General features: G+C 35.0%; 7 protein-coding genes and 1 non-coding gene across 14 annotated transcripts; 3 read left to right on the top strand and 5 right to left on the bottom strand.

Moving 5' to 3' along the window:
- Positions 1–13994: 13994 nt before the first annotated feature.
- On the top strand, positions 13995–30620 carry LOC122275690 (protein STICHEL-like 3). 5 transcript variants are annotated; one of them, XR_006228631.1, is made up of 7 exons: positions 13995–16996; positions 18804–19023; positions 19347–19907; positions 21243–21825; positions 23290–23353; positions 24323–24508; positions 30449–30620. XR_006228631.1 is itself a non-coding variant. In XM_043084845.1 (7 exons), exons 2-7 carry the CDS (start codon positions 14924–14926, stop codon positions 24413–24415), a joined length of 3594 nt encoding a protein of 1197 aa, XP_042940779.1. In that variant the 5' UTR covers positions 13995–14217; positions 14498–14923; the 3' UTR covers positions 24416–24647. The 5 variants fall into 5 exon arrangements, 1 of the variants encoding a protein (XP_042940779.1); XR_006228632.1 differs by lacking the exon at positions 30449–30620 and adding an exon at positions 24717–24988; XR_006228629.1 differs by lacking the exon at positions 30449–30620 and adding an exon at positions 24695–24988.
- LOC122275692 lies at positions 25003–29725 on the bottom strand. Its single transcript, XM_043084846.1, has 5 exons — positions 28961–29725; positions 27960–28582; positions 26757–27272; positions 26345–26475; positions 25003–25295 (listed from the first exon to the last, which is right to left on the bottom strand). The coding sequence occupies exons 1-4, from the start codon at positions 29232–29234 to the stop codon at positions 26347–26349; spliced, it is 1542 nt and encodes a 513-aa protein (XP_042940780.1). The 5' UTR covers positions 29235–29725; the 3' UTR covers positions 25003–25295; positions 26345–26346.
- A 4336-nt stretch (positions 30621–34956) lies between the features above and the next one.
- On the top strand, positions 34957–36673 carry LOC122276407 (transcription repressor OFP5). The gene has a single exon (XM_043086098.1). The coding sequence runs from the start codon at positions 35073–35075 to the stop codon at positions 36435–36437; it is 1365 nt and encodes a 454-aa protein (XP_042942032.1). The 5' UTR covers positions 34957–35072; the 3' UTR covers positions 36438–36673.
- LOC122276408 (heat stress transcription factor A-4a-like) lies at positions 36537–41867 on the bottom strand. Of its 2 annotated transcripts, XR_006228841.1 has the most exons (3): positions 41061–41866; positions 39886–40945; positions 36537–37458 (listed from the first exon to the last, which is right to left on the bottom strand). XR_006228841.1 is itself a non-coding variant. In XM_043086099.1 (2 exons), the coding sequence occupies exons 1-2, from the start codon at positions 41277–41279 to the stop codon at positions 39992–39994; spliced, it is 1173 nt and encodes a 390-aa protein (XP_042942033.1). In that variant the 5' UTR covers positions 41280–41867; the 3' UTR covers positions 39822–39991. The 2 variants fall into 2 exon arrangements, 1 of the variants encoding a protein (XP_042942033.1); XM_043086099.1 differs by lacking the exon at positions 36537–37458 and having other exon boundaries at positions 39822–40945; positions 41061–41867.
- Positions 41868–55716: 13849 nt separating this feature from the next.
- LOC122277165 lies at positions 55717–59655 on the top strand. Of its 2 annotated transcripts, none has more exons than XR_006228946.1 (2): positions 55717–56054; positions 56439–56993. XR_006228946.1 is itself a non-coding variant. In XM_043087059.1 (2 exons), the coding sequence occupies exons 1-2, from the start codon at positions 55737–55739 to the stop codon at positions 58081–58083; spliced, it is 408 nt and encodes a 135-aa protein (XP_042942993.1). In that variant the 5' UTR covers positions 55717–55736; the 3' UTR covers positions 58084–59655. The 2 variants fall into 2 exon arrangements, 1 of the variants encoding a protein (XP_042942993.1); XM_043087059.1 differs by lacking the exon at positions 56439–56993 and adding an exon at positions 57994–59655.
- Positions 58138–59235, bottom strand: LOC122277163 (carboxy-terminal domain RNA polymerase II polypeptide A small phosphatase 1-like). Its single transcript, XM_043087057.1, has one exon. The coding sequence runs from the start codon at positions 59233–59235 to the stop codon at positions 58330–58332; it is 906 nt and encodes a 301-aa protein (XP_042942991.1). The 3' UTR covers positions 58138–58329.
- Positions 59656–60106: 451 nt separating the features above from the next.
- On the bottom strand, positions 60107–61586 carry LOC122277164. Its single transcript, XM_043087058.1, has 2 exons — positions 61423–61586; positions 60107–61018 (listed from the first exon to the last, which is right to left on the bottom strand). Exon 2 carries the CDS (start codon positions 60944–60946, stop codon positions 60449–60451), a length of 498 nt encoding a protein of 165 aa, XP_042942992.1. The 5' UTR covers positions 60947–61018; positions 61423–61586; the 3' UTR covers positions 60107–60448.
- Positions 61587–68432: 6846 nt separating this feature from the next.
- Positions 68433–68516, bottom strand: LOC122277927. The gene has a single exon (XR_006229230.1). It is a non-coding gene; the product is annotated as a small nucleolar RNA snoR118 (small nucleolar RNA).
- Between the last annotated feature and the right edge of the window lie 2626 nt (positions 68517–71142).

Below are 71142 nucleotides of genomic sequence, written 5' to 3'. Positions count from 1 at the left end.
ATGTTCCGGACTCTGGTAATGGAATCATCAACCTCTTTTAACCCCTCACTGACAATCAGGTTGAGGATATGAGCACAACATCGAACATGAATAAATTCGTGGTTGCGGATGACATCAGCTTTCATACTCGTATTCCGCTTGAACCATTCAATTGCGGTGTCATTGGCACTGGCATTGTCAACTGAAATACATAAAACCTTTTGAATTCCCCAATCCTTTAAACAATCATCCATCAGTGCCCCAATTGATGCTCCCTTATGATCAATGATTTCTTTGAACCCAATAATCCGTTTTCTCAATTGCCATTCACTATCAATGTAGTGCGCTGTGATACACATGTAGGAAATGTTCTGTATGGAAGTCCATGTGTCAGTCGTAAATGACACTCTCTGGCTAGTGGTAGTGAACATCTTCTTCATCTCCGCCTTCTCTTTTGCATGCTTCTTCATACAATCCCGCATCACCGTATACCGTGATGGCAATGGAAATCGTGGCTCAATAGTCTTGACAAACTTTCGGAAGCCTCTTTTATCGACTGTGGTAAAAGGCATCTCATCTTCAATTATCATCTCTGCAAGCATATCCCTCACCAATTTCTCACTGTATTGAGGGATGACCATTTTCTTAATCTGTGTGCCATCAGTGGCCGTAGAAGCTTCATAACTGAGCTTGGTCTGATCAGTGGCTGGGCCTGCCTCTCCCTTCGACATTTTATATCGCTGGCAACCTTGGAGATGGGCTATTAAGACAGCGGTGCCTTGCTTCTTTGAATGGCATTTGCAGAGTTGCCCACAGTGGTGGCAGCTCGCCTGTGGGTTCTCAGGATTACCAGGAATCCTGGTAAAATGCTCCCATGTCCAAGACCTTTTTCTAGTATTTCGTGGTTGAGATGGGGTTGTAGATGGAGGTGGTAGATCCCCAATACCCATCTCCTCATCCTCATTAAACTCATCCTCATCTTCTATGTCTACTGGCATTGGGAATTGGCTACTTGCACAAGAAGTAGCTGCTCTAGAAGTAGGTCTAGATCTCGGTGTCAGTGACGGGACTGTGGGGCTTGGATTCCCTTCTGACCTTCCACTAGGTGAAGCCTCCATATCTATCATAAATAAAATAAAATAAATAGTTAATATAAATAGAAAAATAAAATAAAAGAAATAGTTAATATAAATTCATCTAATATGCCACATGAAAATGGGATGCCACATAAATTCATCTATTTTTACAGAAAAAGAAAAAAAGATGCTTCACAAAACAGCAACCTAAACTTAATTGAGGGAGTAGAGAAGCGGACTTAAACAAAATGAATCCCTATATTGCTCAGTTACTATAGGCATCTCATTTTCTGTTGGTTATTAAAAAAAATGAAGATAAAAATGTATTTAACAAAACATTTTTATAAAAATGAAAATTAAAGGTAGAGAAAGATATGTGCATGTGTGCATGGATTGATACTGTTATTGCCTCCACGTTTCACTAGTTGAGGACTACCCAGATTTCTTAGTTAAAATATTCTAAATAACTACTTATGAGAAAAAGTTTCTAATTAACTGTAGTGGACATATACCTTTGGTAACTTATAAAAAAAAAACATATACCTTTGGTAATTACCATGTAAAATTCATAGATCATCTTAGTACTTTGAAAATTCAAATGTACCCTATGGTGGCGGTCTGTAACTTTGGTAGTTTGACATAGATATCTCAACCAATACTTTAGCTATTTCTCTCTGCTTGTCTTAAAACTCTCTAAGGAAAGCAGCTTGTGAAACACAAAGATGTAAATGTTGCTTAGTATTTGTTGTCATTAGTTGTGCAGTGTTGGCATTAATTGACTCCTTTAAGTGGTTATTTTGGTAGCCTTTGTGGCATATAGCTAAACATTTAGATGGTTGCACAAATCATGTCTATAATTGGTGCCACTCCTAGGTTTGCACAACATTTTTTCATTTGTTACATTACCTTCATGTGCTGCTATTTGCATTTCACATTCCTCTCTAGATCATAATTTGAGACAATTGTTGAATTGAATGCCATTTCTCATTTTAAAAAAATGCATTTAAAAGGTAGAGAAAGAATTAAAAAAAAAAATTATAGAGTAAGATGGTTATTCCAATATAGGATTCAACTTGTGAATGGATAGTCAAAAATCAAAAGGTGGCATATAAGCCCAACTTTATCTAAAAATTTAGCTAAACCAATGTTAATTCTTTTAACTTGTCTTAATTTTGCAAAACTATTCCTATTATTTTTCCTCTGTTGTTTAATTGATTATGAGGTATAAGTTCTTACAATGAACAAGATATTAGAGAAAAGTAGGCAAATATCTCTCAAAGTACTACGCCCCACTTTGTAATCATCTTCAAATTATCAACTACTTCAACAATCATCTTCAAACTATCAAGAAAATTGTATGTATCCCTTTTCCCTTAAAACGATAAAAGCAAAAAATTTGATAATCATTTTTTATCAAATTAAAAATAGTTTTTAAAAAATAATAGAAACATATCCCTTTAGATTATAGCACCTAAACACCTAAGTTATTCCTTTGGCAGGTTTGGACAGAACCGAGAGGGAGATACAGATGGACCTCAAAGCTTTTTCAGCCTTTGAGGCATTTATTCAAACACCTGGCGCAAGAATCCATTTACACCTCAACAACATATGATTCTTACTGTAAATTTATCCTAGATACATCCAGTCCTTTTCCAAAACAAATACTGTAAATAGGACCTAAATACATAAGCTAATAATTTTCATTCCTAAATACAAAGCTTACGGCTTAGTGGCTTACCAGTTTGTAATGGTGAATCGATGCAGGCGACTCGGCGGGCACTGTGTTGACGGCTTGGGAGAGCTACGACGGCAGCACTTTCAACTTTCAAGAATGTAAATGAGAGAAGAAACCAGTCCGAGATTGAGAGAAGAAAAATCCTCAGATTTCGCAAATGGAAGAAGAGAGTCGAAGATAGACTGAAGAACCAGCCTCGGCTGGAATCTATACCCAGCCCGCATCCATACGACGTCGTTCCTATCTTAAAGGAACGCCGTCGTTTAAATTAAGAATGTAAATAACACAGAAGCAAAACGACGTCGTTTTTCTTCTGTGCTTTTTTAAAAAAATATCGGAGTCGGAGTTCGGAGTTCGGAGTGGATTTGAACTCCGAACTCCGACTCCGACTCCGACTCAGTTTTCGGAGTGGCTCCGATTCCGATTCCGAATTCCGATAACTCCGACTCCGTCGGAGTTGAATTCGGAGCGGAAGTCGGAGCGGAGTCGGAAATATCGGAAATTTGCACAGCCCTAATTAATAGTGTATTTCAAATAAATCATTTCTTAAAAGCTTTTTATTTTGATTTTGAATAATACTATTTACAATAATCTTTTATTATTTTCATCTTGCCTTACAAACGTGACACGTTTCATCACTCTTATATTATTTTATGGAGAATTTCACATGTCACACCCTCATTCCATTATAATAAGGTGACATTACCTACTAACTTATGAATTTCTTTTTAAAAAAAATTAAGAATGATTTATTGGTGATTAAAAATGTCATATTTTATATAGTAAAATAAAAATACAATAAGTAATATATAGTTTTCCACCAAACCGGGTTGAATGAAGTTTCGTTCAATCTTTTTTAAAAGAAATGTCACATGCTCGCATGTCCATGTGAGAAGTACATGTTTAATGGTAAAGAGATATAAAAATTAATTTTAACTTAAATTTTTTAGTAAGTATAACTTAAATTTTTTCAGTAAGTCTAGGTGCAAATTTAAATAAGTTTCGTATAAATTTTTTATAAAAATGTGTGTTTCACTAAAAAAAAAAAAAGAAAATTATACTTTTTTAAAGTAGAGTCTAATTTTTTACAAAATTTTTTACGAAACTTATCTATTTAAAATGTATACAAATTATTTCTTTATTTTTATGTACCTAGTTTATAATAAAACTTTATCCATGTTATGTAGCACTCTATTTATTTAATAATTTTTTAAAAAGATAATTAAAAGGTTGATAAATAATATCATTCTAAAATAAGAGCGAATAATAATATAGTATACAAAATAAATAAAAAATTCTATTATTTTTTTTCTAATTATTCTATTTTTAAAAAAAATTTATTCACCGTTATTTTTTTATCACCTTTTTATTATTTTATAATGCGACATTAAACGATAGATTGATAATTAAAATATAATAAATAGTTTTTAATTATTTAATATTATATTATAAAATAATAAAAAAATGATTAAAATTAAAATAAAAAATAATATTATTTATTTTTTAATGTTTTATATAATATTAATGATTGGACGATGAATAATAGATGATAAATAATTTTTTCATTATTTTACGACCCATGAGAATTATCTTTATTTTAAGATGAGTCATCATTCATGAGTTGACGGGTCAACGTGACCGTGAATTGATAGTCAGTCTGAGGACACTGAGATACAGCTTTCTTTTATGGAAAAGCGGGTCTGTGCAGCTGTGCTGGCATCACCCGTTGGGGACCATGGCTGCGTCACTGTGCACATAAATTTCGTTTATGGGAAGCCTTTCTTTTTCAATTTCAATGATGGGTCAAACTGTGGTTTTCTCAAAGAATAATAAATTTACACCAAAAAAAAAAAAAAAAAAAAAAGAGACAATAAAATAGATTAATATCACAAATACTGGCCCAATAAAAAATAGAAAAAATATAATTATAAGTATAATTATGTACTAATCTGTATATTAATATGATGTGATTGGTCAAAAAATAGATTTTATTAAAAATAATATTAATTTAAATTTTAAATATGAATGAATCAGTATTGGTACACAGATTAGTACGCGACTATACTTGCATATAACAAAACTCTAAAAAATATAGCATTATGCTTATGTTCTATGTATCTATTCCAAAGTTTTGAAATCCGTTCCGGAGACCATTCCGGTCAAGGCACTGGAACGGAATATTTCGGTACCGGTACGTTTCGGTATACCGTTTCGAGATTAATTATATATTATATATAAATATTTATATGTATATATAAACTAACAATTAATAAAATAAATACATATATATGTAAGTGTGTGATATGTATATGTGTATATATATAGAAGAATTAAAAATTTATAAAATGAATATATATTGAAAAAAATCATAAACTTGAGTTAAGACACAAAAATAAAGGAAAAAAATTAAAGAATAGACAGATTATTAAAAGTAACAATACTTCTAGTGCACAGAAAGAGGTATTTGAATTCTAAAAGTACAATTTTATTCATTATTTTTCAACTTATTTACAAGAGAGTTTTTTTTTTTTTTTTTTGGAGGGGACCGGAATTACTATTCCGGCCGGAATACCAGAATTCCGGCCGGAATTGACCGGAACGGCCGGAATTTGACCCGGAACAGAATAGACACCTATCCGGTTCCGGTCACTGTTTCGGCACGAAAAATTCCGACCATTCCGGCCGGAACGGAACGGTTTTTAAAACCTTGATCTATTCTCTTAAAAAATCAAATATATTTTTGCCACTAAATTAATAATTTGATGACATATAATCTGATTTTTTTAATAAAAAAATTTAGATTCAAACCCTTACTCTGTTATTGAAAAAAAACAATCAAATAATCTTTTAATTTGATAATATTTATTAAATAAAAATAAATACAAAAAAGGATAGCAATCAAATATACTTTGCTGTTAAAATGTATTAGAATCTATAGCAATCAAATACTCTATATTTTATGAGTTTTTATTTGTAACCGGGGTTTGTATATATGGAACCCTCGTATGAACAGTATATTTATTGCTCATGTGAGCAGCTATATATATTATTCAAGTAATGTTATATATAGTCTTTTTTTTGTATTTGATGTGCACTTCACTGATATAATTTATTGCATTAATTTTTTTTGTAATACACAATCAATTACATCATTAAAATGTATAAAAAAGTACATAAAAGTGATTGCATATAAAATTTTTGATACTATTTACTCTAGAGGTCTGCGTTAAGTGAAAATAAAAAAATAATATTGTTTAGAAAAGAGAAGGAAGTGATTCCTCCTATGTATACTGAGAATTTAATGTTCCAAAAGTTTATATATATAACGTAAATATTAGTATGATCTTTTGTGGTATATATCTCCCTTTCACTTTGTAGTATAAAGTTTTGATAAAAACACATCATAATTAATTAAAATAATATTAGTCAAGTGTTTGGTAATCATATGATAACCTTACAAAAATGAATTGTATTGGGTAGTAGGTATAAAACCCAACCCCAGACACTTAGCCTCCTTTTGTATGCTTAGAGTGTCTCATATTATCTGTGAATGGTAGTGAATAGTAATAAACTATTTGTAAATAATAATAAACTGTTTATAAATAATAGTGAAGCAGTCTGAGAATAATTTTATTCCTAAACATATCTTGAGAGTCTCACGAGCATGACCCCAAGGTAGAAAAGCATCCAAAACCCCAAAAGGATGGCTATGAATAGAGCTATAGTGGGCAAGGAAGGAGGATACGAGATGCAAGCAATCACAGAGTTGTTGGGCAAGCTAGTAAAGGGAGACAAGACTCGAATAATAGGAACATAAGGAGAGTGAAGAAGTAAGAGCGTGACCATTGAGAAAGTTTAATTTAAAGAATTTGAGGCAAGAGTGTTTCATAAAAATCCTCAGTAAACCGTAAGCATATTGAAAGTCTTCTAACTGTCATTTATAAGTGAAATACAATATTACAATGTGTATATTGTCGTTGGATACAACAATCTCTACATGGAAAGTCTTATGGCTAGGATATGCACATTGGGTCACAAAGGAAAGTCCTAGTCATTGCATCTGATGGGGTTTTCATTTGAATGCTTGAGTACATCTTCTGCTGGTGATTTTGTTGTAGTTGTTGCATGGGCTTCATTTGGTAAGTGCTCTAATTTTACGAATTTGTTTGTTTGTTTTTTAATGTTGTTAATACATTCCCACAAACTATGCCAAGGTCCAAGGCCAAGTTTGGTGCAAAGAGGATAGAGTGACAGGTAACCAAGTGGTTTGGTCAAAAGATCAGCAAGTTGTAGAGATGCGAAACATGAAGGGTATGAAGTAGGCCAAGAGCGATACATTCAAATACATAGTGGTAATTGATCTTGATATGTTTGCTCCGAGCGTGGAAAATAGGGTTAATTGTCATATAAAAAGTACTGAGATTATCGAAAATTAGCGATGGCGGTGTTTCTAACTTGATGCCTAGGTCAAGAAGGAGAAAAGAGATCTAAGTGAGCTCAGCCGTAATTTTTGTCGTAGCTCTGTATTCAGCTTCAGTGCTTGAGCGAGAGATAGTATGTTGCTTTTTGGTAGATTAGGAAATTCAGTTTCTATTGAGAAAGACATAGTATCTTGTCGGGAGAGCTGGGTAAAAGAGCATCTAGCCTAATCTGCATGAGAAAAGACATAAAAATCAAGTGTAGAATTGGAGCTAAAACGAAGACCAAAGTCAATCGTGCCTTTTACATATCTAAAAATACATTTGACCAGTTTAAAATGGGTTTATGTAGGAGAGTGCATAAATTGAGAAACAAAGTTAACACTATAGGACAGATCGAGTCAAGTGAGAGTAAGGTCTTGAATGCCATTGATTAGGCTGCGATCATGAGTTGGGTCATAAAAAGATGCGGTTGAGGTAAGGCCCTTGGTCTTAGCCATCGTGGGAGTGCCTATGGGCTTACAGTCAATCGTTTGGGCTCATTCTAAAATGTCAAGTGCATATTTAGTTTGGATCAAGGCAAGGCCATCAAGGGTCGGGGCGATTTGAATACCCAAAAAATAGTGGAGAGGACTAAGATCTTTCATGGCAAATTGGCTTCCAAGGGTCGAAATAAGCTCATGAAGAAAATTAGTGGAGGAGCCAATGAGTAAAATATCATCAAAATATAGTAGTAATATAAGGATACCACGAGATGAATGGTAAATTCAGCGATGCTGCAACTAAAATCATAAGTAAGTAGAAAACTACTAAACTTATCAAACCACCCACATGGTACTTGTTTTAAACCATACAGAGCTTTATTTAACTTACAAACATTAGAAGAGTGAGTTACGTAGATAAAACTTGGAGTTTGTTCCATGTAGATGGATTCATGGAGGTTACCATGGAGGAAGGCATTCTTGACGTCCAACTGGAAAATGTCCCATCGATTGATTTGGGTAAGAGTGATAACAATCAGGCTAGTGCTTAGTTGGATTACCGGGAAAAAGGTTTCATGGTAGTTAATACCATCTATTTGGTGAAATCCTTTAACTATTAAACGAGCCTTCAATTGATCAAGACTTCCATCTGCATTGAGTTTGGTTTTAAAAACCCATTTGTAACCAATAATACCCATGAAGAAATCATGGGGAACAAGAGTCCATGTATCATTAGCATACAAATCTTACAACTCATCAAGCATAGCTTCGGACCAATTGGGATGATTGAGAGCAGAGCGGATGGTTTTGAGCTCTTTGGGTATGGTTAGAGATCATGAAGGTTGATATATTTTAGATTGGGTTTGTGAATGCCGTCTTTGGATCAGGTAATCATTGTGTTTAGTGGGCCCAAAAGAAGGTGGAGAAGAAGAAATAAATGATAGTATAGGAGGATCAGAGTTGTTGAAATTGGGTAAGGTAGTGGGGTGGGGATCATGCACAGGAGTGAGAGAGATGGAGGGGGTTGGTAAGGGTATAGTCAAATCAGGGATAGGGGGGAGATAGTAGTGGGTGTAGGTTGTGCCGAGAGAGGTGTGATCCATATGTTAAAGATAGACAAAGTCGGCTCAAAAGGTAGGGGTGAAGGTTCCCATGTTCTTTATAAGGAAAAGTAAGTTCATCAAAGACAATATGACGAAAAATGTAAGTACGACAAGTGGGAGGGTGATAGCACTTATACCATTATGTGTATCATTATAGCCCAAAAAGACACATGGTAAGGTATTGGGATCAAATTTATTTTGCATGGTGTCCAAAGCTTAGGGATAGCATTTAGAGCCAAAAGCACACAAAGAAAAAAGTTCCATAAAGAATTGAAAAATGTGATTATAAATCAAGGGTAGTAGTGGGAAGTCGATTAATTAAAAAGGTAGTAGTGGCGTAAGCTTCAACCCAAAAATGTTTTGGAATACCACTGTGGAAAAACGTCATCATACCAAGTTCACGGATAGTACAATGACGACGTTCTACAATGTCATTCTATTCAAGGGTATGGAGGCAAGAAAACTAGTTAATAATGCCTTATTGTAAATGAGAGGTAAATTAAGTGTTAGCAAATTCATCACCACCATTAGTTTGAATTTTTTTATTGAATTTTTTTTCAACATATTTTTCAAAAATTAAGAAAACAGAGAATAAATCATATTTATTTGGAGCGGAATAAACCACATGTATTTAGAAAACACATCAACCAAACATGCATAGTAATGAAATTTGCTAGCAGAAATAATAGGGGTAAGACCCCACAAGTCACAATAAATCTTATCAAAAATAGCATGAGTTAAACTAGAAGAGAGTAAAAAGGAATTTGTTTAGTTTGCCTAACTGACAACTTTCACACACAAAATGAGTTTTATTGGAACTATAAATTTGAATAAATCATTTGGATTTGAATAAGGATGTCCCAAATGCCGAAGTCACACTTCTATAGAGTAGTCCGGAAACAAGTGAAGAAGTAAGCTTCATAAGGGCCGATAAAGTGTAAAGATTACCCTTCTGTCGTCCGCTCATCAGAATACGGTTGGTTTCTCGTTCCTTAACAACAAAATCTACACCATAAAACTTACAGTTATAGGGATAATCATTAGTAAGTTGCCCAATAGATAAAAGATTTTCTAATAGTGTCGGTACTAAAAATACATCTTCCAACTTAATTCTAGTGGTACCATTAGTTATGTAAGTGTCACCAATGTGTGTAATACCGTGAGAGTTATCATCGCCTATAATTACAACATCAATATTAAAATAACGATGTAAATTTTCAAGCATGCTTAAATTACCTATCATATGGGAAGATGCTCCATTGTCTGCAACCCATTCGTTATCAGTAGAAAAATTTTCCAATGTCATTGTAGCTAGTGCTTGAGGAATATCATCAGGCTGGTAAGAATGATTAAATCTGTTTCACCACTTAAGGGCAACGTGGCCCTCTTTACCACAAATTTGACAGATATTTGGTGGGCTCACGAGAAGAAGAAGCCCTTATGTTATTCTCTCTGGCTGAATGGCTTGCAGGGTGAAAAGATAAGCTCTATTGTTGTGAACAATGCACCATTCATCTATCCATAAAAGGGCAAAAGAAGAGTTAGAAATTGAATTATGGAGGGAGGTTTGAATCTCATACCCTTGGAGGAGTGGAATAATGTTGGTGTCGGATGTCATGGGGGGCTTGAGCATCGATATGTTGAAGGGCTCATATCTAGCACTAATATTGTTCAGCAAGGAGAACACCTTTATTTTATCTCTCATTGGTCGTTCAATTGAGACCAAGCTATCGCATAAGCCCTTGAATGCTCATAGGTGATTTGCATGGGGGGTTGTTGGTTCCTTCCTTAGGTAAGTTACTTGTCTAGTGAGATGAAACTCTCTCTCCTAAGAATTGTGTGCATACACCAACTTGAGTACCACCCAGACCTGGTGAGTGGAGTCTAAACCCATGACAAGACCAAAGGACTCTTTTGAAAGAGTGCCAATGATCCACCCTTGTAGCAATCTATCATATTTACGTCACTGGAGATAGCGGTGGTTGGTTCTAGTTTACCACAGCCTGATGCTTCGTCTAGGGTGATTTTGAATTTTGGAGGGGCAAAGTCCTCAATTAGGAGATGTTCTACCAGATCTTTGCTCTTAACCCTCACACTAAAGTGGGAAGTTGCTGTTGTTGAGTCATAGGGTAACAAAGTTACCCACGTTTGGAGCCATGGTGGCCATGGAGGAAGATTCTTTTCACTAACACAGTCTTTGTTATCAGAAAGAATTTGAGGCAAAGGTGTTTGATAAAAATCCTCAACAATCGTGAGTATACTGAGAGTCTTCTAATTGTCATTTATAAGTGAGATACAATAATACAAGGTGTATATTGCCATCGGATAGAACAATTTATACATAGAAAATCTTATGGCTAGAATATGCACATTTGGTCACAAAAGAAAGTCCTATCCGTTGCATGTGATGGGGTTTCCATTTGGATGCTTGAGTAGAATCTAGATCTTCTACTTGTGATTTTGTTGTAGGCATTGCATGGGCTTTGTTTGGTAAATGCTCTGATTTTGTGAAATTTTTTGTTGGGTTTTGAATGTTGTTAATATAATTCACATAGCTTACGAGTGATAGGGTTGTGGTTATTAATAAAGGAGAAATGACATTTGCATTTATGAAGTTTGCAAATGCTGTATATTTATTTTGAAAAAAAAAAGTGAATAAATATGAGATTTAAATTAAAAAATTAATTTTTAATAATAAATTTTATTTTTTAAAAAAAGTATACACAATGCTTATAAAATTCATGACTGCATCTATAATTATATCACGTGAATAGTTTACGGTATAAAAAAATTAAAATGGAATTATTATGTACAAAAATACGGCAAAGTAATTAAAATTTCTAGAGTGAAAAGCTGACGAGTTATGTACACATTAGAACCTACAAAATCTATATAAAGTCTAACGATTGAATTTTATTTTATTTTTATTTAATAGTTAATGAAATATTTTTTTACAAATATTTAAGATGTTTATTCGCTGAAGGCAAGAATTAATTATGGACTAATATTATATATATTGACTAATATTATATGTATGGAGATTATAAGTTAAATAATATTAATTTATAAAATGACTTGTTATTAATAAAAATTAAAAAAAAAATTGACTAAAATTATTTTGTCTCGAAGAGGCGGTGGAGGCAATAAAAATTATAAAATAACGTGATAATAATTACCGAAAGTTATTTTGGCTCGATGCGTTGACAAATATAATAAAAATAATTATATGTCTTAATCAATAAGATCTTTATAGTTAAAATTGTATTTAGTTTGACATTTGTCATCCACTAATAAGTCTTATTACTCAAGCAATTAATGCGGGTTGGATTTATGACTGATTTGTTTATCTAAATTTAAACTATAGTCTATCTCATTTATATTTATTATTATAATTTTTTTAAATTTTTATATAAAATATAATAAATAATTTAATTTTTTTAAATTTTTAAATAAAATTAATATTAAAAAATTATATTATAATAATATTTAATTTTTAATAAAACATCTCATCTCATATTATATAAACTACATAATCAAACGATATCTCAACCTTGTCAATTCATTTTTTCGTTGCACTTTTCCTTTTGAAGTTTGAAGTGAAACTAACTATAACGTGATAATATGTCCATAGCCTTAATAAAACCATGCATCTAGAAAAGAATATTCAAACGTCCAAAACAAATAATAAATTATATTGCTATTTATTCCAAAAAATAAGTAAATCAATCTTTCATCAAAACTACTTGAAAAGACTTCCCAAAATACATGGAGATATATAGTGAACTAAATAAATAAATAAAAGAGTATTTTTTTTTTTAACATGACATCTAAAAAAGTGCTAATATCTTTGGTTTTGTTTTGGAAAGTGAAGTAATTTTAGAATATTTTACTATTATTTATAAATAGTTTATTATTATATATAAATTATTTATTACTTATTATTATTATTATTATTCATAAATTATTTGAGATCAACTTAACATTCAAAAGGAGAAAGTCCTTGGGTAGTGCAGTGTTATTATTATTTATTATTTTATTATTATTTTTTACTATTTTTTTTACTACTATTAACTACTGCAATGTGCGTGTGGCTCATGCACGGCTTATAGTGTGCATGAGCCTCACGCGCTGCAGCACATATGGGAGTTTCCTGTTGTCACGAGCAGCGCCTTCAAGGCCAGTGACTTCAGATCTCTCAGATCTGCGTGCTCCTTTATTCCTTAGTGTGGCGCATGGGACCGCTGTCGATGGTGGTCCTTCATTGGTGTATTGGGTCATCTTCGGATTGCTATTCCCTTATGTTCCTGCTTTCCCTAATCAGTGATCAATACGAAGTGGTGTGATAGTCTCGTATAGTTGGATCGGATCAGCAAAATGCAGTGCACCCCTCTTGACTGCGGCTTTTAGTCATAAGTTTGTAATCTTCTTTTAGGCTATGTTAAAACTGCTTTTAAGTAACTTCCCCGTGTAGGAATGGGTTGGAGCCAATCTTTTAGAGAGATAACCTACTTTGTTGGTTTTTTTAGTCCTGCTTATTTTGGAATGACTATTAGGGACTCTTACCTCACATAATCTTTTATCATTATAACCGCTTAGTTTATTTATGAAATGCTTTACTTGCTAAGAAGAAAAACTAATTTTTAAAATTTTATTATTACTTGTTTAATACTTTTTCACTACTATTTATGGAATATTTAAAATTATTTCATTACTATTAATAGAATATCTAAAATCACATACTTATCTAAACGCAATCTAAATCTTCATAATCAATTCCTAATAGCAAATGGATTAATCATTTTTTTTTGGTTTAAGGTCCCACATTTAATTAAACAAGTAATTACTCAATCCCTTGCTGTTTAAGGGACCATTAATCCCACTCATTTTTTCTTTTTTCATTTTTATTTTTATTTTTTTGAATAAAGAACTTCATATGTTTTTCTTCTGTTTTTTTATAAATCGTAAAGAAATTCCTTCTTTTTGCATAGGCTTCCAAAAAAGTCCAACCCTATGCGAACAAAGAAAGGGGAAAATTCAACGGAAGGGAGGTGGTAGTTCCCCAACATTCAAAACCTTCATGATTTTATATTTTCCTTTTGTACAAAATAGGACGATTTTGTTCCCAAAAATTGAAAAGAAAACAATTACATTAAATTCAAAGACAAAAGTATATTATTTATTTGCATGCTTCAGCAAACGGACAAACCGCTTTTCTTGCAGTGTGTCCCTTCTTCACAGAGGCCTCTGTGTGTCTGTCTGTAACGGATCTCACCCCATATTCCTCCCCCCTCTCTCTCAAGTTACTATTTTTACTCCTCTCTCTCTCTCTCTGTGGGACTATTGTTTTCTTTGAAATAAGGCCTCGTGAAGTGCATGTGAAGCTTGGTGAAAGATCCGGGACTTTGCTTTGCCTTTCTGATTCAGGTGATTGAAGTGTTTGCCTTCTTGCTTTTTGCTCCTTCTCCTCTTTCTTTTTTGTTCCCTTTATGTGATGTTACATCAAGTTCATTTTCTATCTTACGGCCATTTCTGATTCTCCCCCCCGTTATGTCAAAATCCGTAATCTCTAAGGGTTTCAGAGCAAAAAAATGATTGCTGCTGAGATTTGGAAACGTGGGGTTTTTAGTTTGTTCTGTTCTGAGTTTTGCATGTTGAAAGCTCAAAGTTAGGTTTGTCCTATTTGATTTCATGCATTGGAGCTCAGGTGCCGCGTGGTGTTTTGTTTTGGCTAGTGCTGCTTCTTGTGGTCTGGCATTTGGGTTGGTGCTTTAAAGCTTGAACTTTTTGAGCTCTCTTCTTTTGTTGTGGGTTTAATTTCATGCCATTGAGTGAGAAATGATTCGCTTTGAACTCTTTGTTGTACTCGGGGGAAAGTTTGGATTATTTCTGGAGATGGGGTTGCTGTACTGGACAATAGGTGCTGGGCGACCTCTAATTTCTTGAATTCGGGCATTGTCGCGTGCTTTGCTGTGCCATCAGTATATCGTTGGTGGGTGTTAAGGATTTTTTCTCTTGTAATGCCATAATTGCGAAGATTGGAAACGTTCCTTTAACAAGAAATGCCATATACTTTAACTCGTTTCCTTACTTCTAAAGTGATTCTGCTATTGGATGCATTACTGTTCTGAACATGACCAGAGCTGTCCGCGATAGGATTCTTAAGGATGCAAATGGTGATATTAGTGATCATCTACGCAACCACGTCCATTTGACGAATTGTATTCACTTAAAGAACCATATGCATAAGCATAGCCCCATATTAGCTGATAGGTCCGTTATGAGGGACCTTGTAGTCCTTCAGAGGTCAAGATCTCTCAGGGACCCTTCTGCAAGTCCTCCCTCATGGCATTCACCTTCCATTGTTGATCTACTCCAAAATAAGGGTGAAAATGACATGCTTCGGGAGGGGAGAAGTTCTATAGGCATTGAGCCTCGGAGGAAAGCTAGGAGAGTGTTGGGAAGCACACAACCCTCAGCAAGTTTAGCCACATCAAAAGTTGCTCTTGGTGAGGTTGGTGGGGTTAATGATGGCATAGCGGCAGTCAGTGAACATAGTAACAAGAGTGGAGTTGGGAACAGTAGAAGAGTTGGGAGAGAGGAATCTACCCGGAAGAGTTATAGGAGTGATATTTTGGGTGGCAATGAGGAGCCTCCACTTGATCAAGGTGGTAATGATTTGACTCATGATGTTGTGTTGGGGAACTTTGAATCTAAAGGTAGAAGGAGTAAACAAAGGGGAAAGCATATTGGAAATGTTCCATTAAAGACCCTTTCTGAGCAGTTGAATGACGTTCAAATGGATAGTGATGATGTAGTGTCTTCTAACATCCGTCTTCGTGGAGAACATTCACGACCAGAAAAACCCGTTGGGGAGCCACAAACCAGCATTCCTGGGTACTGCAGTGGGTTAAGTAGAGTTAAAAGGCGCAAGTTTCGTGGCGCTAGAAGAACTCGAGCTACTACAGCTTCAAGAGATATTGGAGCTCAGAATGAGTTGTCTGTGGCATCTAATACGTTAGCTCAGGGATCAAGCCATCCCAAGTCTTACATGGAAGAGAGGGAAGACGAATTGGTTGATACAAATGTCACTAGGGCTCCAAGAAATGGGTGTGGGATTCCTTGGAATTGGTCAATAATTCATCACAGAGGTAAAAATATTCTTGACATGGCTGGAAGAAGTTTTTCTTGTGGTTTGTCAGACTCAAGGTTAAAGAAAGGAGGTTCAACTGCCCATGGGAGAGAAATGTCTGACATGCCAATGCCATCAGACTACTCAACCTCATCCACAAGATCTGCTGCAGAGGCAGTACCTCTGCTAATCGAGGCATCTGGATCCCAGGAAAGCACTGAACGTGCTGGTTGGATCCGTGACTATTCTGGAGAACTTGGAATTTTTTCTGATAATTTATACAAGCATGATACTGATTCTGACCTTGTCTCTGAAGCTCGATCTCGTGCTCAACGAAAATTGAGAGGCTATCGCAACAGTCAACACAAGAGCCTGACACAAAAGTACATGCCGAGAACCTTCAGGGATCTGGTGGGACAGAATTTGGTTGCACAAGCTCTTTCAAATGCTGTCACGAAAAGGAAGGTTGGGTTGCTATATGTGTTTTATGGACCTCATGGCACTGGTAAAACTTCCTGTGCCCGCATATTTGCTAGAGCTTTGAATTGTCAGTCTTCAGAACATCCTAAACCTTGTGGACTTTGCAATTCATGCATTGCACATGACATGGGTAGGAGTAGAAACATAAGGGAAGTTGGTCCAGTCGGTAATTTTGACTTTGAGAGGATTATGGATTTATTGGACAATATGATTGTTTCCCAGCTGCCATCACAGTATAGAGTTTTTATCTTTGATGACTGTGATACTTTGTCCCCTGATTGCTGGAGTGCCATATCAAAGGTCATTGATCGAGCTCCCAGACGTGTGGTTTTTGTCCTCGTCAGTTCAAGTCTTGATGTTTTGCCTCATATAATCATATCCAGATGCCAGAAATTCTTTTTCCCAAAGTTGAAGGATGCAGATATTATCTATACTTTGCAGTGGATTGCCACCAAAGAATATTTGGAAATTGATAAGGATGCACTAAAACTCATCGCATCAAGATCTGATGGATCATTGAGGGATGCTGAGATGACACTTGAGCAATTGAGTTTGCTTGGGCAGAGAATATCTGTTCCTCTGGTTCAGGAACTGGTAAGTTCTTTTTCACTTCCTCTTTCTCCAGCAGAATCAGAATGATTTACTGTTTGTTTGTCACTATTTATCATCTTGAAAAATTCCAACCTATGATTTTTTGCTACCAACGTAAGATTTTATTGACATCAAATGAGCAATTAGATATCAGGATCTTCATTTATCTTTTCCTATAGCTGGTGGCTTGTCATGCTCACTTCCTTAATCACAATGTCGGAACATGATTTCTTTTATCTTGAACAGATGATCTTAATAAGTTTGGGAGCTATGCATTTAGGAAGTACCTCTTTCCTGTACTAATTTTCCCTTAGGAAGTTTAATTATTAAAGTTTAACAGCTAACATGTACGATTCATCATTTGATGAATTATGATGATTCTTTCAAAATGTTTACACAAGCTTTCAGACATGGTACTTTATTCTTTTTTGGTTGGCCGATTCTTTTCTATTAGGGACCAAAGGAAATGAGAATTCTATCTTTGTGCTTGAATTTATATGTAGAGATTTCAAGGCTAAATTTTGACATATAACAGTTATCAGTGTTTAGCATACATCTAGAATTTAGGAACTTTTTTTTTATCATGTCATGCTCATGAGGATTTAGAAATAAGAAAACATCGTTTCAAGGACACAATGCGTAGTTTTTTGTGGGTATAATGATGTGCATTTTCATGATGGATCATAGATTCTTATGGTACAATGATGTGGGGCATCATTGATGTGGTACAATGATGCCAATGAAATCATTGTGCCGTCATAGGTGTTTCTTACCACAAAACTGGTAGGAAAATTAACTATGATGCGTGTTAATAGGTTAAGATTAAATTGTTTAGTCTTTATGTCTATATTAACAAAATTATTATAAGAAATGAATGTATATGAATACTTATATTAACAAAGTTAGTTTTTCTTCTGTAATATGATATTTTTACTTATTATATATCAATTGCATTTTTTAGAACCTTGTACGCATATGCACCTTTTATGCGTATGTTTAATGCATTTCTAATATAAACATGAGAAGAGTAATTAAATGAACAGATTTTAAATCTAATACCCTCCACAAAATCTTAACTTGTTACCCTATGGGCATGTATAGTGGTTTATAGATTTTGATTTTACTTTTAGCTGTACTTATCATGACAAAAGAAAAAAGGTTTCACTCTAAGTTGTTTACTAACTTATAAAAAAAAAAGAAGTTGTTTGCTATATCTGATATACCTAAAAAATAGGTGTATCCGAAAAGGTGTATCTGCTGTACGGCATACTTATTGGTATCCTATATAATTATTTCCCCTTATATCTCTAGAAGCCCTGGCCAGTATTCACCTTAGAAAAAGATATTCCAGTTAATTTAGCATGGATAAGCACCTTTCCTTTGGTTGCACACTGTTGTCTTATTATCCACAAGGGTGACTTCATGTCTTGGCCTCTAACGTCCCTTATCCTCTTTTTATTTCCAGATTTTTGAAGCATTGCAGGTTATATGGCTATTCTCCTTTTTGTCTACATTCCTAAGAATGCTTTTAGTAGAGCTAGTTCAGGTGCTCATATTCTTGTTACTTGTGCCGATATGTTCACCCTAACTAGGATAATTATGTCTGAGTACTGTGTAAGTCATACGTGTAGCAACTTCTGTAATATATATCTGGGTGTCTTATTTATTCCCTATCTGGTTTTACTTTCTTTCTATGTGCTTTCTTTCGAGCACCTTATTGGTGTTAGATGTCATTTATAATTATTGTATCAATGGTATACAGGAAATTCTTTCCTATTGCATAGCAACTAAAAGTTAAGTCTTTTTCTAGGTTGGGCTTATCTCAGATGAGAAATTGGTTGATCTTCTTGATTTAGCACTATCGGCTGACACAGTTAATACAGTGAAGAATTTGAGAGTAATAATGGAAACTGGTGTGGAGCCATTAGCTTTGATGTCACAGCTTGCTACAGTTATTACTGATATACTTGCTGGTAGTTACGACTTCAAGAAGGAAAGGTTTAGAAGGAAGTTCTTTCGGCGACAACCCTGTGAGTAAAAATTTTCCCAATTATTAAAATTCTGCTAATTCATCTACTTATTTACTAGTTTCTGTGATGCTGATTATATAAGCCCTCTGCAGGTCTTTATATCTGAGCATGTGTGACTTACATCTGTATCGTGTATATCTGTATCATGTGATTCATTTATAAAATCATTGTTCTTTTCTTCACCTCATTCTTTTACGAAATCATGGAGAACCCTTTCTTGTGTTAAATAATGCTGTTTTAACCTTCCTCTTTAAATTTGTGAATGCCAAATTTTCTTGTGGCCTTTCTGATTCCCGTTCAATCTGTGTTCATATTGGTTGCAGTATCCAAAGAAGATATGGAAAAGCTGCGCCAAGCTTTGAAAACTCTATCTGAGGCTGAAAAACAGCTAAGGATGTCAAATGACAAATTAACATGGCTAACAGCTGCAATGCTTCAACTTGCTCCTGATCAGCAGTACATGCTACCTACTTCTGCAGACACTAGTTTTAATCACAGTCCCATGGCCCTGGATAATGTGGGTGGAAGAGATTCAACCAGGAGAATGGGTGAGTTTTCCGAGATGTCCACTAAGGGGAGAGGCTTGTCAACAAATGTGAGGGTAGAAAATTTCCATGCTGGAAGTTCTGCTGATACCTATCAAAATGGTACGCTTCAGGGTATTAGTTTAGACAGAAAAAGATATGTTGGGACTGGTATGGCTCATCAACAGACATCTGCACATGCCGCTGACATGACTGGGATAACTGGCAGGCAGATTTCTGGTAAAAGCCACGGAGGAATTGAAGACATCTGGTTGGAGGTGCTTGAAAAAATACAAATCAATGGTGTAAAGGAGTTTTTGTATCAAGAAGGGAAGCTGATCTCAGTCAGTTTTGGTGCAGGTATACCCAATTATGCATTCAATACATTTACAAGTGCTATGATTAGTGTTCACGGTATCAGAATGTGTTTTCAAAATTCTCCGTGTTTTCCTTTTTTTCCTTTTAATGCGGTATATGAAAACTCTTAGTGCCTGGGAGCTTGAAAACTCTTATGGATCATTTGACTTGTGAAAACACAGAACCTGCACCAAATTGGAAACTCAAAAATGGAATTAATGTTAAATTTTCCAGCAACTCGTATTAAATGAAATGCCCTCCCTAACAGTATTCAAGAGAACTGATTTATTATGAGGGTAAAAACCTTGGGAAGTCATCGATCATGACCATAAGTTAATACTTCAGAACCCACCTAAGGGCTGGCTTAAGTGGTAAGGGCATTGGTCTTGGGGGTATGCTCCCCCTAGGTCTTAAGGTTCAAACAATTTCTAAGGGCCATGTAACATTAGTGAAAAGCCAATGATTTACAAGTTAAAAAAAAAAATAAAACTCATGATTTACCTTATCCATGTGATGGGGGTGCATAACGCGGGTATGAGGTTTAATCAGGTAAAAAGACATGTTGCATTTGTACAGTATCTGAGGTTCCTCTTCATAAAAAGAAAAGAAAAGAAAAGATAATGTATCAGAATATCACTTAACCCAAAAGTTTAAGCCTACGGATTTGAGCCCAATTATATTATATTACCACTTATATATGTGATATCTTTCCGATGTGGGACTTAGGATTGTCCATTCACTCATTTAGGTACTCCGCATGGTTTTTTTTGTTACCAAAACTCTCGTTCAATCTTCTTAACATATTTAAATCCATTTATCTTAAATCTGCATGGCCATAGTCTACATTTCACACTCGCGTGAAATTCAGGTTTTTTAGTTTTCTATTTTACATGCTATTAATGTTTTCTAAGTTTGTTAATCTGACTTGTGATTTGTAAAATGCTTTCTGGAACTCTGTTGGTAAATTATTGTAAAAATATTTCTTGTGTATATATGAATGTACTCCAATTTGCATACTAATTACTTTCACATAGCGCTTATATGACATTGGTTATAAGTTTGTTTATAACTTTTTGATCCAGTGGGTGTCAGACCATGTTCATTCTGTCTAAAGTGCTTTTATCTCTGATTTTTCATTTACATATTTAAACTTAGATGCATGCCATTATAGAATATGTGGGACTTCTCTTCTTCAAATTGGAATGGTAGATTTTTGCGATATATATTCCATTAGATGCATCTCGTCTACCTATCAAGAAATTTAAGACTTAGCTTTTCTACATTTGTTTCTTGTGCATTGTCTAACTGTTTCTCCAATTAAATCACCTTTTCTTGCAGCCCCTACTGTGCAGATGATGTTCAGTTCACACCAGGCAAAATCTAGGGCAGAGAAACATAGGCGGCACATCTTAGAAGCATTTGAGAATGTTCTTGGGTCCCGAGTGACAATTGAAATGAGATGTGAATTAAACAAAGATTCAGGATCAGGTGTGCATGTGCCTCTTATGTTGCCAGCTTCCAAAGGTGGTCCATCTCAAATTAGAGATATAAATGGGGTCAGCACTCAAGCTCAGCTCTTACAGTCTGACAATCCTCAAATGGGGAGGAGTGAAATTGTTGAAGTAGCAACTTCTCCTAGAGAACCCAGAGATAATGAACACACAGATAATCATGCAGTATCTGGGAAAAGAGGTTCGGGAGCTTCATGGGTGGGAGAAAGGCCAGCTTCTTCAATGAAATCAACCATGGATTCACTCCCACAAAGGAGAAAGATTGGGGAACAAATTCAGAGCCAGAGCCTTGTTAGAAGCAAGGTGTCTCTGGCCCACGTACTTCAGCAGGCAGAAGGATGTACCCAGCGAAATGGATGGTCAAAACGCAGAGCAGTTTCCATTGCTGAAAAGCTTGAACAAGAAAATTTGTACGTACTGCAATTCCAGTATTCTTTCTCAAGATTAGCCTATAAAAAAGTACTCTTTAATTTCACTTTTCCTTTAAGAGCAACCAAACATATTTAACTGCTAGAATTAAACTACAAAACTTTGATACCTTTACATGACTGGAACATTATCTGGTAGCTCCTCCCTCCCACATCCCCCCTCTTTCCACCAACCAATGGACCGTGAGACCACTGGTTCAAAACTCTGAGGGCATACTCTTGTATACTTCCTGCGTGCTTGGGTTTCACCGTGTGTAGTTATTAATAAAATCTTATGTACTTATTGAAAAACCTGAGGGTGTGAGTGTAACTTACCAATAGAAAGGAACATTAATTGCAGGGACATGAAACTGTTAGATCTCGGTGTAAAATGGACTCTGGTTATGTGAAATTTCTCGTCAAAGGTCCATCTCATCTTCTCAATTCAGTAGTTTCAGCATCCTATAGCTTGATCTTATTCACCTAATCTTAAAAATTATCGTATTCCGTTAAAAAAGAAAGAACAGACATGATTGATTGTTAAAACTAATATTTTTGGAAAAAAGGCCCAAAGTTTAGAATTTTTTTTTTCTTTTTTTGATAGGTAAACAAAACTTTATTACTCAAAGAATTGGCCTAGCCCAGTATATACAAGAAACAGCCCTTCTAAGTGGGCGCCAGAAGTTTAGCAATTCTTAGAAAGTTAGTGAAAAGAAGCAAGAGATGTAAATTTCACTTGTGAGTTGAGTAGATAGATAGAAAATGTATTAACAAAAGAGATGCCTACTTAACTTCAAAGTTATTGTAATAGGCTTATGATCAAAATATTTAGTTTGCTAGAAAAAATATATTTTAGAACTAACGGATAACTGTTTTATCTTGAGATTGCTCATTTCTGGAACAAAATGAAGGAGTGCAAATGTGGATATTTTCCTCGTCATGAACAAAAATTTAGACAAATGAGTTTGAACAATTTTAAATTCTTCTTTAACAACGTGACTGCTTAATTTCTAGTAAGGCATCCTACCTATGGAGAGACAACAGAACCTTTCTTCTCTTTTTCATGTTTAATTTAGTATCAGTATACTTAATATGTGAACCAAATTTTGGGGTGGGTTTCCTAGAACTGCTACATGTTTTCTCCAGCCAAAATGGAACTATATGGTGTTGAAGTTGGTATAGAGATTATTTTGCATGCTTGCGAACATTTTCCTGTCTCAGTTTGAATTGGGAGGGTTTAGGGACTTTTTCTTTCATACTTTGTTACTTTTGGCTTCGGCTATTGTATTGAATGGGATTAGTTTTAATGACTTTTATGCTGTTTTTTTACAGCGTTTAGATTGTAATTAGGTTCATCTCTTGTATACTTCCTGTGTACCTGGGCCATGCCTAATTTATTGATTAATAAATTCCTCTTACTTATAAAACAAAAAGTTTGATTTGGTTCTAAAATTCTTATTTTTACAGGAGACTGGAACCTAGATCAAGAAGCTTACTTTGCTGGAGAGCAACAAGAGTAACTCGTCGGAAGGTACTGCCTGATTGAATTCAGGAAGATCTTATGATAAGTTTTTTAAGATGTAGACTCTTTTAATGGAAAAAAATTGATATCTCCTAGGAGTGTAGATAGTTTCCTCTCATTCCAATTCAACATGCTGTCTCTTGCATAATTAACCATGTAATCTAGTACCTAATACTCATCTTTCTTGAGTGTGCATAGGGTATATATGGTTTTGATTATTTCGACTGAGAGCTACATAATAGCAAAAAGGGGATAATTGAAAAGGCACGAGGTAGAAAAATCCTTAGGAAATTGGGTGTGTATTGCATGATGGATATGCTTAACCCCATAGTTGTTCGTGCTCAGCTGTGCTTATTAATTACAATCAGGCAGGCTAGGAGAATTGTCAAAAGGCCAACCCTTCCCCCTTGTTCATTTCAGAAACCCAGACTCATAAATGTGTTTTATGGGGGCTTAATTGGAGTATTATCGGCCTATTCTAATATACTTCAACCAACACCAATTACCTTCTTCTCTGAATAATATGCCTATGCCTATGCCTATACTTGGTGTTGCTAGTTGCTACCTCATTTAAAGTGTGTTAGAATTTTCAGGTATCATGTTCTTTCCAGAGTTATGCTCCATGTTTTTCAAGGCCATATTAGGATTTGTCTTTTCTTTGAGAAATATTTGGTCAAGTGCATGGCAAAAAAAAAAAAAATGGAAATCATGTTAATGTAAAAGAACGTACTTACATGTTTTGCTTTTTCTATAATTGGTTGGACCTAGTGCCAGTCATTTCCGAGCTTGCTTTGATAAGACTTCCCCATTATTGTCTTTACAAGATTTCTCTAGTTGTATATATTAATTGGTAAGTTGGTTAAATTATGCATTAAGATCAATAGTTTTTTCCTTTTTTATTCAAGTTCAATTGCAGTATGATAAATAGTTAGATAATGATTACTTGAGGATGGTGCTTATGTGCGTTGGCATCTGCAGCTTTCACGTTTGAAAATCAGGACACGAAAGCCACATTCATTGCTGAAGCTTGTTTCCTGTGGAAAATGTCTCTCAACTAAGTCTCCGAGATGATACAAAGAACAGAATTTTGGATGGCTTGGAAGGATAGATCGTGCCACCTCATTTGCATTATTAATGTGTAGAGAGGTTCCTACTGTTTACTAGGTCAGTTTCTTTGTCAAATCCGTTATCATTGAATAAAAGTATGATTTATAGGTGATGAGAAATTGTAGGAAATAAATTAGATCGTGCAGCTCTATTAAATATATAATTTTTTCTTAATGGGAAATCGTTTATATTGTTAGGCCTTCTTCTATTCAGTCAATTGAAGCCTTGTATGATTGGTTGCAGTTTTGCTTGTTATTCATTTTAGACACTTGCGCTCATCAATGGTTGGCCTGTGCAAGGCATTGGCATAGGAAATGCAGGACAAATTGTAACTGTATAACTATATGCAGTTACAATATATTTTATGTTTCTTGACTGCTGGAATTGGCAGAGAAATGTAAATAACCTATGATGTGCGGGCGTTACACGGGTCCTGGGTTTAACCTGGTAAAAGACATGTATATATATATATTTATTTTTTGTTATCTTAGCATTAAGAACGTCCATTTGATATATATATATATATATATATATTTATATTTGTTGTTATCTTAGCATTAAGAACGTCCTTTCAAATTTATATATGAAACGAAAGGCGTCATGACAGGTTCTTTGCAATTATATGGATGTCAAAGATATGTTAATCATGACAGCAGACGATAGACAATAAGTTGGCGGGTTGGTTTACCTACTCACCCGACCGCCGAACCTTTTTTATTTTTATTTTTTTTAATTCTCCCATTTTCCCTTCTTCTCTGTCTTCATCTCCTTCTCCTTCTTCTTCATCTTCTTTAAAGTGGCTATGGGTCTTTGACTTTGGACCCACGACCACAACCATGAGTCTCTGCTTGTGAATACAAAAACCAAACACCCTCATGGATTGATATCTCTATCAAATGGTCTGTCCACTAAGTCAACATAAGTACTTGAGTCATTATTCAAAAAATAGAACTTTTAAGTGAACATCAATTTCCTTATGTTTGTGTATTAGTTATAAGGAACGTCAGAAACTTCGCTTGAAATGGATAAAGACAAATTAGAGGCTTTTATATAGGGTGTAACCTACCAAGAATCACACTTTTCATTAACCTTATGAATATATTAACATTCAAGAAGGTAGAAAGTATGTAACATCATGAGCTAAACTACCCAAACCGCTAATGCTTCCTAAATTATATATGTTTACTGACTTGAGAAATCCGGTCGTTCAGATAGTTTTAAGGAATGATTTGGATCGATCAGGGCCTGAGGAAGGCATGCATTGCTATAATTTTTTGACTCATTCTACAATTCAGAGAGAGATTGCTATCTATCTCCGAATTGTATCTATCCAAATTGTAAATTAAGTATTTGAACCAAAAAGTTGTAGGAAGTCTCAAAGAAATGTGTACATGATCAAGGCATGTTTTTATTAAGCATGTTTTGTTTTAATCTGATTATTTATTCTCTGAAGAGAATAGAAACATAAAAAAAGGCAAGCCTCTGCAACAGCTTAGGCGGGGGGGGGGGGGAACAATTACAGACTTGCCTGACAAGATATGTTGGGAGGATTAGAAGGACTTATATATTATTGATGTAAAATAGATGAAGTATGTGCTTATTTCCATTTCATCTTGATTAATGGAAGAAACTGGTAATTTAGCTCATTGTTGTAACCAAGAAAGACTATATTCAATTGAGAAGTAGAGCTCTATATCTCACTCTTTCCAGCTCTGATAAAAAAATCTGGGATCCCAAGCTTTGGATCTTGTTGCTAACTGGCTAGCCGAAAGAAAAAAATTTCAATGTAAAGAACACAATAAAAGTCCTATGAAAATTCCACCCTTTGGGTAAAAGCTACTCATCACCTTGTAAGTAAGCTTCATTGGTTTGAGTTAAAGCTAGCATGCATACCTTCATTGCTCAGGTACAAGGATATCAAAGTCAGTAACAGTCCATTCAGCAACTTGGTCAGGGTCTTTAAATATTTCAGTTCCCAAATCAACAGACTTCCACTGCCTTCTTGCTGGTGGAGTACCTGGATCCTGCAATGAAAATTTTCTAGCTATTTTCAGCATCTAAAATCAATTACCACGAAGAGAATTCCAGCATTCCCATTCTTCCAGTTCTATAAGAAAATGGAACAAATTTAGTGAAAAAGCACATTTTTTGACACATTGCCTTTTTCCCAAATCCAATGAATTCAATCTTGATAGAAAAATAAAAGTTTGACAAATTTCTAGTTTGAAATTGCTCTTTAGCTTAACTTTTAAACTCTTTGTTGATCACCATATAACTGAGAGATGAAAAATGTAGGAAATCAAACCTGGTAAAAGTAGAGTGATTGAGACAACCTTCCAACATCAAGATCCCACGCCCTTGGCTTCCCAATCCAACCATCTCCTTGCTTAGTAGGGTACCCATAGTCACCCCAAACTGGGTGTGGCAAAATCTGCAATATCTCCTGAGGCTGAGGATTGCTATATGGATCACACAAACTATAAGGCGCCTCAAGCTGCTCTGCATTTCCTGGGGAGCAATACAAGTGATAAGCTTCATAAGGGAAGCGAGCAGTTTCGTTACGATGAATGCGTGTCCCATTGGGGAAAGTGTGGTAAGGTGGGCAGACATCGAGTTTTCCTGGCTGGCACCATGCTTTTATGCTTGGATTTATGATCATTTCACTGTATCGTGTGACATCTGAAGTTACATCGCCATCACAAGGCTGGCCATTGTTCTTCCAACAACTTCCAATGTCCATTAGATAGAACTGGCTGCTAGGACCACCACCTTTGATCACATTCAAGGTGAATCTCACTCTAAAATTTGGTGATTCTGGGATCTGCGTAGTACATATATTGAGTCTATATAAACCTAATAATTAATACCATTGATGTTTCAATCTTAAGGAAAGCTGACAGAAGGGCATGATACAGCGAGAATCTTCAAAGAGGCCTACCCATGTACAATATGCATGTCTCATAAAAAGTTTAGGTGAAACATATACTTGGGGATGCCAATATGTTACTATATAAGTACGAATTTTAGAAATATTTTATTTGCAAGCCGATATAGAAGATACCATGGACATATCATGTTAAAAAATCTAAAATTCAAAAATTTGAACTTCTCTTGAAAATTAGCTTCCACCACTTTTTACATGGGCATGCAAGTACAACTCCAAAATTTATAATTCACTATTTAGAAAAGAAAAATATTTTAACCAGAAAATGATTATACAAAAGTAAATCCACAAACTAACGTGGCTTGATACAATACATCTAATTGTAAAGTTGTTTTTAATGTAAAGTAGATCTAATGCATCACGTGAAGGTATGTCAGTTTGTGTATTTACTTTTGTGTAGTCTCTTTTTGTATGTAGTAGTTCTCTTTAGAAAATGATCATGGGGTTTAATGGAACAAAAACAGAATTCAATTACAAATCTGCCTACAAATGAATATTTCAAGGGAAATGCTAGCTAGCTCAACTAGCTAGATTAATATAGTAAAAGGTAAATAATATACTTACAATCTTGGTCATTCCTCGGGTTGGGTAATGGTATCCACCAGAGAGTCCAAAGGTGGCATCGGATCTGAAGTAAAGCATTAACCAAGGATACTTTGTTGAAGTCCTCAAGAGATGATGAAAAACCCAACTTCCCTCACCAAGTTCCTTTTCCCAAGTTACCGAATAATAAGATATATTTCCCACCAAATCATTACTCAAATTAGCATCCAAGTCCCATGACCCATAAAACCTCCCCCTAAGAGTTGTCCTATCGGCCCCTTGCAATGTGGTATAATCATGATGAATCATTGGTTGGTTCATGCAACCTTTTCCAAAGCAAGGAAATATGTTGTCAGGGCCGAAAGGTCCAACTTTATGGCCATTTTTAGGGCATCTTCCAGCAAAAGTGTCCATGTTCCCACTCTTGAGCATGATCATCCAAAATTGCCATGGATTTGGGGTGTCTTCAACCTGACATTTCGATCCCAGATAGAGTTCTTTCTCAGCAGCGTAAAGGTCTACATCGGAAAGGGCCTTTGGTTGGATCCCAAGAAATGGGTCTCCTACCCCTAGATTGTTGTCTTTGTCTATGACTCTGTGGACCAACATGTAAGGCATGGACTTGCACAAGGAGCAGTTGTTCTCTACCCAGATAATAATATTATAAGTTCATTACATAACTCAATTACATACATAGGTACACAAAATTGCACGTCCTCACACTTCATGCGTAAAATTCAAAGAAAATTGTGATTTCTAGTACAATCTGTGTCACTCTCTCACACGTATAAAACCCACAAAAGTACAAGTACAAATCGACTGATATATACTGGCAAAAACCAAACCAGAGTTTCTTTTCTATCTTTAAAGCCTTTATACCAAGAGTTGAACAATTTATTGCACAAAACACAAGATGATCTGATTAACTAAAAGGAAACAATCTAGCCCCTTTCTTCTTTTTGCTTAACAGAGTTTCATGCCATAAGGAAAAGTAAAAACAGAAGAATGGAATGCATGCTAACCTGTTGCCGTTGGAGAAGCCTTGTATAAGTCAAAGCAATCGGCAGCTCTCGGGCTGCCCATGTCAGGAGCTTCTTCACCAACCTCGTTGCATTGATTCCATGACTCTATCGCCAACCTCAGGCCATCCCTTCTCATTCCCGGATCACCCACAGCCGATACATACTCACGAGTTTCAGCACCAACATTATGCACAAACAAACCGCTAGAGAGAAAGACCACAACCAGAATAATAGAAAATGGAAAAGCACTAGGATTTTGCCTGTGCCTAGCCATTAAATGATTAGCCAGCTACAGAGCTTTTTTTTTTAAAAATTTTTTTTTGAATAAGGAAGCTAGAGAGCTTGATATACAATACTTATATGCTTTGGCTATATATGCACGGGAATTGAAAAGATTGATGAACTTGAATGGGATACGATAACTTGAACTTTTCTGTTACTTTTTTTTTTTTTTGGTTTCTTCTAATATATTTAGATCGAACTTGCTTTCTACATAATCTATACTTTTCCATTGCATGGAACGTACTCTTCTTTTTTATGCCTGCTTAGGTGCTTATTAGATTTGGCAGCGTATTACTTTGCGGCATTTATGGTATTACCATTGAAGTATCCTTACCGTTTGTTTGGTGCGCATACTGAAAATGGGGTATCTTTGTAACAGAAAAGAAAAGACAGATCCGAAGTTTCCCCAGAAAAGGTTGATATTGTCCTAGAAAGTAAAAGTTCCTTATGCTCTTGTATAAAAGTTCCAAATTCTTTTCTTTCCTCAATACCCGTGAACCTTTTCAACCTCTTAAAGACTATATACGGTTATGGACAAATCATACATAGCAGTAGTAAATTGAATGACAAGAAAAACCATGGTTTGGTGTTGCAAAAGGAAGAATAATTCGGATTGGAGTACTTTGGATCTGCAGACGCATGCATATGCTAGCTAGCCATATATATGTATTTCATAGTAAATACAGCATGCATGCCTAAATGAGTGATGAGTGATGTAGCCAGATTAATTTTTTGGGTCAATAACTTAAAATTAAGTTGATGATTAGAAAGGTTTTCAGTCAAAGCAGCTGGAGGAGGATCAAGAGCACCATCTGGGTTAGGAGGATCTGAGTCTTTGATCCATCATACCCTCAGACAGATGAAACTGAAAATGGACTCCTTCCTACGTCGTCTTTCTCACCTGGTCATAGGTTGTGCTATAATATAACTTATCAAAAAAGGTTGTGCTATAATATAAATGCGAAACTTACAGTTTGCCTAACAATAATGAAGCTGGCATGGGACCTGGGATATCACGGCTGGCCAACCCACCATCCATGCATATTATATATTTACTACCAATTATCTGAACATGGGTTATAATTAATTAATGATTCTTTAATTAGTTGATATCTCTTAATCAATTACAGTTTGCATGTGTTTGTTTTCTGTTTCTGCAAAAAAGGAGTGACTTGTTTTCTAACAACCAAAATATGTTACTTTCAGAAGAAGATTAGAAGGCTAGGGTTGCTTTTGATGGAAGCGATGCCTTCGTCAGGTCTGAAGTAAGAGAGAAGTATATGATTCTGTCCTTTGAGATTGCAATTTTTCTTTGATCTCCATGGTTGTGGTTTGGCCAAAACCAACCATCTGGGTCTATCTGACAGTTGTCTTTGTACTTGGATAGGGTCTCATATAATAGATAATAGATCATTCAATTACATCACATATTATGGGTGGTGAATTAAATCTATATTTTCCTATTAGCTTAAGTTTTTCAAAAAAAGGTAGTGATTGTACATGATATCAAATCTATTTAATTAAATATTTCATGTGTTGGACCATCCATTAAATGAGAATTTGATCCACACGTGAGGGACAATGTTAAGAATATAATACAAATATAATACACAAGATTTAGTCCTATCGAATTATTTTTTTAGAAAAAAGGGCCCATTTCCTTTATTTTTCAAATTTACGATATATGGCAGTTTATGAACCACCAAGTGGATTTTTTTCAGAGTAGCTTTTTTAAAAAAAGTTTCAATGAATTTCATAATATAAATAGTTTTCTATAAAAACAATTTAATATAATTTCAATTCTAAAATAGTACTTTTCGAGCTGCCACGGGTTTGCCTCTTAAAGATCAAACAGAGTTCTGAGGGTAAACCAAAATTAAAGAGTCGGAGTCTTGTGCTGCTGTGCATGATATTTGGTGCTCACGACAGAATTTTTCTTGCTAGCTAGATTGCTTGTTTTACGTGACATGTTTGTAGAAGTTTCGTATGTCACATCGAATATGCATGAATTGAAATGATAAAATTTAGCACGAAGGACATTTCATGAAATTTCCTTTGCATGGTATCCGATATTACACCTACGAGAGGATATATAAGAAAAGAGAAATACTTTAATTACAAAACGATTACAAAAAAGTAAATCCGCCACAAACTGATGTGACTTGATACAATACATCAGATTGTAAAGTTATTTTTATTGTAAAATAAATTTAACGGGTCACATGAAATATATCAATTTGTAGATTTATTTTTCTGCACCCTCTTTGTATATATAGCATTTCTCATAAGAAAAACTTGTGCTAGCTTGATCTAGCGATATTATTGTAGCTTCTTATAAATTACAATGATCAAGTATGGTGTGTTGGAATTTAATGTCCCACGTGACAAGACGTACACGTATGATAATATATATTATATATACTAGGTAACGGCCCACCGGATTATAGATGCATTATTAATTATATATACTAGGTGAAAAGGAATAACCGTAATGGTTAAAATCTTGGTATGTTGTAACTTTTATCCAAATGTAGGGGTGTAATTAGTTCGGTGTGGTTTTAGACATATTTTAAAATCGAACCAATTTAAATAAATAAGAGTGGTTGTGCTTCACTAAAACAGTCCATGCACCTACCACTCGTCTAGAAAATTAAAACTTTTAGTTATTTCGATTTCGGTCTCGTTCAATTCGATTTTATAGGTGTGATTTGGTTTTAGGATTTTTCGTTGAGCTAGTTGACTTTTTTGAACGAAATGAAATTTTACTTTACCCCAAATATGAGAGAGCCCGAAACATTATTTTCAAAAACACCATACATATAACCACAAAAATGTGTAAAAATATACTTATAAAATATGTATTCAGCATTGATATATATATCAAAAGTATAATTATACTTATGCCATATTATATATGTAAGTATGTAACGTAATATACAAGGATAAATAATAACATATTATTACCTTAATATTAATATCCATGTTTAAGAGTCACTTATAAAAAAAAATATTCATGTGTAAGAGTAATTTTATATCAAGAAAGAATAAATACTAAAATTAAGATTTCATGTTATGTTAATTTTATAATGTGTATAATATATATAGAATATATTAATAATATATATAAATAAAATAAAATATATATATTTCGGTTTGGTTTGGTCCAATTCAATTTTTTAATAATGAAATTTGGAATTGAACCGGTTTTCAATTGAGACCAACACAACCGACGCGGTGTGAATGGGACCCAACCGGTCGGTTCAATCGGTTCTTCAATTTTTTCTTCCACCCTATCCAAAATGAAGTTGCTGCAGTACTATCAATGATTATTTATTAATTTTTGACAATTCAAAACATTAATGTTGTCAGCATTTATTTTTTTATTACGGTTTCAATTCTTGTTTTGCTTCATTTTCATACTTCATCTATTCCCATTTTTAATAGAACAAATTTCTCATATTGATCCGAACAAGTCTAGTTTCTCCTTGATTTATCACTCCAAATTGAGAAACCATCTGCTATTACTGATTGAAGTCATGTGGAAGAAAATGCTTTATATCACTCTTTGGAGAGATCAAACATATTAAACTTATGTTTATGCAAATGACTAAAGCAAACAATATTAAGTCAATACTTTCTGAATGTGACACTGCTAAGAACATTTCAAGGATACGCTCATGTATCTCACATGTCCCATCAAATTTCATGGTGGTAGGTTCAACCATCAATGTCCTAGCAAGAGACATATTTGCTGAACGGAAACGTTCTTCCACGGTTTTAAAAAATCATTTAGTGTCATATTCAAAGAGTGTTGATTTAATATTGTTTGCTATGCTCATTTGTATAAACATAATGCTTGATCTGTTTAACCTCTCCCAAGAATGATAGAAAGTTCTTTCTTCCACACTACTTGGGTCAGTAATAGCATGCAGTTTCTTAGTCAGGAGTGTCAAATCAAGATCCAGGACACCAAGATGAAACTAGACTTGTTCAAATCAATCTGAGAAATATGTTCCACTATGGATCGGAACAGATGAGGCACGTTAATGAAATGAAACAGGAACTGAAGCTGCAATGAAAGTAAATGCTCACAACATTAATGCTTTGAGTTGTAAAAAATAATGAATAATCATTAAGTGGTATTACGCCAATTTCACTGTTGGGTAAGAATCACAGATTCCAAAATTTTAATCAGTATGGTGATTCCCTTTCACCTTGTAGAAATAATCCAATAGGCTTGTTACTTTTGGGTATTCGGTTCCAACTTTCAATTAAGTATGTATGCTAATTATTCCACCTTAGTTTATTAACCAATTAAAAATGAGGTGTGACTTTGTGCCAATCCAAAATATTTTAAGCGATTAAAAAATGTTTAAATTTTTTAAATATTTTATTCAAAATAAAATAATGTACGTAATAATTTCATATTTAAAGAAATTGTAAATTAGATAATTACCAAACTTTTTACACAATGAGAATATTATATTAAAATTTTTTTTATGTGTAATCACTTTTACGTACTTATTTACGTATTTTCCGATATGATTAACTGCGTTAATTTTTTTAATATAAAATAATTATTAAATTCAACTACATCAATAAAATATGTAAAGGACGAGTAATTGAGTGTATGTAACAGAATTAATTGGTGAGACTCATCAAAATTTGGTTGAAATGGGGAGAGCATCATTTCATGCAAAACTCATACGCCATTTGTGGTGGTGTGTGGGAACCACAACTGCCTTGAGACTTATACATACGATGGTAATCGGCCTGAGGGAGAACTGGTAGTGGTCATGGTGGGTGGGCTAAGTCAGGAATGGTTGGCATTACTTCAGATCAGACAAAAAGTTCAATCCAGCCCACTGTTGTAGTTGCTACTGGCCCACTGTACTTTGCTGTCTTTTTTGACTAGGAAAAGCTAAAGTCACATAATCTACCACCCAAAGCCAATAAAAGCAAAAGAAGGACCAACCTGAGTCTCTTCATAAAAAGAAGACCCCCCAACACTGAGGAGACAATTTCCCCCGCCGTCCCCGCCCTACAGTGTTTTAAATCCTAGGAATAGATATCCCACTTAGAAAGTGGGCTACTGTCTAATTACTGCGGTTTTAAAGACCTGTGGAATCAAAGACACTTACTTGAGAAACAAACTAGGATCAGGTTACTATGCCGCTAAGCGTCAAACGTTTTATTGTTGGGCCCGCCTAGGCATATTTTTTTTCTTTTTTCTTTTCACATTTTTTAAATTTATTTCAATATTTTTATAAAATAAAAAAATATACCAATACACTTAAAATTATTTTCTTAATCACTAAATAAAAAAAAAATTTTTGACCAACAGTCATTTAGGGCTATCAATGCCAGGCGGCAAACAAACTTTTCCCAACAAATTATATTTACCATAACATTAATATATATATATATATATGATTTTGTTCATAAGTTGACATGAGAATATATTATCTATATCACTGATTTAACGTGATTTATCAAATCTTATCACATCAACAATATAAAATATGTGTCCTACGTACCGAATTATATATATATATATATATGTATATAAATAACAAAGAATAATAAATAAGAAAAAAGGAGAAACCATAAAGTAGGAAAAGGTGGGGATAGTGGTCACAAGATGGGCGGGTTTTTCTTTCGAAAAACAAAAATACGGCCTGAAATGCAATAAGAAACCCACGTTCCTATTTATTACAACCTAACCGTCGCTCTCCACTACCATCCCCTACTCTCTTTTCTTCCATAACCTTAATAAATCAAACAACTTCCGTGAATACAAAAAAGAAAACCACGTTGTCACCATCGTACTATGGGGTGTGGAAGAAAGAAACCTCCTCCTTCTTCATCGTCTTCCTCTTCTCAGCCTATCTTTCCCATGTCATGGCTTTCCAGGTTCAAGCACATCTCCATCAACTCTAAACCGAAACCCGGAAAAGTGAAGCCAAAAGGTTTGCAGAATTCTCCTTTGATGGGTTCAATACCGCAGTGTGCTGGGGGTGGTAATGCTGGTCGGTTTTATGGTGGGGATGATGTTGATGATGATGCTGCTGCTGCTGCTGCTTTTTGGAGACTTTCTTTTGGTGAAGAGAATGGGAAGAAGAAGAATAGAGGGATCTTGAAATCAGTGTGGTATGAATCGGATGATGAGCTTGATGTTTTGTCTTCGAGTTGCAGGAACTGTAGATTAAATAATGGTGCTGCAGTGAAGGGAAGAGAGGCTAAGAAGCTGAATGAGATGGTCTTGGGTTTGAGGAGAGTGAAAGCACTGCCCAAAGATGTGGAGCTTTCACTTGAAATGGATGCGCTTTATGGAGAAAAGAGAATGGAATGCAGAACACCAAGGAGGATTGAGAAAGGTTGGAAATTAAGGAAACCAAATCGGCAAGTGATGGAAGAGAAGGTGTTGGAATTGGAAAGAGGATCACATGAAGCAGAATGGAAGTCAACAAATTCAATAGAGAAAGATGCATTGAAAAGGAAACCTGCAAGAACAATTTGGAGAACTAAGAGGGATAAGTACAAAGTAGTAGATTCTAGCTCCAGAAAACATTCTCCTGGGTCTTCCTTGAATTGTCAGAGTTCTCGCCTAAGAACTACTGCAGAAGATGGTGTTTTTGCTACTCATAAATTGAAGGAAACTAAGAGGCTCCCGGCAGAAAATTTAGGTTCAGAGCGGCAGAAGTTGAAAGAAATGAAAATTAAAGAGATAAAGTCAAAGAGTGACCAAGAGGGGAAATCTCTCCATGTAAGCAAGGACTCACAGAGAAGAAGAACAAAGCAGTATTCCAAAGTCAGACTTTATTCTCCAAGAACACCTTCTAAGGTTGAAATATGCAAAATAAAACCGCTAGAAGACATCAGGAAATCAAAACTGAAGATGAAAACTAAGGCAAAGGAGAGAACTGCAGAGGAAGTAACAGGGTTCGAGAGCTTCGCTATGGTGAAATGCTCATTTGACCCACAGCAGGACTTCAGAGATTCAATGCTTGAGATGATTATGGAGAAAAGGATGAGCCGGCCAGAAGAGCTTGAAGAACTCTTGGCTAATTACCTGACATTGAATTCTGATGAATACCATGATCTCATCATCAAGGTGTTTCGGCAAGTATGGTTCGATGTGAACCAGGTCTGTTTTAGTAATGAAATAGAAAGTGAAGATTGTTGCAATGATTAAATTCTGTTTAGCTATGATAGGCGAACCTGTAATCATATTGTAATTAGTTAACACTATTACTGCTTTAAAATTATGTCTCTAGTTTGCACAAGATTTGGGTTTTAGCTTCAAATCAAATGCATAAAAATGTAATAAATAAATGTTGAATTTAGAAATAATCTGTGTAAGCAACTTCAAGCTACAACATTCATTTGTGGAGATGAAATACAAAATGAAATTGTATTGAGTTGAAGTTACATGCCTGTTTAGTATCTTTTTGCCATCTTCATTCTGGTAGGCCATTGGATGAACTGATGTATGAGGCAACAAAATTTCTCCAAGTTATGAAGGGTCTAAACAGAGTGGAATGACCTTTTCTATACCAATATCCATTCTCAAAGTATTATTTTTTTGTTAGTTATAAACACACAAATCTCGAGCCTCTGATTTCACCATCCACCTCATGTCCTCGTCCTTACTAAGTGTATCGAGCCTGAGCTGATCAACCATTCTTAAGTATTTCTGAATACTTTCAGAGGATTCTTAATGCTCCCATGTTAAGAATACATATCAAAAAGCACAACAGGAAAGCAAACCATCGATGTTTAGTACATCTTTCAGCAAAAGTCTGAATCAATTCATCTTTTGGCCCCAAGCCCCAACTCTGGCACATGCAATTAAGAAATCAATTGGTTAAATTGCATATTATAAACCACAAAATCCAACTTCGTAAAGCTCCCCCACATTCCTCACATCCATCTGATCAAACAATCAACAGATTAACTTGAACTTTATGCTCATGTTTCCATTCAGTTGGCATGGGTTTGGTTGAATTCAATGATGGACATCACTTTTTCTACGAATGATGAATTGGAAGTGGAGAGAAGTAGGCACTATGCACACGTTGTATGGGGAAGAAAGCATCCACTGCTCAGCAAATGCAAGAAGTCTGGTACCAAAGTGTACTAACATAGTGCAGCGGGGCCAGCTTTGTAGCAGTACCATATGGCACGTTCTATAGCAGCTTCATATTGTCAAATTTCTGCATAAAAGAAACATTAACAACCATCTTACTTACGATTATTTGATACTGAAGAGTGATGGAACTCCCTATTGCAAATGGGAATTTGCATAGACAAGTGGTTGGTATACAAGGTTTGCCTAATGTAGGTTTGTAAATGAAAAATTCAAAATATAATGGAAGCTCTCCAAAAATACTAAAAGCCCATGTTAAAAAAGCAACAATACATGATAATTTCACATGAATAAATTTGGGACTCGATATGTTGGTCACGCTGGTACCAGCATTTAAAGTTCCAACCACTTGAATATCTTGCAAAACCACCGGGCAGGCACATTTTTAATAAGTAATCAAGAATTTTACTAATGAAAGCATCTGGCATAGGCGATGTACACAGGACATAGACAAAACAAACCACTAGGCAGATACATTAAAAGTACACATCTATTGCAGCTTTATACACAAATTCTACAACAGTCTCTTAGCATAAACAGAGGCACTTCCAAATAATAACAATCACAACAAATAAGGCATAAAATCTGCCGAGAGCTAAATAACTCATCCATATATAGTTGTGACAAGTTGCATTTTCCATCAATCCCCATGTGTATAAAAAAGTCAGTTTATTTGGGACCATACCAACTACTTCTAAAACATGCATTAGATGTGTAAGTATCCTTCTTATAAATTTATAATTGATATATTTGTATAAACACCCACATCTGACTCTATGAATAAAATCAATGCATCTCATGTGTAACATCAATCAAACTTCTGACGAGGCACAAAGTGTATATCCTCTATAACAAAATTTGACACCCCTGGCTTAGTCATCTTGAAGCATACCAACATTACCTTCCATGCATCCAACTTAGACCTAACTAAACTCCAGTACAATAATTTATTAATAATCTTCTAAAGGCCCCACAACCAAAATAACTGTTTCAGATTTAGATCATGGGCCAAAGAGTGAAAAAGCAAGTTGCAAACTTTCTAGATCAAGTACAAAACTAGGGTAGAAGGGTCACCATACTAGCAACAGCAGTAATACTCCAAGCATGCTCAATGTAATACGCTAAATTCCATAGCTGATGGTTATTTTTCAAAAAACTTGAACAGGTTCTAATAATCTATTTGCATATTATCACTAGATATTAAGGAAAGTTTAGTCAAGTTCAAATAAACTTGTGGTGACAATTTTAAATTTGTAATATTATTTTATCTCAATAACAGTTGAGAGGAAACAAATTAATGTTTTCATATGGGCAGGATCAAGTTTTATTAGTCAAATTGTAGAACGCTGAGCGTGCAACACTATGTCAAGATTACCATCAAGGTGTGTAGTTTTATGCACGCATTGTAGAGTGACATAGATGCTCTTCAAATATAATTAAAAGTTGGGTGGTGGGTCAAAAATCAAATTTTGGCATGATTTATAATGTGGAGATAGGTTTCTCAAGGAAGCTTTTCCAGAATTGTATGGGATTGCAGGGCAACAAGAAGCCTCAATAGCCGGTCTTATAGAAATTTCCAGTGGCTTCCCTCAATAGAATGTCAATTTTTTCTGGAGTAGCCCAAGATTGGGAAGTCGAAGCCTTTACAAAGTTCTTTAATCTATTGTATTCTACAAAAGTGAGAGTTGGAGAGGCAGACGAGGGTAAAGGCCCTTTGATGCCCTTCTAAAAAGGGCAAATTCCTTTAGTCAAACCCTCACCATTCGAGATAGCAATTCATTTCTTTTGAATAATATTTTAAAACAAAAGTGCCTTCCATAATAGCTTTATTTGGTTGGGCAGTTTCTTTAGGTAAGATCCTTACCTTACATAACCTAAGAAAACAGGAAAATTGTGTTAGATTGGTGCTGTAGGTGTAAAAAGAACAGAAAAAGTGTAGATCATATGCTACTACACTGCAAAGTAGCCAGGGGGCTATGGGATTACCTGTTTGGGTTAACTTGGGTGATGCCTAGAAGCTCAATAGACTCTGTAGAGAACTAGAGGAATTCACATGGCAGTCCACAAATTGCTGCAATATGGAGTATGGCTCTCATATGCTTATTGTGGTGCATTTGGAGAGAAAGGAACTAAAGGAGTTTTGAAGATTGCGAGTGATCAATGGACAAATATAAAGATAAAGTCTTCTTCAGCACTGTTCCTTTGGGTAAATGCGTTAGATTTTATGGTAATGAGTGTCCATGATTTTCTTGTATCTCTTGATAATCCTGTAGGTGTCTCCTTTGTATACATCCCATGTACATGAGACATGCCTTTTGTTTTCATCAATAAAATTTAGATTGCTCATCAACAAGATATTTGGAAGCATGCTAAAATTAATGTTAATGCTAATCTGAATTGAAAAAATCTCCATAAGCTGTGAGAATTGAATACGGTAAATAAAAACATCATTAAAAAAAGGGAACTTATTTACAACCAGTAAACCATTACATACCTAAATTTATTACATGTGTGCCACTGGGGCATCAAAAGCCGGAAAAGCTATCAAGTTCTCTCTGCTGGAGTAAGATTTCCCATCTGCTCTGCAAGGTCATTGTTTATCATCCACTAAAATTTGCCAGGATTGCCAGATTTGGTTTCATTCTTTCTGCCATCAATTCCTTTCTCTCTGACCGAATCTCCTGTGCATCGGTTGAACCAGGATTCTCAGTCAAAAACTGTTCCCAGAAAACATCATTGACCCCAGTGGGCATGGTAGCAGCATTCCCAGCTGCTTGTCCTTTAAAGGCAACAGGCTCAATGGACTCTGGAGCAACAGCTGTAGCAGGTTCAGAGTTCATGTCAATTCTAGGAGATTTAGGCCGACGGTCAACATTAAGCTGTAAGCAAGATATAGCCGGGCTCTCATCATAACTTAGAGATTCATCCAATTCCCCTTTCAAATTAAGTTTTGCGGAAGTTTGATCAATATCATGCACAATATTCTCCCAAAATAACAGCAATGACTCCAAGTGCTCAAACGGCTCCATGTTCGATGTCGAATCAGAAGTACTCGCCCCACTTTCTCTAAGGACGCTTTGGGAAGTCCCCATCTCATTATCTTCAACGCTGGCTCCATCATAGAAGCAACTTGCTCTTGGCAATCTTCTCTTTCTCTCGTGATTTTCCAATTGTGTCACGAGATTCAAGGCAAGTCCTGGTTTCCGCAAGAATCCAGCCACAGATGACATCAAATTTTGCTGCCGCTGCTCTACTTGCTGCAAACGCTCCTTCGATAGCTGGATTTGCAGCTCAAATCCACGCCGCTCCTCATCGTGCCTCCGTAACTCCAAAAGAAGCCAATCTCTCTCGCGTTTAAGCCTCTCAATCTCCTCGTTCATGCTCTGTCTTTCCGGTTCGCTTAAAGGAGATGCACTTCCTTGTCCTTGCAGATTCTGCATTGAATGGCTATGGACAGGTTTTCGTCTGTGTATGTTTTTTAAAAGGTGTGGCTGACCTCTTATAAAGTCGTCATTCGCAAATTCCCATTGGTCCGGATCAACCTTCCTAAAACCCTGTCATTACACAATATATTTCAGCTAAATCGAAGCAAAGAAGATCAAACCAACAAATTAATAAGGGAAAGAAATGACTACTTCAGACAGACGCTGATAAAACGGAATGGCTTACATATGTATTCAGCTGTCTGATGAAGCTGGAGAAGTTGTTGTGCTTAAAGAACCTCGGCAGCAGATCCCTCGCAAAATCAGGCGGATTCCACACGACAAAGCTCTTATTGCTCTGGCTCCACGACACGGTTAAATCAGTGGAGGGATCATCCACCATCTCGTACGTTTTTGTAAGGAACGGAGGCAGCGAATTCGAACCAGACAAAGCATCATCCATCATAGTTTCCCAATTCCTCAACCTCAAACCTTAGTTAATTTCCCCTCTTTCAAAACTTAGAATCCACGAACTCCCCAGAAACAAAAGAAAACGAAAGAAGAAGAAGAAAAAAAAGGAATTCTCTATTGTCTTTTTGAATACAAAGAACTAGGATTTATTTTCAAAACCCTCTACTTTAAAACCCCCCCTCGAGTTTCACCGATAATGAAAACAAGAACCTTGCTTTTTCCCATACCACAGAATCAAATCCAAACAAAACAAGACCCCAATACAACCCTCTTTCTTAAACCATCGGAAACACAGCGCCAGGCTCCGATGAGCTCGAATTACCTATAAATCCTGCGGAACCCAATTCAAAGAACCCCCTAGAATTGCCACCAGGGGTTTACGAAACTCACCAGAATTGAGCACCAAACGGTACAGCCTCCTGAAAATGAAGTCCCACAAAGTCAACTACGCGCAAAAACCCCCCAAAGAATTCGCGGAAAGACAGCAAGCAGAAACCCTCAGAAAAACTAGGATTCACAGAGAGAAAAGTTGACAGGTTGTCCTGAATATATATACACCAAAAAACAAACAGTCATTTCTGTTATTAGTTGGAAAGGCTCAAAACATTTGACGATTCGTTAACTATACAGTGAACGTCAGGTAATCCCAAAATAAAAGAAAAAAAAATAACATAAAAAATTAATATGAAACAAAACGAAAACTTGGAAGGCAAGTAACGGTTACTTTAAAATTAGCATTTCACCCCTAATTCTGTATATAGTATATTAGTCTTATAAAGTTATTTTAAAATAAGTGAAATTTATTATTAAAAAATTAATTTTTTATATAAATTTTATATTTATTTATTTTTAAATATTACTTTAGTACTTATAACTGTAATTATTATTTTAAAAAAATTAAAAAAAAAAAAAACCTGCGTTTTTCAAGTGTTGGAGCTTTTCCATCCAAGGAAGGAGAGGGAGAGAACCTTAACAGCAGTCTAGAGTCGTTTCTGTTACGTAAGTGGGAAAATATTTTGCAGAAAAATCTCCTAAAATCAATCATTTGCAGAGATTAACAGTTTTAAGTTTTATGTAAATTAAAATAAATGTGTTGTTACTTTGAGAAAATTATTAAAATATTAAGAAAAAGAAAAGATTACAATTTATTTTATTTTATTTTATTTTTTCCAAACCGATCGATTCCTCATACTGAAAGACTGAGACAAAGATCTTTGATATTAGTAATGAAGATCACTAATGATTAATGAAGAACTCTAGACTACTATAAACCAAAATTCTTAGAGATTTTTTTAAAAAAAAAAAAAAAAAACTTAAAAAAAAAGAAAAATATTTAGAACACAATAAAACCAAAATAAAATAAACTAAAATTGAAATTGAGATTATAACCTATTTTTAAAGCAAAATATTCTAATTTTAGTTGTTCTTCTATTTCTAATTTTTCATCTTTTATGTGTTTTTATTTTCTATCTTTTCCATTTTATTGCATTTTTAATAGGTTTTCTATTTTTAAATATTTTATATTAACATGGCATGTTAATCGTGTATTTTTTTTAGTTTTTAAAAGCTGACTGTGTGTATATATAACATGTCCTTTTGTATTTGGCTATAGCATGGCAATTATATGACACGTCATCATTTTTCTTAGGTTACTACCTTTTAAAAAAAAAAATAGATATATACATTATTTCGAAATAGACCCTTAAAATTTTGAAATTATGAAAGAAACTTTTTTGAATTAATTTAGGAAAAAAAAAAGGGTTAAACGTTTTAAGCTGGATATCATATTACGTAAAAGAAATGATGTATACAAATCTTAAATATATAAGCGTCGTACAATTATTTAAAAAATGTAGATCCAACCATAAAAAAATGTAAAAATTTTACTTTTTCATGATAAAATTAAGATTTTTATAAATTTAAAATTTATATATTTATATGCAGTAATTTTTGGATATTTTTTTATATATTTTTTTAATATGATTGATTATAGTATTTTTTTAATATAAAATAATTAGATCAATTAATTATATCAATAAAATATATAAAAATATATTTAAAAATAACTTTACTTACAACTCTTAAAACCTGTACCATTATTCGTCTCACGTGAGAAGAGACTATCCGGTGGCCTGATAATATAATAGAACGGTGGTTTTGAAAAATCAAACGAAGAGACCAATGAAAGAGAGGCATTGACTCGGACAGGATGTGGGTTGACAGTGATAGGGCCAAGTGTTTAGAGATTTGATCGAAGGTCAGGCTTCTTTTTTTTGTTTTTCTAACGGACATGGTCAATGACCCATTTTATTTATTGATTTATAGTTGATTTAAATTTAAAGATAAGATATGATGAATTTTTTTTAAATAAAATATAAAAATTAAATAAAATATTATTTTTTAATATTATTATTATTTTAAAATTTAAAAAAGTGAAATTATTTATTATATTTTATATAATAATTTAAAAAAGTTATAATGATAAAAAGAGATAAGACCTTTTTTAAATCAAAAGGGACCTAATATTTTGTCATTATTTGACATTTGTGATGTCATTTGTGGGGTATAAGTTTTAAATAGGTAAAATATATATATATTTTTTATTTTTATAAAAAAATGAGATTTATAAATAAAAAATAATTTATTATATTGTTTATATGGAATTTACTTTTTATTTTATTTTAATAAGAAATTGTTTATACAAATCATTTTCATTTATTTCGAGAGGAGGGAGGGTGTGACCTATTTGCTTTGGTGGGATTCACGTATGATCTCTCTAGACCTACGACCCTCATGTAATGTATTCATGCGGTCTTGATAAGAAATTGTTTATACAAATCATTTTCATTTATTGCGAGAGGGAGTGTGTGACGTATTTGCTTTGGTGGGATTCACGTATGATCTCTCTAGACCTACGACCCTCATTCATGCGGTCTTAAGTCTTCCATTTTCTCCTTTTCATTATAATTATTATTTACAACTGTTACGCATCGTCCAACACGTGGTCTCAACTTGGAAAAAAGAAATGGAGAGAAGGGCAGGTTGATTCCTTTTTCCTTCGTGGGATTTTCGATAAGGTTTTGAATATATTTAATGTGTGAAAAGGATGTTTTGTTTGGCTTACAACATCAGCGGGGGTTTTTTTTTATTAATTAAAAAAAAAAAAAAGGAGAGAATCCCGTGAGGATTGACAAGGATGATTGTTGCACCACAATGTTTGGGTGAATAAACTCTGGTTTGAACACAAACTCATTCATTCTTTGCATTACTTTCTAGCAATTATGGCTATTTCTTCTGGTTGATCAACTTGTCACACATGGTTTCTAGTAGTTCTATAAAAGTCTCCTTATGATTTTGCTTTTCTGGATTTGGTTTGAGCATTGGTGCCAAACATCTTGTGCTACAATACAATCCCATAGAGCATGTTCTATATATTCTTCCTCCTCTAAACAGATGTGGTATGTTGATGTCATGTTTCGCAATCTGGACAATTCCATGCGGCACACCTTGGAGAACCTACAAGATGAACAAAGAGTAGACTTGGGTTGAGCCCGTGGGTCCTCTGATATCAAAGTTAGTTGAGAATTCTAGTATGCGTATATTAGAGAATATCAAATCATTTTTCGTGGAAGGAGTCAGGGTATTTATACCTGGTTTGGACTCTGTCTTTGAGGGGAAGTGTGGGATGCCAAGTCGTGTCAGAGTCAGACCTGTCTCATCCCTGATTCGGTAGTGTTCTGTCATACCGTGATCACATGGTTTTAGGGGTGCACCATTGCGTGCGGGTATATTCTATCTTGCAATAAATGCGATGTGTCCTTAGCTGCCTATGACTGGGCATGTCATAAATGCGACGTGTCTTTGACAACCCATTTTTCCCCTCGATGTTACCTCATCATGCTCTAATTCTTATAATGGCCTTGAGCGGCCTGGGCTTGTGATGGGCCTCTTGGCCGACCATGGCCCACGACCTGGGGACCCCTTTCATGGGGCTCAGGGGGTCGCTGGGACGGGCCCGAACCTCCCATTTGTTTCTCCTGGTTTTGGGTTACTTGGAGGCTCTGGGCAACGGCCCGAGGGCCCATCCAGGGCACAGGGAAGTTTGAGGTTTCCACTACTTTTTTCTCATAGAGATTTATATTTGTTGGAAGGGCTTGAAAGTATGCTCTCCATAAGAAAACTTTGTCTGCATTTGGAATGTTTAGTTTCCAAGCTCTTGATCAAACTTCTATCTACTGCTGCTTGAATGCTGCTCTTCAGTGAGATCTTGCATTTCTTTTTGCATATCATAGACACTCATTGGAGAGAATCTTCCATTAGCAGTTCCTTTCCATATATGGGCTATTGCAAAGATTGATAACTTTATAGCTTCAGCTTCATCACTTGAAAAAAGCTCCTCAACGAGGGAATACTTCCATTGTTTAGCTTTTGAGTCAAGGAGAACTTGCATCTTTTCATGTTCATCAAGTAGTCTTGTTGCACTTTGAATCCTGTAAGAAGTGGGATGGGAAAATCCACTTATTTTTTCTATATTTGAATATGTTCTCCATTGTCAATCCTCCACATTGTATCTTCCTCTATTAAATATCATGCTGCAAGTATATTTCTCCAAATAAAGAAATGTATGCTACCTAGTTTTGCTTGAAAGAATGAAGTCTCAGGAAAATACTTCAACTTTAGCACTTGTAAAGCTAAGGATTTAACACTTTTCAACAATCTCTAGTCTCACTTTACTAACATTGCAAGATCAAAACTTTTCAACTCTCTAAAACCAGACCACTAGTTGACTTGGGCTTTCCCATTTGGTTCGTTGTGACCTAGTGTATTTTCCTTTCATTCTTGTGTTGTCCCCACCAATATCTTTGCATGATTCTACTCATTTACCTAATGAGAGAACTTGGAAGTTTGAAAACCCCCATGTTGTAACTGGGCAAGGCTGGAACTACTGACTTGAGGAGAATTCATTCCCTTGCCTATGAAAAGAATCTTGTCTTGTGATTGCCGATCATGTTGCTCACATTATCTAGAATGCTTCTAAATGAGTTAGAACAAAACCTTCCAACAAGTGCTGGTAGTCCAATGTATTTTTCATAAGACATTGTGGACTTGATACCTGTTATGCTTAGTATGATATCTTGTGTTTCTCTTCTAGTGTTTCTTTTAGGGGTGTAATTGGTTCGTTTTGGATAAATTTTAGAACCGGACTAATATATACTGATTTTAGAAATTTAAGAACCGATATGGACATTCACCATCAAAATTAGAAATTTCAGTTTTTTTTTTTTTTTTTTTTTTTTTTTTTTTTTTTTTAGTTTGGTTCGATTTGGTTCGGTTTTTTTGATTTACCGTTTACACAGGTGGTACTACATAAGTTGAAACTTGAGAACTGGCTCCTCTAATACTTGTTCTTCTCAAATGAACTTCTCTTTTGTTTTTTTAATAGGTATCCTTAAAGGAACTTTTCATTCCCTAAGAAACACTCATGGACATATTGTCAAATAGAAGAGATTGAGAGCAAAATATTTTCAGCCAACTGGAATAAAAATATCTTACATTGAGTTATACAAATATTTTGGCTTTGTTAACCTGTAGAGAAAAGCATCCTACCACCCTTCAACATGTGATAACATTATTTATAATTGATGGTCAACAATTAAAACAATGACATTCATCAACATTATTTCTCCGCAATATACATACATAAATGTACTTCTACTCATGAAAACTTTTTTTTTTTAATAGGCACTTCTAGTCATGAAAAATTAACAAACTTTCATTTGAACCTTACAATTGAAATTCATATTTCTAAAATGAATGTGACGAAAATATAACATTCTAGAAAAAATTAGTACATGCTAATTTATACCTACCATTATGAGAAAAATCATGTTATATTAATTACAATTTAACATATAATATATTATATGAAATAAAAAATTATATCAAAATATTTTCTATATAATATAAAAAATTAAAAAAACACATATATATCGGCTTGGTTTAGTTCAAAATGGTTTTTAAAATATAAAAATTAGTACCGAACCAGTTTCAGTTCTTAATAACCTATACAAGACTAGACTAGTTACGAGCCGGATCGAACCCACAAGTTCAATTGGTTTTCTGGTTTTGTTAACAGCCCTAATTTCTACTAAAGTGAATATAAGTTTTGTCCTTGTTGAGTTATTGACTAAATGCCTTTACATAAGAGCATCCCCATCTGATGCCTTATTTCACTGTTATCCCTAAATTATGAGAAAATGTTTTAGGGATGAGCTACTAACCCCCTCTGGCTCCCATCCCATTCCTTATTTTAGGGTTTTGTTACTAGGAACAAACAGTGATGCCCCATATATGGGAAACAACTGTTCATCCCCAAAGTGACTTTCAGTTGTTGCTCCTGCGTGTTCCATTTCTCTCCACTCTCTGATGCCCTATTCTTCAACGTTTCCCTTTCTTGCAACGTAGCCACCATTAATGATGATTTCTCTTCATTGGAGCGAAAACCATGTAAATATTTCTTACTCTTATTTCGATTTATACTACTGAAGCCCTCCCCTCCCATGGCTGGATTCCGTCGTCTCTGTCGCACGATTTTTGGGCTCCCATGACTGAATCTCTTATGCATATTTCTTGATAATTTTTTTCTTGCATTTAGGTCTAATTTTGGCCTCAGCAATCTTTGCTTGTGATATTTATTCCTTTCATTTGTCCTCTAGGGTTTGCCATTTTAATGTGCCAAAGTTAATATTTGAAAGTTAATATTTTTTGTACATCTTTGGACAGTAAGTTCTGGAATCTCAAAAGAATTATTTATATATCTTATTTAAACATGTTCTTCACATTATATGTCTTCTTTATATATCTTATTTCAACAAGTTTAGTCATGTAATTTTTTTGCAAGACTTACTGTTAGTTTCAATTACCTAGTTTGGACTAAGCAAGCTACTGTTATACTGATTTGTAGCCAATACCTTTGTATGCATTCATATGCTATTTGGTACTTATTTAGGCTTGTATAAGGCTGTGATGATGGTTCAAGTGACTTTATCGGAGGGGGTTATTTAACAAGTGTTTTTAATGGGGCTCCATCGAAAGTGGTAGGGTAATCCAAACTCGGATGACCACCAAGTGTTTTTGTGATCATTTTCATAAAAGGCAACCGAGATTTTTTAGTTTTGCAGCTATTATCTTAGTGCAGCTCCATTCTCACACATGATATAAATTTTATAAACCATTCTAAGCCACATTTAAAAATACACAAGTGTTTAGAGAAGCGGATGTGAATGTTCTTATTTTTTATGTTATGTATATATGTTCTTATTCATTTTGTAAATTGATTACAATTTGATTTTAGTTATCTAACCCCGCACTGTGATGATGAGAAATCCTTGTGAGGACATTGGGCACACCTCTCCATGGCGTGGCAAGCCGAATAGCCAATAAATTGTGCGAACCAATTGTTGTAACTATGCAAGGAAGGATGCCAAGTGTGGTCATATGTTACCATAGGATTCCTGAGCCGGCTACCAAAATGATTTCTTTGTATTGATGTTGAACCCAAAGTTTCAAGTTTCGTGTAATTATATATCTACACATGGATTTTGATGATAACAAATTAATTTAAATAATAAAGGAGTCTCAAAATCAAATTGTCTATACAACGAAGTCGAGCACATTAAGGAAACACGCATAAGCAAGAAGAGAACAAATTCACATTAAAGTCATAGAATAATATTGTAAATCTCTTAAAATTTGAAATTAGGATTAAGGCTCAAAATTAATATTTTATCATAAATCATTAAAATACATTTTCCACATGTGCATGAATATTTTGAAAATTAAATTTGAAAATTTTGTAAGATGATTGATTGTCATCTTTCACATGTGCATGACATGATTAAATATTTGAACTTTGAAAATATTAAAGATGATTGATTGTCATCTTTCACATGTGCATACTTTATTTAAATATTTTCAAAAGTGATTTTGCATACTTTATTTGAATATTTTTAAAAGTGATTTATACTCTTTTTGACTTATGTAAAAAGTAGATGATTTTGTTTAAAAATTATAAAAATATTAAAGATGATTGATTGTTATCTTTCACATGTGCATACTTTATTTCAATATTTTCAAAAGTGATTTATTCTCTTTTTGACTTATGCAAAAGGTAGATGATTTTGTTTGAAAAATTTGAAAAGTAAAGTGTACTCCTTTTATCATATGCAAAAAGTAAAAATATTAAGTTTAAAATTTTTGAAAAGTGAATGATGTTTTCTTTGACAAATGAAAAATAAGAAACTTTTATTTGAATTTTTTGAAAACTGAATGATGTTGTCTTTGACATATGAATCTTTTTAAATTTGATTATGAAGTCTCATATGCCTATAAATAAATCATTTGAGAGTTTCACATTTACAACACCAAGAACATACAACATTCATTCAAAACTTCCATTCTCTTTTCTCTAAACATTGAGCCTTACACCTTATTCATTTTAAGAGAGATATAGTCTGAGCTGTATTGTTCTTCTTTCACTCATTGAGGAGTGTTTTATGATAACCTACCCATTATCAGCTCTTATATCAGTAAAATAGTATGTATAACCCTTGTGCGTGTAGAAAATATTCTACACAAGAAGTAGTTGAATCACTCTTGTAAGGTGATTGCAAGTATAGAGGGTGTTCTACACGGATCCTTTGTAGCGGTGTTATTTAAAAGTGTAATAGGTTTCTATCTCCACCTAAAAGATGTTGAATAGTGAATTTGAGAATCCTCAAGGGGTAGCTTGAGGAGAGGAAGTAGGCAGTAGGGTCAAACCTTGTTAACATACTGAGTTTACTTCTCTCTTACCCTTACTCTTTATATTTATTATTGGTTCGTGTTTTATTTATATTTTATATTGTGTATTTGATTTATAATTATTAATTTCTCAAATATAACTCAATTCACTCCCCTCTTGTGTTAGTCATCTGGGTAACAATTGATCTTAATTGTTTAACATGTGTACCAATTCTTCTGTGTCTATATTTTTTTAGAGATGGATTCACTCAACTATCGAAATATGTTCTTCACAAGCCTCCTAACTCAGGAGCCTGAATTTGACCACATCTTTGGTGGTTAAAGTGAACAACATCTTGTAATTTTGGATGACTCTCCATCCATCCCCCCAACCCAAGTAGAGCCTCCCTTCAAAAGAAAATTAGCCAGGGGTGCAAACTTTACATCTAAAGAAGACAAGTTACTTGTCTCCGCATAGCTGAATAGTAGTATTGATGCAATCCAGGGAACGGATAAAAAACATGCCTAACTTTGGGAAAAAATTAGTCAATACTTTAATGAGTATGAATAAAGTACAAAGGATTAGACTGTTGGGTCCTTAACCCATCGGTGGTTTGCTGTTTAGAAGGCAACGAACAAATTTTGTGCTAGACTCACCCAAGTTGAATCCCTGAATCAAAGTGGCATGATTGAGCAAGACAAGGTATAAGCTTTCACTTTTATATTATTGTTTACTCTTATTATGATATTTATGCGTTATGTTTCCTTTACCTTTGATTGATCTTAATTATTTCATTTTATGCTTCAATGGAAAGTTCGACAAAGCCAAGATCATGTACCAATTGCTTGAGAAAACTGCATTTTAGTTCGAGCATTATTGGAAGTTGTTGAAGGACCAACTGAAATGGAGGCAGCGTGGCACAAAGGATGAGATGAAGCGAAGGTCGACGATATCCTTGACATATTTGCGTACCTCAACAGTTGCACCTGATTCAGTGGGTGGTATAAAGGCCGAGAATATTGTAGAGAATGATGTCATCGAATTAGATACGCCGATTGGAAAAAGAGCTAAGAAAGGAAAGCGTAAGGCCCAAGGAAGGTCATTAGATGAAATTTTAGAGCTGAGCAAGTGTAATTTTACTCTTTTGAAGGAGTCGCATGATTAGGAGAAAGAGCTTCTCTAATCAAGGCTAAGAAGATGGCATATGATCAAAACAGAGAGGAAAATAAAAGTAGACAAGAGGACGAGATACTGTAGTTGGAGAAAGAAAAGGTAGAAATCGCCTAGTCAGGAGGAGCGAATAATGTTGCTCGATGTGCGTATGTTGCCCAGCATTTAGCAGATATATTTCTAGCAATTTCATAGGGAGATCTTGGTGAGACGAGCTAGTTTGGATGGATGATTACCACATTTTTTGTAATTTATTCTTTTTTCACAAAAGACATTTGTATAACTCGTAATTTTATTGTTTCTATAACTTTCTGAATAGATAGATATTGAGACTGCATATTGATGATTAACATGGGGACATTTGGCATTTGTTGTATTTTATAATTTGTACGTTTAGCAAGTATGCAATGGAGGTAGGTTAAAATGGATAGATGTTGATTGTCATTAATTTTGATATTACATGACCATTTAGACTCAAGAAAACATATAATGGAAATATTACAGATCATGCAGGCATGTTAAACTGGATAGATGTTGAAACAAGAATACATAGTCGCTACTAATGAAAAGATGGAGAATTCAACAATAGGAAATTCCTTTATAATGTAGGGAATAAATCTCCTATTAATTGTGGCTTATGATGTGCCGAGCTGTCTCTAGTTTCATGATGGCGTTGAATGAAGTTCATAAATTCTGAGGTTGGATTGCGTGAAAGTTTTGGAATTTGATCATTAACTTGATCGTACTCCATGTTCGGACCCTCACTATCATTATGCTCATTCTCAATGATCATGTTATGTACAATAACACATACATTTATTATATTTGTTAGCTCATTGACTTTAAAAATCTAAGAAAGTCCACGGACGATTGCCAATCATTGTTGAAGTACCCCGAATGCATACTCAATATCTTTTCTTGCAGATTTTTGTGTTGAGACAAATTTTTTTTTCTTATTTCCTTGGGGTTGTGGAATAGTCTTCACAAACATTGCTTGCTTGGGATAAATACCATCTATAAGGTAGTACCCCATAGTGTACTTGTTGCCGCTTTTGTGTAATTAACTGGAGGAGTACGCCCTCGGGCAAATTCTGTGAAAATATAAGATTTCTCTAACACATTAAAATCGTTATATAAATCGAGCATACCAAAAAATACATGTCATATCCATAATTCATATGAAGCAACTACTTCTAAAATAATAGTTGGTTCACGGATGTGGCCGGAGTACATACATTTCCAAGCAATGAGACAATTTTTTCACTTCTAATGCATCCAATTAATACTTCCGAGCATTATTGGGAATCCCCGTTGTTTACCAACCGCAAGCAATAGAGCAATATTATCGGCATTTAAAAATCGCAAATATTAATTTGAAAAAATACTTACCATTGTCTTGCAAAATTTTTTTAAGCTCTTCATTACGGTATTTTCACTAATATGTATGTATTCATCCATAAAATCTATAGTAATCCTATACCCTAGCATTCTAAGGGCTACGGTTATCTTTTGCATAAAAGATAACTTGAGTCTTCCGGCATTATTTCTTTTCTGGATGAAGTGCGGCTCGTACGCCTCTACCTCATTTAGAATACAGAGAAATAAGGGATGACTAATCAGAAATCTCCTTCAAAATAGGTTCGAGGGATATACTGGATTTTTTGTGAAGTAATCGTGGAATAGGCGTTTATGTCCTTGAATATGATTACACTAAATAAACTTACAATGTTGGCGATTGCCACAATGCCTCGATGACCCTCCATTGGTTGCATTAAGAACAACCTCCAACTTATCTTGAGAAGAGAAGTATGTGAGTAATTTGCGAAAGAAGAAACGAGCCATTTAATAAACGGGGAATTGGAGATGAGGGGGGAATGTTGAATTTTAGTTCTTAGATCAAATGAGATTTGAGTTTGTGAGAATGTGAATGCTAGTAGAAGACGAATTTATAGAGTAAAAAGTTACCGTTATATATAGGACAAAATATGTTACCGTTGAAAAAAAGACAAAAAAAGTTATTGTTGAAGAAATGAAAAAGCATGTTATCGTTGGAGGCATGAATTGAAAATATTACCGTTGGAAAAAGGACAAAAAATGTTATTGTTGATAGAGGGAGGACAAAGAATGTTACCATTGGAGAAATAACAAAATTTTTTCAAGACCATACGCGGATGCATGGTGTCATTAGAGAAACTGCAAAAAAATATTATTTTTATATGAAAATGAAAAAATGTTATACAAATGCAAATCAAATATTATTCAAATATATGTAGACAAAATCAAATTAAAAAACACCATCGCCTTGGAAAATGCACATATTTTATTAAAATTTTTAATATTGATGTTAGTTTGAAAAATAATACTGTATCTGGGAAAAAAAATTGTATAAGTGTTTATAAATAAATTTAGAATGTGATATTTAAAAAGAAGATAATAAGACAAAAGAGTTAATGGTTAAGAATGGAAATGGAAGTGAGAGAAAAAAGTAATAAAGAAATAATAGAAAAATGTTATTTTAATAGAATAAAGAAATGATAAGAAATGAGATGTAAGAGATTTTTTGAAGATGAGTAAAATTTAAGATAAATTTACAAGAAATATACTTTTTAGCTAAAATTTAGATAATAATTTAGAAAAGGGGATGTGGATGCTCTAAGTATCCAGGCCATTTCAAGGAATTTGTCTAGCAGAAAAGTATACTATTATCTATTATAAAAAAATAAAAAATAAAAAGAAAGGTTTATGAGAAGCTTCTCTTGAGCCAAAGGAATATCTGTGATGGATCCCGAGTTTTCTACACAGTCGAGGAAGTTAGTCAAGGTTTCATAATATAATATAAAAATATACGGTGATATCACCTTGTCTAATCTTAAGTTGGTTTAAAGAAACTTCAAGGAATACCATTTATGAGTATAGAATATGATAGATAATCAATACATCTTATCGCTAAGTTAATTTATCTTGTTGCAAAGCCCAATTTAGTCATCACTTCCCTTAAAAAATTTCATTCTATTCCATCATATGTCTCACTCATGTCGAGTTTTAAAGTCATATATTTTGATTTCCTTGACATTTTGCTCTTCATGGTGTGCATGGATTCATCTAACCTCCAACTTCCTCTTTAGATTTTGAATTATTGCATCTAACGGGCTGAAATTGCAAACTTCAAACGCTACAAAAAGCACCGTCGCAATCATTGCATCTCAAGATTACCATAGATTGATGATCAAACACCTTGCGTGCCACTAACTAATAACTTGAAAAATATAGTTGTAAGCATAATTGTGCACTAATCTATACATCAATATGATGTGATTGGTCAAAAAATAAATTTTATTAAAAATAATCTTAATTTAAATTTTAAGTATGAATGAATCAGTATTAACATACAGATTAGTACACGACTATACTTATATATAGCAAAACTTTAACTTAAAACTCCATAATATATGGCCAATTATCTCTCTAGTCTAGTCCGTCAATTTATATATTAAAAGCCCACATTAATTGAAGGATGCTATTGGAAACTGGGCTAGGCCCAACAAGGACATAAGCTCTAACTGGCTCTAGGCAAGCAATGCAAGGCAAGAAAACGAACGAGTCCACTGGAATCAAAGACGGATTGAAAAACACTCTCATTTTATTATTTTAATTTTTTTAAATTTTTATATAAAATATAATAAATAATTCAAATTTTTTAAAACTTAACTAAACTTTTTTTCAAATTTTAAAATAATAATAATATTAAAAAAATAATATTTTAATAATATTTTATTTAACTTCAACTTTAATTTTAAACCATATCATCTATTTCACTATCCGAACAACATCTAAGTTAAAAAAGGATAAACAAATTTGGATGAGATTAGCCGAGGTCTTGACCATCACTATCCAATTTAAAGTGTACAAACCTCACAGAATCTATTTGAAAAAAAGAGCTAAATATAAGACTAACATAAAAAAATTAAACTTTAATAATAAATTTCAATTTTTTAAAAGAAATACGAGACTTTCACACTTTAAAAATATATATAATATTATTCATATTTGAAATAAAGAGAATCAATCACCCGAGAGTAGAAATGATTATATTTTAGTCTCTTAAGAAATTAAAATGTCTAATAAATTATATATATATATATATATTTCTTAAACTTAATGTTAAAAATAAAGAAAATTCTTTAACTATAAAGAGATTATACAAAATTAATTCTACAAACTAATGTATTTTAATATGATTTATCAGATTGTAAAATTATTTTTATTATTAAATAAATTTAATGAATTAAATAAAATTATATTAATTTATAAAATTATTTTATGTGATTCCTTTATAGATGTAGTAATACTAAAAATAATCATTACAAATTCAAAGGAGATTTTAACTTCGGTGGGCCTGGCCTGTGTTGCGGAAGCCCAAAACGACAAATAGGTGGCGTCGTTTTGCCTTTAAGGTGGTGGTAATAAGAAACTTTGTCATGTTCTGAGCTGGTACGAGCAATGGTGTGTTCGTCAGCGATGGCAAATAATTGTAGTAGCGGCTCTGGCTCTGGCTCTAGCGCTAGGCTTCGGGTTCTTCTCCTTTTTATCTTTTTTCTCCTCCATACTCTTCACGGATCGTCCGCACCCCTACTCCATGGCCACAGTGGATCCCCAACTCGTAGCCTATTAGGCACCGCTCGGTCTCAGATCCCCGACTGCACCCAGTTGGTCTCCGACGCTTTGTGCTCGCAGAACCCAAAGTGCCGTTGGTGCCGAAGCGAATCCATCGACGACACCTGTTTTACCCGACTCGAGGCTTTGCGCTTGCCCAGACAGGTCTTTTCTTGCGAATAACTCATCTCTCTCTCTCTCTCTCTCTCTCTCTCTCTCTCTCTCTCCTCTGTTATTGTGAACTGAAGGGATTGGATTGGCGGAGCTTCTTGTTGTTGTTGTTTTTCTTCCAGTTTAATGTCGCGATTTTATTTCTTTCTGGGTTGTCTGACATTGATTTAAAATTGAATGAAATTTTGATACCAACATCTATTTTGTTGAGGTTGTTGCGTAATTTCATTGCTGATTTTCCATGCTTATTTTCCTTACTGAGAGCATGTGACCAACTCAATCAATCCCAAAAAGAGAACTAATTAGGGATTCTGAGTCCCATAATATTTCGATACCTGCTCCATTGTTCAATGTTTCATATAAATTTTTTTCTTAAAGGCAATTTTAAGAGACGATTCGGATATCTAAGAGAAAAAAGGGAGATGGGTTTTTGTCCGGGCTGAATCACTGATCGAGTCAACCAAAAATCCGATAGTACCAACGCATCTTCAGTCAGTGACAGTCTGGTGGCGCTGTGTGGTTTCGGGTTTTTGGAAGCCAAAGCCCGTGAGATTAATAGGCTGGTTCTGGTGTCGTGTGTTCGACCAACTCCAACCCAAGCGACTTCATACAAAAACCAGTTATATGTTTGTAAGTAAAACCATTGAATATATCACTTCTCACTTCCGAAGAGTTAGCTGAATAAGCCATTACCTAAAAAGATAAAGACTAAAATCAACATCTAGACTACAACATTTTTAGCTTAGTATCCTACCATCTCAGAATTTTTGCTTAGCAAGTCACACATGCCATAGCATTGATGAGTTGACAGTTTGTACTTGCATAATCGAGATAATGCATGTAACTTGGACTTGGATAGATACTGGTTTGAAAAGAAGCAGTATTTCACATGCACGAGTCTTGGGGGATAATTATCTGGCTGTTGTGTTACTTCATACTTCATGGTCATGTATCGTTTTTTTTTTTTTTGGGTGGCATTATGCTGTATTGTGTTTATGATCAGCCTATGTTTTGTTTACTTACCCATTGGCCGTAGTAGCACTTTGATTTCTAATAAGAGGGAATGTCTGGAGAAAACCACTAGATTTGGTTTGTGACTGCTGCATTAAACGAGGTGGAGGAAGAGATAAATATGACGATACACCAGGAATATCCAGTTCTATTTCTCCAGCTAGCTTTTATCTGCAGGGTTGGGCTACCCAAACCAAGGGGTACCACAAAAGTAGGGGGCAAGTGAACTAGGATGGCACAATCGATGCCATACTGCTGCCTTTCTCTGTTACGTTTTCTTCATTATTTTAGTTGCTATACACTTCGCATCTGTGTCTAGCAATGTAGTCGAAATTACAACCACCCCATTCCTCTTTTACGTTTCATTCCTGAACCATCCTACCAGTCTGCTACTTTCTACATTACATGTCCCTGTGAGCTTGCTCAGTACCATTTACGTTTATGAACTCAACTGGATCTGTTCCACAAGTCTCCATGCAGCTGCCATCCGATTTCTTGAGGAAATTAATGTTGAGATCAAACTGCCTTCTCTGGAGGCCCCCTAGTTCTATGCCATAGAAGCTAATTGTAGCCCGTTTCCTGGGATATGTTTTCTGATTCAACATTCTAAATTTTATACTTTGATGAGCTTTGACTTTTTGCCATTCTTAATCCTGCAATGCTTTGATCAGGCATTATCTTGTTAGAGCTTCGTATTAAAAAGAAAGAGAGAGAACACGCAAGAGTTATCAAAACTAAACTCAACATGAAATCATCCATTCCAGTTTGTCTAACCAAAAGAATCCCTTCTTCCAACTTCCCTTTCATAATCCGCAGACCCTTTCTTTTAACTTCCCCCCTCTTCTAACAATGAGATCCTCCTGATTATCTATCTCCATTCTACTAACAAATAACCTATAATTTATGATATTTTGTAATTCAGATAAGCTCATTGTCCTCGGATGGCACTGGCAGCGACAAGGAGGGAAGTTTCTCGAATTTGAAATGCATGGAACAAGAGGCAAGTGAATGAAGAAAACAGAATATATAATAATCAGACTGAGAGACGTGCATCACTCGAGAAATATGCAAGTTAAATATACTCACTGTCATTTCATCTCAATCTCACATTCTACATGAACAGGTAAATCAGTGGGCCTTCTTCAACTTACATAGAGGTGAATGAATCATACAGAAAATTATTTATACTTAAGATAAATATATCTTTATCTTAAGGAAAAACCACCCCCCCAAAAAAAAGAATAAAACTCAGAAGAAATTATATAAATTTTCTACCATCAAAATTTAAATAGTACAGTGTATGAATAGCCGTCACGTAATGCTTCACAGCATCCCTCATATCCTCAAAGACATCAGAGCCCTCAAAGAACTCTGTCAACTTCCCCAACTCCGTGTCCCCAAGATCGTCCGTAAAGGGTCGAATCGGAATCGCATTCTCCGGCTGAAACACGTAAGCATTCGGGTTGTCGTCCACGATCACCACCCGGCTCAGGTCCCTCCCTAACCCCAATAAGTCCTTTACGAACTTCCCGTCCACCTGCTTGCACGAATCCCAATCCCGGTACAGCCGGTGGGAGATCACTGCGTCTTGGTCGAGTCGGTCGAGCACGAGTGACGCGTACTCTCTCAACCCGGCCGTGAATATAACGACCTCGAATCTCTTCCCCAGCGCCGCCAGTAGTTCGTCGACGCCCGGGCGCTTCAGTACGTAAAAGTTCACGACTTCGCCGTCGATCCTGGGACTCACCATGAAGTCGAACCGGTCCGGTGCTGGGTCGGTTTTGGAGTGGATGAGGGTCTCGTCCAGGTCGAGAAACACCGTCCTTTTCGGCGATAACAATAGTGGGAGGTGCGTTGGGTTGTCGTTGTCGAACACGAGCGATTTGCAGACAGTGTTTTCGGGTTGGGGAATTTTCGTGAGGATCTTGTAGCCCTTGTGGGACCGGTTCGGGGTGCTGATGCGGGCCAACTTGGAGAAGAGCTGGATGAGGCGGCGGTGGCAGGTTAAGAGAGACTTGTTGATGGATGCGATGACGGAGGATGAGGCTGCAACGGCGCCGTTCTTAGCGGGGGATTTACGACGGTGGCGGCGGCGCTTCTGGCTGCTGCTACGGCAGTCTTTGATGGACTTTGTTGGAGTTCTCTTGGAGATCTTGGACACCATTTCTGCGCTATTCGGAGACACAGAGAGAGAGAGAGAGAGAGAGAGAGAGAGAGAGAGAGGGTGGTGGTTCTTACGAGTAGCGAAAATTTGGGGTTGGGAGAGGATTTAAATTTGGGCTGGGTGCAACGGTCATGAGTGTTGGTTCGGAACCGAAGCTAGTGGTTGTGCACTGGCGATTGTGCTGGTTTGCTTGTTTTAGTGCTGGCTACGTGCCATTTATCCTCGTTAATGTTCTTTAATTAGAGAGAGAGAGAGAGATGTTACTTCTCTTCCTAATTTCTATAACTAAGATCGGTATTACCTTAGTGATGAAAAAGTCGCGTCAATAACATTACAGCTATGTGCATTATTTTCCGTTTGTATGGTCAGTCAATCATTTGACATCACATTTATCATCTCAATATGGATTTGGATTTTCAATTATTTGCATTATCAGCCTTATAATCATTTACTGATGCTTTGATCTCAAAATTAAAATACAATAAGAAATGGTTTCAACATAATATAAATGGGTTGCTTCACTCTTGGCATACTTTCTTGAATGACTACTACTGCTACTCTCACATAAAATTTGGTATATTCTTTTCTTTCATTTTTCTTCAATAGTTTTTTTAAATTCTTTTAAATGTTTTTTTAAAAAAATAAAAAAATTACAAAATCATTAAAAAAAAATATTTTCTTTAACATTAAGTAAAAAATAAAAAAAATGGGTACAAAATATGTGTACAAGCATCTTGGCCTGTGGAGTTTTGTAACATCATTGTATTAATCTCGATTCTCAACACACTTTTACAACGCAAATAATCGACTAGAGAGGCCCAAAAGTAGAAAAGAAAAGGAAGGTAAAAGAGAAGTTAAAAATGAATGAGCATTAGAACCATCAAGCCATTAAGTTCTTGGCCTTAAATATCTCAATATATCTCATTCTTGCGCCACCCAAATGGAATGTTAGCATCGTTTTCTAGACAAAGAAGTCTGATCAAGAACAAGGAATAAATCCCATGTGATTATCTTGTTTCCTTGCTTTCAACACTAATTTGGAAGCCTCCATTTCTTCAGAACCATCATTTACAACCCCTGTTAGCTTCTATTGGAATCGACTGGTTGAGGAACAAAGCTGGATTGCAGGGCCCATGTACAGATAGATGAATAGGAAGAAGAAAAGATAGAGAACAAAAACTACAGATGAATGTACGAAGAATCATCGAGCATCTTATGTTAGTATTGGGTAGCATTGTCTACTGGCAGACAGAGTTCTTGGCCTTGTCCTTCCCGCTTGAGCAGCCATGGTCTTATCCAGAATCCTATTAGCCTCATTCAGATTAAACTCTTGGGCCAATAAGTCAAAAGGGATGTTGTGAATTCCGAGTGGACTGATGGGATTATCTTGCTTCATTGCTTTCGATCCCAAGTTGAAAGCCTTCATCCTTCCAGATTCATGCTTCACATCCCCATGCTTCCTCTTCCTTTTCAAGTTCTCTTGGAATTCACCGGGAGAGGAAGAAACCTGGGTTGCAGGATCCCTAACCTTGTCTTTGATAGAGGTTGGAAGTGGGTTTGATCCCCTCCTCTTAAAGCCCCAATTGACTCCGAAACAATTGAGGCGAGAATATGTTTCACAAACTAAAACAGGAAGTTGGAGCAGGATTTGATAGGCATCAATCTCGTTGGCACTGTAAGTGAGAGGAGGCTTTCGAAAGTCCCCTTCCATGCTTGTATTTTTTCTCAGTGATTTAATCCAACCCTTGATCTGAAAACCTTTCAGAAGTTTCCATTGAAAACCCTAAAAAGGAGGAAAACCCTTTTAATTCAGTCGGGCCCATTAATAGCAGACAGACATGGGGATAGGGATTCTTGAAGAAACTAAAGCCTACATCCTTCGGAATTTCAAGACTACGGACTAGTTTCCCTAAATCTCAATCAAACTCTCGATTTGAAAAATTCTCAGAATTTCCAAATTCAAATATTAATTGTTGTTCTTGAGCAAACTCTAAGAAACGAAGTCTCGAATTCAAACGGTGAACCATTTAGGGCAGACGAGCATAAAGGCTTGAGTTTTGATCGAAACCCGAAATAAAGTAAGAAATGCTCCAACTTTATCAGGAAAACAAAAATTTGGTGGACGATCGAACCCTAATCAAACAAGTTCCTAGTAAGATTTGGAGTTCCATTGTTCAGCAGACATACCTAAGACGGAGAGAAAGTTGAAGCACAGATGACAGATCCGGTCCAAGAAGGGTGGCCGAACACAGATCAAATCCGAGTAGAGAGAGTGAGAGTGAGGGAGCGAGAGTCCGAGAGTGCTAAGGACGGGATTAGGATTGAAGAGCTAACGGTCGGAAATTTCAGATAAAAAAGAAATAAATTAAAAAAGAAAGGCCAAGGCTGTGGCAAGGCTAGAAGTTCACAATAAGGCACGGCCCAACCCTAACAAAGTAAACACCGTCCAAGACAATGCCATGGATTGTATGTAGGATAACTTGGTTAAGTTTGGATATAAAGATGGTTTTAATGCATCTCAATTTATTTTATTTTATTATTATAAATTTTTTAAAATTTTTATAAAATATAATAAATAATTTAACTTTTTCAAATATCAAAATAATAATAATATTACAAAATAATTTTATAATAATATTTTATTTAACTTTCAAATTTCATCTAAAACTATCTCATTTCATCTTACTATCCAAACCTTACCTTAAAAAAAAAAAAATATTATAGATACAAAAGAATTCCACAAAAAGATTCTACATGCTAATGTGTTAATGTGCCACATCTCTCTCTCTCTCTCTCTCTCTCTCTCTCTCTCTCTCTCTCTCTCTCCCCACCCCCCGGATGAGCACTTGCCACCCTACCTTCTCTCCGTGCTGGCCATGGTGGTAGAGAACTACCTCAAGGTGGGTAGAAGATGCCGGTGGTCCAAGTGGCACTGTTGGCGTCGAGCTCACGCTTGTCGTGCACGTTGGTACACATTTCGCACAGTGTGTGGTCAACTGCCGCTACTAGGTGGCTAGGGTGGTTGGAATTTGAGCCAACATAACTCTTTAGCATTCCAAGTAATGACCTCTAGAGGGGATGCAGAGCTCACGGTAGTGCGACGTTGGTGCACGTTTCGTGCACGACTTGCATGGTCGATGGTCACTGTTTGTTGGTTGTTTGTGGCAGTCGAGAACCACCTTAGGAGGGTAGACAACGTCGCCAAGAGAATAAAAAAGAAAAGAAAGAAGGTAGACGTGGTAGTACGCCACATCAATGTGTGAGATCCTTTTATTTCTTTAGCACGCTTTTTATTTTTATAACATATATGAAAAATATTTTTCAATAATTTTTTCCAAAATAAATTTAGAGCATTTTTGTCTCGAGACAACTCATGAAGCTCTCTTCTCTTGGACTACGGCAAGGATAATTCTATATAAAATATTTGTCTATTTGGTATTTAATAATCAATATGGGACTAAATTTTTGTCCATAACGCTTCAAAATCTTAGCTCCAGAATTTTGGATTTCCTTTAAATGAGTTGACTCCATCTAACAATGAACTAAGACAATATTTATTTATTCATGAAAGATACAGAACCCAAAGTTAATGATCCAGCTCGGTTTGGATTGAGAGAGAGAGAGAGGGGCTCTTAACCCATTTCATATCATTATTATAATTTTTACAAATTTTTATATAAAATATAATAAATAATTTAATTTTTTAAATTCTAAAATAATAATAATATTAAAAAATATTATTCTAATAATATTTTATTCAACTTTTAATTTTTATCTCATCTCAACTCACTACCTAAACTTAACCTTAACATTTTAATAACTCCATGCATTTGAAATTGTTTATCCTAAGAGAGATCTATTTATCTAAAGCATCCCAATCCATTTATTTAATAAACTAAAGAAGTTTCATGTCAAATCCTATTAAAGCTGGTTGTTTATATTTTACTGTTGTTTATATTTTACTGATGTTACAATATTAAGATTAGACTTTGGAAATAGCACTTATTTTAGTGAAACCAGACATTAATTAAACACGTACAATAAGATTCATAAGATTGCTAAAACCAAACGATGAGAGAATATTTAATTCTTTCTAAAATAATTTAATTCTTTTACTTATCATCCGTATACCAAATATTTGATAAGAAAAAAAAAAAAAAATTATAAGTTATGTGTGGTGTGAAAATACTGAATAATATTTTTTAATAATTAAATGTGATATGTACGTGTCACTTTGGAAATATACATTTTGAGAAGAAGAGGGAGAGAGGGACGTATTTTGCAAGTCTTGGAGAAACTTATAAATCACTCTAAAAGGAGCAAATAATCATTTGATTATTACAGGTAAAGTCAACGTTTACAATATATATATATATATATATATATATATATATATATATATATTGTCAAAAAGTCTATTTGCACACGGGATTGGGGACCTCTCGCGTACACGTTCATCCACCGTGATCCACGTGTTATAATAAAACGGAGTGTTTTATTCTTTTTTTTTTTTTTTGCAACTCCTTCGCATCTTCCTCACAGAGAATGGTGAAGAACGCAACCATTGTAGAAGGCAAAAAAAAAAAAGAGATGAAGGTAGAAGATAGAGAAGCCATTGTATATTAAGAGGAGAATGAGAATAAGAGTGAAAAGGGAAGTGGGCAAACAAAGGAGAAGAGCTAGGACGTATCTCTTCAGGCCTTGTAACTGACGAAGAAGAAAGAGAAGGAAAGGCTCAAGCTCAGAGGGTTTGATGGGGCATTCATACATGGTCTTGCTTGTTTGTACTAAAGTGGGTTTCATTAATAGAAGTTGGAGTGTGGTTCTCTCGTGTTGTTGGTGTAGTGGGACGCTGAGAGCATGCTGCAGAGAAGGTTAAAAAGCATTTTAATGGTGGAGGCGGCAAAATATCGAAAGGACGAGTGAAGGAACAGTGTTGAGAAAATCGCTTAAAACTTCAACCTTGCTCTAAATTACAATAAGCTCTTGGGGTGTCCTTCTGTGTGGATGCTTAGGTCCCACTAAGAAAGAAGGATCTGTGCCCCTCAATACATTTAAATCGGTAAGCCTAAAAACAGAGGGAAACCCCACTTGCTGAACTCAAAAACTCTTGAAAACAATAAGTAGAACATATAAAAAAAATCTTTAAAATTAATTCAAACCAATTTCTTAGACATTTCTTTCTAAGTGTTTTGATCTGCTGATAATTTCTTCGACCAAACCAAATGCATATACTGCAGCACCCCAGACGCCAGCTGTTTTTTTGGGTTGGGTTTCGTTTATATTTTCGGTTTTTGCCTTTTTTTTTTTTTTTTAATATATCGTGGCAACTGATTCCTCCAAAGGTACCCAATCCCGGGTACCTGTAGCAGAGCTGATATATTGTGGACAGACTCCAATGAAGTAGGGGAAGGGGTGCATAAACCCAAAAAAAAAAAACAAAAAGAGGAGGGAAAAGTAATTTTCCAAGATAATAACGTTTCACATAGGGACGAGTCTTTGGCTGCGACTTCCACACCAAATTAAAATGGTTATTCACATGATTGGAACGTGTGGAAAATTGGATATATCCACACGATTTCATCATTAATTATTTGGTTTGATTTTAATTAATTTATACAGTATACTGTTTTTCCTAATTGGTAGAAGTAGTCAAGAAACTCTCACTTTTGTGGTTGTGGAATTGCTAGTAAGTCTTGAGTGGGTGACTGCTTCTAAGTCATGAGGAAGAAAATACACTACATTTCATTATCCCAGACCAATATCTATTATTTCTCCACTATACATATATATATTTATAATTAATGACATAAATTATTTTGTGTGCTAATTTATAACTTGTTCTTCCCATATATATATATATACTGGTAATAACGTACATTTATTAGAGTATTATTATGATCATGGCTAGATATAAAAAGAAAATAATACAAACTTGTATAAATGGGGTCAAATTCAAAGAAAAAATATCGATAAGGCCAGATAGATATACAACCACGTTGACCTACTATATCACAGAATTAATGCATGTATGATCGAGTTTTTTTTTTTTTTTATATCAATATCCTGATGACAAATTAAAAAGATACTTATCTCTAATGTTTAATTAAAACTAAAAAATATAAATATAATTATTTAAATTATATATATTCAAACATGCCATAAATTAATCCTTTGTAATAAATTAACTCAATACGTAAAATATTTAATTAAATGAAGAGTTAATAATAGAATTTAAATTCGAATCACAACCGGGTTTATCATATATTTCTTGAAAATAAAATATTAATAGTCTTTTTGGTTTAAGAGAAAAATTAATTGAGTAATAACAGGCCTTATAACTTCTTAAATTTTTTTTTTTAATTTTTAGGTTATTAGGAAAGAGTATTTTTACTTAGCAGCTCTACGCCTGCACATGCCAAGTTGGAATTATTTTTATTATAAACTGTGATTTTTGACACTTTTAAATCTACTAACAAAACTAAAATTAATTTTTGCTTTTGTTTGAATTCATCCTTTACCCTTGCACCCACCCGAGTCATTTGCCCTTCTCCCCTCCCCAAATCTCCCCCGATGGTTAAGGTTGTTAAGTAGAATTTCTCTTTTATTATATTTGTTAAGGACGTGTTTCACATCACTGCCGACGTATTCAATCAACCTACAACACAAGAAACGTAAGGGCTTGGTGGGTCAGTTGGTGCCATATATATAAATGCTTAATCGACTGATGATGATTGTATAGCCACATGATATGTTTCGATGATTTTGGGTGTGATGAATATCCGGTTTTGGTTAGAATGTAAGCTTATAAGGATACATTGTTCTCGGTGAATATCTCAAAAACCTACCATTATTAGGAAGGCCTGAGATTCCCTTAATGGTTATATTCTTAATAGGACTCAAATATACTAGCGGCATCTTTGCAAGGTTCTACGATGTGGCCCTCATTAGTTCTCGTTCATTGGGCTTATGGAATTTGGTTCGTGGGCTTTCGTGAGGCCAAGCGAGTCCAGCCCGATTGGGAAAATATTTCTCTTTCTAGTCATCCCGTTAATTGTTACCAATTATGGTGAGACTTTTCTTTTTTACCTTGCTGCACTTCAATAACTTGTATCGGTTGTCTATGGTGGTACATCTTCCCATGCTTGGGGTAGCATGTGACAACTTGGTTTCCACATCTCATTGTGCAGTGGGGACTGTAGGATTTGTCCTGAAGTTTCGTTTCCGATGACACTTGTCACCTTTGTACTAGGAGCCATCCAATTGACACTGCCCACCTATTTAAGTCCCGACTCGTAGCTTTTCAGTCCCTTCTTGCGTTCTTGACGCCCTTGTTTTTCTTTAAAAAAATCATAACTTTTCGTTTTCATATTCCTTTCTATTGCTAATGGCACCCAAAAACACTTCTCATTTCTCATCTCGAGACTCACACTCATCATGTATTGGGGGATCTCCCAAAAACTTTGGGGCTTCTAGTCAGAATAACCCCTAGTATTTCGAGGGATATCACTAGTCTGCGACCACTACTTTGTCAGACCTAGATGCAGAAAGGAGTTCCTAAGGAGTTGCTGACTCCATTGTCTTCGAAATGCAAGGAGTGTGCCATGGGGCTGTTGACTCATATGGATACATTGAGAATGTTGCATTGTATCCTTCCATGCTATTGAATAGACTACGGCTTCCTTCCTGCCGCCCTGTTCGAGAAGCCCTAGATTATCTTGCACTGGCCTTTCGTAGCTCCATCCTAATGTATGGAGGATTTTTCTATTGTGTGGCATTTGGTCCTGGGAACAGAGGGCAAGGATTACCCCGGCCTAATTGCAAGGGAGCTTTTTTATATGCATGGCGTATGGTGCTATGATGGTAATCTATGCAGCTTCTGTTCCCGTATGAAGTACCTTCTGTTAAGGAGTGGCTTAAAAGACAATTCTTCATGTCGGGTTGTGGTTGAGAATTTCCTACCAGAAAAGCTAGCCCACAAGAGTTTCCTGTTCAAGCTGTATGGGGAGTCATCCCTCAGATGACAAGGAGTTTTATTTGAATCTGTCCGATCTAGAACAAGCTCATTTAAAGAATCTAGTCTACTCCTGGATCGAGGGACACTAGGAATAAGTTTGAACCAATGCTCCTTTGACTAGAGTCAACATTGACCAATTCTTGGTGATGCCGAACCGATCACGTGTTAATGATTGTCACTTCTTGATGCAACCATTTGCCTCCCATGGCCAAAAGAGGCCTTCTAACACGCCAATTGAGGTGTAGGATAAAAAACCTCCCACTGAGGAAGAGGTGACCCAAGACCCAATGGGAGTTAGCAATTGCTCAGGATTTGAGAGGGAATTATCCCTTCTATTTAGTGGCTCTAAATTCTTCTATTATATTGAGAGATATGTGAGGGCATAAGAGGTTGTACAAACATTCAACATAGTGGGTTTCGCCCTCAAACAACTCTTGGACACAGGCTTTATGTCCAACCACATAAATCTTTATGTTTATTTATATTTATATTTTATGCATTTATTTATTATTTATTTCCAAGGATGAATACGAAGAACATTGTATCGAAGTTTGAATTGTCATCATGGGCTGTGGATGACTCGTTCGCCATTCCAGCCTGTTGTGCAAATTTATGCATTAACAATACTCCTTCCCAAATCTTGAAAGATAATGAAAATAACAACAACCAGTACCATCTGCAACTTACATTGGTGGGTATCCAAGCGAAGCACATTAATTCTTTTTTTTTAAAACCAAAAATCAAAAGGTTTGATTGACAAAACCTTCAACAAAGCCCTAACTATCATAAGGATTAGGTCCAACCGAATTACCAGCCATCACCTACATTCCAAGGATAGGAAGCAATTTCATAGACATATCTTGAGGGTGTCACTAAATGATGGCAATGGCTCCAACTCAGACAAAATGCTGTTATTTGCATTGCAAGTGGCAAGAAGCTTTGGCGTTGTTCTGGCATTTGCTTGGCTTGGGAGTCTACTAGGATTGTCTCCTTGGATGAACTTTATCTCGAAGATATTGAAAAGTTTGTCATTTCTTTTCTTTTTTCCTCGAAGACTTGAAAGTTTTCTTTTCTAAAGTTGGATTCGTGGATTTTAGAGAGGCGTAAAGAAGCTTACAGAGGGCAAGACGACATTAACAAAGCTTTTCACTTCTTCTCGTGAAGCACAATAATACTAAATGGGCCAGATATAACTTTCTAGGCTGCACTTCCATCGATAATGCAGTGAAAAAAACTACTCCCCGGTACATATATCATCATTCACTATGCACCCCAAACGAAACCCCAAAAACCCATTACAAAACTAAACCTAGTAATTATCCAAAACAAAGAGGAATGACTACTTTTGGAACATATGCATGTCAAAATCATTGCAGCATAACCCTTAGATCTCATAGCTTTAAACCAAATCATTTGACTCAGAGTTTGTAGATGGAAGAACCTTAGCTGACGGAACAAGAAGTGCTCGAGGAGGAGAGAGTTGGACTTGAAAGTGGATGTGGTTTGGAGAGAGAGAGAGAGAGAGAGAGAGAGAGAGAGAGAGAGAGAGAGAGAGAGAGAGAGAGAGAGAGAGAGAGAGAGAGAGAGAAGGTTCTGATCACAAAGGAACCCATGTGCTTTTTGCATGTTAGCAAAATATACTCAGAATTTGAGAAATGGAAGCTTGTTTCCTATGTAAATTTTAGAGTCTCAACTCATGAAGTAATAATACTTAACATAATTCTTGTAAATTTTTCAGATAGCATTAATACGCTTATTATTCGGATGTATTTTATATGAGAAATAATAGTTGCAGTCATAAGAGTGTAAGTGCTGTATAATCATTTAAAAAAATGAATAAATATGTGATTTATATGAAAAAAATTAATTTTTTAATAATAGACCTCATTCTTTTAATTTTAAAGAGATTGCACAGCTTTTGTATATTCTACGACTGCATGTAGCATTACTCATTATCTATCTATTATAATAAACAACTATCCTGCTGCCACATTAATAAATAGTATTTTCATTGTTCTTCCATGTGTTGTGCATGTTTACTCTTCAATTTTATTGTGTGCTGTCCATGCAAAAGTTAGTGGGTATTTGTGTCTTGTGTATTTATTTGAGTCAGTGAATTGTGTTTATCGAAGAATGAGCAATAAATGAATAGTTTATTTTTCTGAGCCAATTATACCCTTGTGTTAATGAATGTAAGTACGGTTGTGCCCCTAAATGATCTGTGTTTTACCCTTTCTTTCTTCCCATGTGGTTGGATATTGATAAAAGTAGTCAATTTTCTTTCTCTCATCTCTCTCATCTCTCTCTTTCTCCATTGGCAATCTTCTCTTACTTTTCTTTCTCCATTAGCCACCATCCTTCTTGAAGAAGCAGTAGCTAGGCATCTTCGTACTTGGTGCCGCTATGGTCTAGGTTTTTTGTGAAATATAGAGTTTTTTTTTCCTTGTTGTTGAAGATGATCCTAAACCTGATTTTGGATTTTTTGTTTTTTATTTAAATGTTGTGATAGATCTTTGTATCTTCATTTTCTTTCTTCAAGTTTATTTATTTTTTGTCCATTTTCTATGTCATCTATTGGTGGAGGCTGCAGGTTGAGAGACAGAGAATGCGAGAGGGAGGCTGGGCTGGGGTGGAGCAATGGTGGATCTGGGTTGCTAGATTGTGAGGACCACGGTGGCTCTTGGTGATGCTGCAATCAGATGTGGGCGGCGGCACTAGGTATGGTTACACAAATCTGTTTAGATCCGAAAGGGAGAGAGATCCAAGGGGAGGGAAAGGGCTTGCCATAGGTGGTCAGCATTGGGAAATAGGTTGCATTGAGGGACAAATTGGGGAGAGAAATGATGTCGGTTTCTTCTTGGTTGCAGGGAGAGAAAGAGGCGGTCCAATGTGGGGGTTTGGCGTGGGGTGATGCCGTCTATGCTACGACGGCAACTGGTGGCCCTCAGTGGTGGCGTGCGAGGGAAGGGGAGGCTATGTTGGGTAGGGGAATCGGGGAGAGGGAGAGGGAGGCAACTTGAAATGGGGGAGAGAGAATGAAGAAGGAAAATAAGGGAAAAAGCTAGGATTTGATGAGTTTTAATCTCATTCTAGTGTTTTTAAATCTAATTTAACGGTGTGAATTTAATTATGAGATTGAACTACTTTTTATTTCTATGATTACTTTTTTTTTCGTATTTTTATTTAGTTCCATTGCAAGATTTTCGATGGTCCATCCAACCTAGTTAATGTGGTTGACAACTTTTGTTATTGTTTAATTGCCAGAACTATTTGTTAAAGTAAGATGTCAAATGTTATATGATCAAAATATTACTTGCCTTGATTTATTGATGATTACCAAACTTCAAAATAGTTGGATTACGCTTTATTTTGAACAATTTAACTATGTTCATCCATCCATCTTTTTCTTTTCTCAATAAAAGACTTTTTTTTATCAGTACCCATTCATTTTTTGTTTTTTACACAAACATCTATTCATTCAATTTTGATTATTTAGTTATTTATTTTTAATTTTTGGTTGGTCATGTTATAGACTCTAAAGGTAGTTTCTCTAATGCTAATTGAGCCTTGTTGCGGTGGGTGTGATTTGTGTGGAGCCTCAGCGGCAACAAAGAATGGAGCCTATCGGATGGACAAGAACAAGAGTCATACCGATCTGTTGATCCCAAAGCTAGCTTGTTGAGTCCTCAACTTTTAAAAAAGTATTTTTAATTATGCAGTGCTCTTTGTTGATTAATGTGCTTTTTTTATTTATTTATTATTTTTATTTATTTTAAATAGAATGCATCAAATAAAGATGAATAACAAGTGCATTTAATATTTTTTAAGTCTATTTGATGTTGTAAACGATATTATAATTCAAATCATATGAAATATTATTATTTAATATT

Source organism: Carya illinoinensis, chromosome 9 (genome assembly GCF_018687715.1).
Source record: "Carya illinoinensis cultivar Pawnee chromosome 9, C.illinoinensisPawnee_v1, whole genome shotgun sequence".
In the NCBI taxonomy this organism is placed as follows: domain Eukaryota; kingdom Viridiplantae; phylum Streptophyta; class Magnoliopsida; order Fagales; family Juglandaceae; genus Carya; species Carya illinoinensis.
This window is presented reverse-complemented; position numbering and strand designations above follow the sequence as displayed.

Coding starts and splice junctions, on each gene's coding strand:
- LOC122276407 (XM_043086098.1), top strand. CDS start 35,073: ATGGGGTGTGGAAGAAAGAAACCTCCTCCTTCTTCATCGTCTTCCTCT.
- LOC122277164 (XM_043087058.1), bottom strand. CDS start 60,946: ATGGAAGGGGACTTTCGAAAGCCTCCTCTCACTTACAGTGCCAACGAG.
- LOC122275690 (XM_043084845.1), top strand. CDS start 14,924: ATGACCAGAGCTGTCCGCGATAGGATTCTTAAGGATGCAAATGGTGAT. Junction 16,997..18,803: donor TTCCTCTGGTTCAGGAACTG/GTAAGTTCTTTT, acceptor GTCTTTTTCTAG/GTTGGGCTTATCTCAGATGA. Junction 19,024..19,346: donor GTTCTTTCGGCGACAACCCT/GTGAGTAAAAAT, acceptor TATTGGTTGCAG/TATCCAAAGAAGATATGGAA.
- LOC122277165 (XM_043087059.1), top strand. CDS start 55,737: ATGGTGTGTTCGTCAGCGATGGCAAATAATTGTAGTAGCGGCTCTGGC. Junction 56,055..57,993: donor CTTTGCGCTTGCCCAGACAG/GTCTTTTCTTGC, acceptor TTTGTAATTCAG/ATAAGCTCATTGTCCTCGGA.
- LOC122277163 (XM_043087057.1), bottom strand. CDS start 59,235: ATGGTGTCCAAGATCTCCAAGAGAACTCCAACAAAGTCCATCAAAGAC.
- LOC122276408 (XM_043086099.1), bottom strand. CDS start 41,279: ATGATGGATGATGCTTTGTCTGGTTCGAATTCGCTGCCTCCGTTCCTT. Junction 40,946..41,060: donor TCAGACAGCTGAATACATAT/GTAAGCCATTCC, acceptor GTGTAATGACAG/GGTTTTAGGAAGGTTGATCC.
- LOC122275692 (XM_043084846.1), bottom strand. CDS start 29,234: ATGGCTAGGCACAGGCAAAATCCTAGTGCTTTTCCATTTTCTATTATT. Junction 27,273..27,959: donor CCCGAGGAATGACCAAGATT/GTAAGTATATTA, acceptor TGTACTACGCAG/ATCCCAGAATCACCAAATTT. Junction 26,476..26,756: donor AATCACTCTACTTTTACCAG/GTTTGATTTCCT, acceptor TTTTCATTGCAG/GATCCAGGTACTCCACCAGC.